Source organism: Amblyomma mixtum, chromosome 1, assembly GCF_055824585.1.
Source record: "Amblyomma mixtum isolate Tamu chromosome 1, ASM5582458v1, whole genome shotgun sequence".
Lineage (NCBI taxonomy): Eukaryota > Metazoa > Arthropoda > Arachnida > Ixodida > Ixodidae > Amblyomma > Amblyomma mixtum.
In genome coordinates, this window is record NC_143012.1 from 185976207 (window position 1) to 186047592 (window position 71386).

Sequence of the window (71386 nt, forward strand, 5' to 3'; positions counted from 1 at the left end):
TTTTTTACTTTCAGGATAACTACATCTTGCCCACTTATAAGGCCTTACTGAGAAAGGCATATTCACTGCATACTGAAAAAAAATTGGTTTTTGAGGAAAGGAAATGATGTAATGACAATCACATATCTCGGTGGATACCCGAACTGGCTGACAATGTAACATGGTCTCACCTAACAATCCTTCATCATCATCATCATCATTTATCGGCCCTTAAAGACCCCTGGAGGGGTATTACATAAGGGGGGGGGGGCGAACATCGAAACAAGTAATGACATATTAAGTCAAAAACAAAAAATATACAATAAAACAGTGAAAAAAACAGTGAAATAAAGTATACAGTGAAACAATCGTTGCTTGGGGAAGAGGAAAAAAGAAATACACGTTCATAAATCAGACAGACAGGTGCAGTAGTAAATCAAACAATCATAGCATAAAAATAAAACGCAAACGCAACAGTTACGCACATTGGGATTTCAAGTGAAATGACAGCATTCGGCGGAATTTAAGATCATCGCGTTCAGTGACAATACATTCGGGTAGTGAATTCCATTCTTCAATGGCAAGAGGCAGAAATGACTTGTTAAATGCGTTTGAGGAGCCATGGAGTCTTAGGATGCTCATGGAGTTGAAAAGACGGCGTGATGTTCAGAGGGGAGGGAGCAGAAGGGAGCCTCGAAGTGAGGGAAAACAATAGTACATTTTATGCAGTAATGATAAACGGACAATTTTAAGCCTATGCGCGAGAGGCTCGATGTCGGCAGCTAATTTTATTTTGGTAATGCTAGAGCGGGTGTCATAGTTGGAGGAAATAAAGCGGGCTGCACGGTTTTGGACGGCTTCTAGGCTGGCTATTAAGTAGGCTTGATGTGGGTTCCATATTGGGGATGCAAATTCAAGTTTGCTACAGACGAAAGTTTTGTAGGCTAGGCTGCGAATGGAAGAAGGGGAGAAACTGAGGTGACGTCTGATAAAGCCGAGTGTTTTCGATGCATCAGCAGCAATCTTCGTGATGTGCTCGGACCAAGTGAGGTTGCTCATGATATGGAATCCAAGATACCGGTATGATTCGGCTTTAGTGAGGATGGTTGAACTGAGTGAATATGTGTAGTCGATATTAGTGCGCTTGCGTGATACCTGCATGTATTTGCATTTTGTTACATTGAGCGTCATTAGCCATGTGCAACACCGGCTTTCAATCCTGTTTAGATCGCTTTGGAGCAATTCCTGATACAACTACCTTATACAACTTATACAACTACCCACAGCCCAGGATATTTACACCATAGCATGTCCTTACCCTGCTAAAAAAAAGTTCTATGATGCAATAAACTCATACAGTTTATCATACAAATATCATAGACTTATCATACAAATAATAGAAAATTATCATTCAAATTTCATACATTTCTGTAAAATCATAGTCATCATATAGATGTCATGGGATATCATACTAATTGTATTGTAGTGTAGGACGTCTACGAAGGCGCTGCGTCGCGAACGGCTAGCGGTACGTCTCGGTTCAGTTCGAAGGCAGCGATCAGTCTCAGCGGCAGCGATCAGCGCACACGCACGAGCATCGGCGCCGCTGTCTTCGTCCTCTTCGTTCTTACGCTAGCCACCCAAGGTTCGGGAGCCGAAGGCCTGTCTTACAACTTCCCCCGGGCGAAAAGGCGCCATCCTGGCGGCCTAGGGAGATGTGACGACGGCGGGGTCGTAGTATGGTTTGAGGCGGTCGGCGTGGACAATTTCACGGCCTCGGCGACGATGATCAGTAGACGGTGTAAGGGGTTCGATGAGGTAATTGACGGGGGATGTCTGTTTAAGAATGCGGTAGGGGCCCTGGTACTTGCTAAGAAGTTTGGAGGAAAGGCCGGGACTTGAGGAAGGAACCCAGAGCCAGACCAATGAGTCAGGAAGATAGGTGGGAAGTAGTGCAGAGGGATCACGGGTGTTTTTCTGCAGCTGCTGGGAGTGTGAAGTGAAAGACCGGGCAAGCTGGCGGCATTCTTCGGCATAAGTGGCGGCTTGAGAAAGAGGCTTAAATTCAGAAGCATCAGGGCGGTAAGGGAGAATGGTGTCCATTGTGCAAGAAGGCTCACGGCCGTAGAGGAGAAAGTATGGAGAGAATCCGGTGGTGGCTTGAGTAGCGGAGTTATAAGCATAGGTGACGAAAGGTAGAACGCGGTCCCAGTTGCAGTGATCGGAAGCCACATACATGGCCAGCATGTCGCCAAGAGTGCGGTTAAAGCGCTCAACCAGGCCATTTGTCTGCGGATGGTAGGCAGAGGTGGTGCGGTGAACGATGTTGCATTCCTGAAGGAGAGCTTCGACAACTTCAGACAGAAAGGCCGGACCTCTATCACTCAGCAACTCTTTGGGAGCACCATGGCGAAGAATGATGCGATGGAGGACGAAGGATGCAATGTCGTGGGCTGTACCAGATGGCAAAGGTGATGTTTCAGCGTACCGGGTAAGATGATCGATGGCGACGATGATCCAGCGGTTGCCGGCTGATGTGCTGGGAAGAGGGCCGTAGAGGTCGATGCCAACACGTTCGAAGGGCTGGGCTGGGCAAGGCAGCGGTTGCAATGGAGCGGCGGGTTGGCGAGGGGGGTCTTTTCGGCGCTGGCATGCGGGGCACGACTGAACGAACTTGCGCACATAACGGTACATCCCACGCCAGTAGTACCGATGTCGTAGGCGGGTGAAGGTCTTCAAGAAGCCGGCATGAGCACACTGGGGATCATCGTGGTAGGAAGAGCAAATGAAGGAGCGCAGATGGGTCGGAATGACAAGCAGCCACTTGCGACCATCCGGAAGGTAGTTCCGACGGTAAAGCAGCTCGTCTCTGATGGCGAAATGGTGGGACTGACGGCGCAGAGCACGGGAAGGAGGTCGAGGTGATTGGCCAGATAAGAAATCCAAGAGGCAAGCGATCCATGGGTCTTTGCGTTGCTCGGAAGCCATATCAGCGGGCTCAACCGTCAAAGAATACAGGGCGCAGATAGAAGACGCTGCCTCAGACGGCAGAGGGGAACGTGAGAGGGCATCAGCATCCGCATGTTTACGGCCGGAACGATAGACCACGTGGATGCCGTACTCTTGAAGCCGCAGAGCCCAGCGTGCCAGTCGACCAGAGGGATCTTTCAAAGACGACAACCAGCAGAGGGCGTGGTGATCGGTGACAACGTCAAAAGGGCGCCCGTACAAGTAAGGGCGGAATTTGACTATCGCCCACAGGATGGCTAAACACTCCTTCTCAGTGACAGAATAGTTCGCTTCAGCTTTTGTGAGTGTCCGGCTGGCGTAAGCGACAACATATTCGTCAAAGCCAGGCTTGCGCTGTGCGAGGACTGCACCGAGGCCGACGCCGCTGGCATCGGTGTGGAGTTCCGTCGGAGAACGAGGGTCGAAATGGCGCAGAATTGGCGGTGTGGTCAAGAGGCGACGGAGTGTCGTAAAGGCTTCATCACAGGCTGGCGACCAGGCCGAAAGGTCGTGGCCGGAAAGGAGCTTGGTCAGAGGGTCGATGATAGTGGCGAAGTTGCGGACAAAGCGGCGAAAATAGGAGCAGAGGCCTACGAAGCTGCGGAGGTCTTTTACAGAAGTCGGTTTCGGAAATTCTGCTACAGCTCGTAACTTTGCCGGGTCCGGGAGAACGCCATCCTTGGACACGACATGTCCGAGAATGGTAAGCTGCCGAGCTCCGAAGCGGCACTTTTTTAAATTGAGTTGGAGGCCAGCGTCGGCCAGGCAGCGAAGAACAGTCTCAAGGCGCTGGAGGTGAGACGAAAAATTTGGCGAAAATATCACAACGTCATCTAAGTAACAAAGGCATATGTGCCACTTAAGCCCGCGGAGTAGGTTGTCCATCATGCGCTCGAATGTGGCAGGGGCATTGCAGAGGCCGAAGGGCATGACATTAAATTCATAAAGCCCGTCGGGTGTGACGAATGCAGTTTTTGGGCGATCGGCCTCTGCCATCGGCACCTGCCAGTAACCAGAGCGCAAGTCCAATGAAGAGAAGAACTCAGCGCCCTGCAGGCAGTCGAGGGCGTCGTCGATACGAGGGAGAGGGTAAACGTCCTTGCGTGTAATCTTGTTCAGACGACGGTAATCAACGCAGAACCGGATGGAACCGTCTTTTTTCTTGACAAGGACCACCGGCGATGCCCACGGGCTTTGCGACGGCTGTATCACGTGGCGCTTGAGCATGTCGGTAACCTGTTCGTCAATGATGCGGCGCTCAGCGGCTGACACACGGTACGGACGTTGGCGCAAAGGGGCATGTGTGCCAGTGTCAATACAGTGGGTGACGGTGGTTGCGCGGCCCAATGATGTTTGCTGGTAATCAAACGAAGCTGCAAAACGGTGCAGGACGGCGGCAAGTTGGGCCCTTTGGGTATGCGTCAGGGCGGCGTCGATGGAGCGGTGAAAAACATCGAGAGGAGACGGATTGGCGATTGAAACAGGCGTAATGGCGCTGACGTGAAGGTCGGCCGAGCTGTCGACGAGGGGGTATGCTGAGGAGGGATCTAGCACGGCAACACTACCAAGCGATTGCCCACGGAGCAAAGTGGTAGGGCAGGAGAACGGGTTAGACACATAAATAGCGCTGGAGCCACGAATAATTGTCAGCACGGCATGAGGCAGCAAAACAGATTTCTGGTCAGCGCATCGTAAAGAGGGCGTATATGCGACAGTTGCGTCGGAGAGAGCAGCACAAGAAAGAGGCACGAGCACTGAAGAAAAGGGCGGAACGTCAGTGTCCTGTGAGACGATCACAGTAGCGGCAGCAGCGTCGGGCACGTCCAAGGGAGCGTCACTGAAGGGCGATAACTCAAGCTGAGCACGGGCGCAGTCAATAACAGCGTGATGAGTGGAAAGGAAGTCCCAACCAAGGATGACGTCGTGAGATGAGCGGGCGAGGACGATGAACTCTATTGTGTAGGGGACGTTCTCGATAAGCAGGCGGGCGGTGCAGGCGGCTAATGGTCGAATGTCCTGAGCGCTGGCGGTTCGGAGAGAAACGGCGGGAAGAGGCGTCGTCACTTTTTTGAGTCTGCGACAGAGTGTGTGGCTAAGAACAGAAACGGCTGCGCCCGTGTCAACAAGTGCTTCGACGGCGACTCCCTCAACGAACACGGTGATAATGTTGGCTGGCACGGATACAGGGCTTGAGCGAGTCGCTGGCGGCGCAGTTCTTGCCTCCGGAACTGCGGCCGTTAGTTTTCCGCTTGCGGAGCGGGTGGGCGGCGGAGCATCGGAGAGCGGGAACGTCGGCCAGGGGACGGCGAGCGGTGAGAGCGGAAACGGTAGCTAGACGAAGACGGATCGGGAGGCGGCTCATGTGACACAGGCGAGGAGGCGGGGGATAGATCGTAAATCGGCTCACGCCTATAAGTATACCGACGATAGTCGCGACTGCGGCACAAGCGAGCCACGTGGCCAGCGACTCCGCAGGCGTAGCAAATTGGGCGGTTGTCTTGCGTACGCCAGGGGTTGAGAGGCTGCGGCTATGGTCTTGGGCGGGCAACCGGACGATAAGCGGTTGGTGCAGGTCGCTGGGGCTCTAACAGGTGATGGGGCGGCCCGTAGGCAGGAGCAGCAGGCGAAGGCCGCGGTCGCGCCACAGCATCCGCGTACGTTAACGGAGCCGTGATCAGCGGCTGCTGAGGAGGTGGAGGAGGAGAGGGCAGTACCTCGGCGACCTGCTCCTGCATGTATGACACGCTGGATGTTGGGAGTGAGCGGCGGCGCAGGAGTAGGTGGGCTGGTCGACAAGCACAGCTGGCGGGCGACTTCCTCACGGACGAACTTCTGAATGTGCTGGAGGAGCGACTGATGGTCCAGAGCACCGTCCCGGGAAAGAGCCAAGCTGGAAATATTTGCCTCTTGAAAGCCGGCTCGGCGGGTCGAAAGGCGCTGTTTGCGCAGCTCATCGAAGCTTTGGCAGTGGCTTATCACATCGGAGACAGACTGGGGATTCTTCGCGACGAGCATCTGAAAGGCGTCATCATCAATGCCTTTCAGAATATTTCGGATCTTGTCTGCCTCGCTCATGGAAGCCTTGATGAGTTTGCAGAGATCGACTACATCTTCGATGTAGCTGGTAAAGTTTTCGCCGCTCTGTTGTGCCCGACTGCGCAAGCGTTGCTCGGCACGAAGCTTACGCACAGCGGGACGGCCGAAGACCTCCGTGAGATTGGTTTTCAGATCCGCCCAGCTGGAGATGTCCGCTTCGTGGTTGCGGAACCATAGATTGGCAACGTCGCTTAAATAAAATATAATGTTGGTAAGCTTGACGCTGTCGTCCCACTTGTTATACGCGCTTACGCGTTCATAGGTGGCCAACCAATCCTCCACGTCGGTGTCATCCGTGCCGCTGAAGATCGCGGGGTCCCGCTGACGGACGGCACCAGAACAGATGACAGCAGGGCCAGCAGGCTGGGCAGGTTGGGCCGGGGGGTCGGACACCGTGGTAGAGCCTGGAAGTCTGGGCATGGTGCCGTATCTCGATAGTGAGAGCAGACAGCACCTCCACCAAGTGTAGTGTAGGACGTCTACGAAGGCGCTGCGTCGCGAACGGCTAGCGGTACGTCTCGGTTCAGTTCGAAGGCAGCGATCAGTCTCAGCGGCAGCGATCAGAGCACACGCACGAGCATCGGCGCCGCTGTCTTCGTCCTCTTCGTTCTTACGCTAGCCACCCAAGGTTCGGGAGCCGAAGGCCTGTCTTACAGTATGATATATCATACAGATTGTATGATATTCTATGATGAATGATCTATGAGGTTATTGCGTCATAGAACTTTTTTTCAGCAGGGTAGTGTCACCGTCTTCCATGTTGCTTGCATTCAAAACTCCTGTGCGGCATCAGCAGAATATTGTTATGCAACATGGCACAAATCTAATTTTTCACAGATCCTGGGATGAATTCAGAACTGAGCTGCTTGTTTTATTCTCTCAGACTATTGTAGAAGCTCCAGCGTCACAGCACTAAAGATGAATCTTCTAATTTCTTCGTCTCATGTAGAAACTGCAGGTTTTTTTTTGCTCTTTACTGTCACATAACCAAGTAATCTTTTCCTGCTCATGGTTCCTTCTGCACTAGCTGCACAAGCACTGTCCCTCCCTTAGCTTATGCCATTGCATTTCAAGATTCAATTTTGTTTTTGCCACGAAAGGCTAGAATGGTCTTCCATCTCGCAAGGCTATGCTTACTAACCTCTTGTCCTTCGAACTGGTCACTGTAGAAATCCATGCAGTTAATGACAATTTAAGTCCAATTTTTTTTAGGAATCCCCTAGTGTGGAGAACGTCTGTAATAAGGGAGTAATTATTCATTATCACCCACCCAAGCGTAAGAAAGCTACTCAGGTTCTACAGAAACTTTGTAGTTAGAGGAAAAGTTACCCTAGTCTGGGGTTCGAACCCAGGACTACTGCCTCACCGGGGCAGTTGCCCTACAAAGGTGCGCGAACCGGGATGGCTAGCATATGATGGAGCGAGCTCGAAATGGGAGCGGTGTTGGTCCAATATTTTAGCCGAATCCCTCAAGGTTGAAATGATTTCTAATAAGGCAGTCATTACTCATTGGCATCCACCCAAGCACGGCCATACGGCTACAAAAAGAGCCACAAAGCTTTTCTTTGCAGCTGTATGGCTGCGCTTGGATGCTAATGAGTAATTATTCCCTTCTTAGTACATTGCGAACTCATCAATCTCCTACTTGCCTCACCATGTCAAAGTTCACCGCTCAGGTATTGCCACTTAGGATCGTTGAGGTATAATAAATATTAAAATAAATTGATCTAATAAAGTGCCTACTGACTCGTTCACTCGGGCAAACCAATAAAATGCTCTATTATGCATAATGTGGTCATCGAGAACATTCCTCTATTTCAAGTAATATCATGGCATATAACTATGTCCTTTGCACAGCCGCTTTTAGAAATGTTATCCTTTACTATGATACATGTAATGCCCCTCTGCTAAAGTTTTAACCAGAGGCTGGCAGTGTTCCAAATAAATAAATATATGCGCACAGTAGTTGCATTCAGGCTAACTTGCACACTGCACACGAATCCTCTGTTGGGTCGAACACACTGAGTGGAACAAGCCAGGCTGCAGTACAAGCTGCTAACAGCCGTCATAATTACAAAATCACATTTTTCAAATAGCTAAGGTTATATATTTTAAATTATTAGTGAGTTATTCAAAATAGCACACAGCAGTGGTTTTACATTTGTGATAGAAAAAAAATATATCGGCCAAGGGAAGGCGCACAAAAGGACTGTTACGAGAGAAGAGGCAGGATGGGACGAGAGTTTCCCTACCAGTGCACAGTAGTTGTCACTGTAATATGTAAACAGGCTTCCTCCCTGCTGACAGTTATTGCAAAAGAGATATGCGTTGTTAAGAGTGGACAACGAGGCCTGGCGCCGGCGGCAGAAGCATAGACGACGACGGAAGGGGGTTGTTGCTCTCCAAATCACCGAACCTCCGAACCGATCGAAGGACGCTGTCTCCCACGGGCCTGGGAGAAATTACTGTCAAACGAGTGTCGTCGTTAGGCAAAGATGCGGCGAGAACTTGGGACAGCAGCAGCAACGCTGGAAGCAGAGATGCACATGAAGCACGGCGGAAGCAGCGGCCTTCGGGTCACCGGCCTTCGTGTCACCGAACGGGATGATGCTACGCAAGGTCACGCTTAGCGAGGCTGCTAATTGAAAGACGCTGTGTCGAAGGGGTCTCGTGCTTCGGCCATCCGGCGGGGGAGTTCGAGAAGGTTCAACCACCTGCGAGGAGACTGCGGGATTCTGCTTTCCCACGGAGGCAACGCACAGAACACTTGCGGCAGTGGTCAAGGTGACGCATCTGTGTTTGATGACTGTCTTCCCCTTCTCATCCCCCGAGCTGTGAGAGAGCGAGAGAGCTTCAGCACCGCCCCGTGCCGTGGGTGGTACCGCCAGCGTCATCAATGGCCCATCCGATTGGACAACGTTATTCGAACTAAGTTCCCCAGTCAGGGATCTGGGGAACGCGAACCGTATTTAACGGGATGTTGTTGTGTGATCGGAGGATGGCATTCGCATTGCATTCGCTTTCGATTCGATTCTCATCTGTAAATATGTAGAATAAACCCTTCTGTACAGTTTCCTCGATAACGCAGTCCGACATCGTCATTCGGAGCCGGTACCTGCGAGGCTAAACGAGTTAGTCATCTCCAGGACCCCTCCGTCTTCAACTCTGGTTCCAGCGGTGGGATAGAAGCCCCATCTTTAACACTGGTTCCAGCGGTGGGCTTGTGGCCCGTTCCCAACACTGGTGGCAGCGGTGGGGTAGAAGCCCCATCTTTAACACTGGTTCCAGCGGTGGGCGTGTGGCCCCGTTCCTAACACTGGTTGGCAGCAGCTGGGATGGACCGTGCGACATCGTACTTTCTTCACGGGTGAGCGTTTTGGCTTTTGCTATGGGATTCGCCAGGCTTTAAGATTCAGAGAATAATCTTGACTGGGAATCAGGGCTTTGTCGTTTGAGAGGGGTTATTCTCAAGGCATTGCTGTGTTAGCAGAGCCAAAGCGGAGAAAGCGTTGTCATGGACCTAATGAGGTTGTACAAGTCGGACTTGCTGTTGATATGCGAGGAACTGTCGGTTGAAGTGCCTAGCAAATTAACCAAAATTGAACTGGGCGAAATCATTCTTAAACACGTCAAGGATAACGATCACCTAGAAGTTACGTGGAATTTGGTACAGGGGGAAAAAGCCCGCAAAGAAAAACACGACCAAGAGGCTAAAGAGAAAGCCGAACAGGAGGAAAAAGCGCGCACAGAGGAAAAAGCGCGTAAAGAGGAAGCTGATCGGGAGTGGGAAAAAGAGAAAGAAAAAAATGGGAAGCTGAAAACGCTGAAAGGGATCTAAAGCGTATACAGCTTGAAAACGAAAAACAAAAAGAGGGCGTTGGTGCGAGAGCCGGAACTCCTGAAAGAGCAAGCGATGCAGAATCGTATCGAATGAACAGGTACATGCTTTCGTATGAAATTGGTCGGGACATAGGACTGTACCTGGGCAATTTTGAGAGAACTTGTGAAAGAGAGAACTTTGCTCGCAGTACATGGCCACAACGGCTTCTGACCCTCTTGCCATGTGAAGTAGCTGAAGTCATAGCGAGACTTAGCACGAAAGACGCAGCAGATTATGACAAGGTAAAAGCCAGCCTGCTGAAAAGATACCGGCTTTCAGCCGAAGCTTTCCGACAGCGCTTCAGGAGCACAATCAAAAACGATAGCGAGGGCTATCCGGATTTCGCGTATGGCCTTAAGACTAACCTGCTAGAATGGCTAAAAGGAGCTGAGGTTTACGAAAGCCGAGACAAAATCATCGAGTGTTTTTGCCTTGAGCAATTTTACCGAAGCATTCCACAAGCAGTGAAACTGTGGGTTCAAGACAGGGAAAAGGTCGACACAGTTGAAAGAGCCTTGAGCTGGCAGAGGAGTACGTTTCGCGCAGAAGGTTGAGCACTGAAGGGGGTTTTTGTTTTTAACCTTGGTCCAAGCAGTCCGTCTTTGGCGATTTCAATCGGGATATTTTGCGCTTTCTCGGCACCAAAATTACGCCAAAATCCAATCATGTTTTAGTAAACATTTGTTGTCATTGTGGGAAGCCTGGTGGGTCTTTGGCAAATTCCGAGCGCTTGCTTGTGGGTCAGTGCGCTGTCTCGTGGAACAGTCCACTGATGCCATTCTTTGTTGAATGTTCGAGCTTGGATGCCATTTCTGGAAACCAGCCCTTCCACCCGACTCCGGCCTCATCTCTTCCTGCCCAGCGGTCATGAACGCTGGCCATTCGAGATTTTTCGGGCCGCGGACGAGCTGTTAAGAGTGGACAACGAGGCCTGGCGCCGGCGGCAGAAGCATAGACGACGACGGACGGGGGTTGTTGCTCTCCAAATCACCGAACCTCCGAACCGATCGAAGGACGCTGTCTCCCACGGGCCTGGGAGAAATTACTGTCAAACGAGTGTCGTCGTTAGGCAAAGATGCGGCGAGAACTTGGGAGAGCAGCAGCAACGCTGGAAGCAGAGATGCACATGAAGCACGGCGGAAGCAGCGGCCTTCGGGTCACCGGCCTTCGTGTCACCGAACGGGATGATTCTACGCAAGGTCACGCTGAGCGAGGCTGCTAATTGAAAGACGCTGTGTCGAAGGGGTCTCGTGCTTCGGCCATCCGGCGGGGGAGTTCGAGAAGGTTCAACCACCTGCGAGGAGACTGCGGGATTCTGCTTTCCCACGGAGGCAACGCACAGAACACTTATTTTTATTTTATTTTATTTTATTTTATTCAATACTGCCAGCCTCCATTTGGTGGCCAAGGCAGGAGTGGTACAAGGGTACATCGTACATCGCGACAAAACAAAGCAAGTAAAAATGCGAATAAAGAAGCAAAAGCTAACACACAGGGTTTTATAGAAAGACAAAGAGCAAGGTTAAATGAACTCGGTTACCCAAACATACAAAAGAAAGCAAACAAAACAGCATGAATGAATACACTGCGCTTAAAATGACGATATGACAGCAGATAAAAAAGACTTCTGATCTGTCAAACGGACCACGTCACACGGAAGCCCGTTCCATTCCAATATCGTTCTTGGAAAAAAAGAAAACTGATACGCTTTCGTTCGGCACCGTGGCACCATGATTGTCAAATTGTGTTTATTGCGCGTTGGTCGTGAAGTGTTGTATGCCATGTAGGTCTCAAAATGAAGGTTTGTTAAGTTATTAACAATCCCATGCAACATTTTTAGACGGTGCAACTTGCGACGAGATTGAAGTGTCTGCAGTTCAGATTGCCTCAATAGATTAGTAACCGAAACGTGCCTTCCATATGCGTTGTAGACAAATCTAAGCGCCTTCCTTTGAACGCCTTCAATGCGCTGTACTTCTACTTGGGTGTGCGGATCCCAAACCACATCTGCGTATTCCAGTAATGGCCGTACGAGTGCAGTGTAAGCTGCTAATTTAGTTTTAGATGTGCAGTGCCTTAGACGGTTTCTTAACAGCCAAAGCCTGTTGGACGCCTTTGAGACTATATGCCCGATGTGCGAACTCCAAGTCAAGTTACTATTGAATACAACCCCCAAGTATTTGTATTCGTTTACGGGGGAGACAGCTGCACCGTTAATTGTGTATGTGTAATTAAGAGCGCACTTTTTACGCGTAAATGTCATTTTTGAGCACTTAGACGTGTTTAGTGACATTTGCCAGACTAGGCACCACCTTGAGACCTCTGAAAGGTAGTCATTCAGCACGTGGTGATCCTCCGCATTTTGAATAGGCAGATATACAACGCAGTCGTCAGCGAAAAAACGGCACCGTACAGGGGAGTCGAAGTTTAAGTCGTTTAAGTAAATAAGGAACAATAGTGGACCGAGAACGGAGCCCTGGGGTACTCCTGAGAGAACTGGAGCTGGCATAGAATTGGAACCTGAGATCTGGACGTACTGGTGCCGTTCAGAGAGGTAGGAATCGAGCCATTGAACAAGACGCTGATTTTGTAATAGATGTCTGAGTTTTATTATTAGATTCCGGTGCGAAACGCGATCAAAGGCCTTCGCAAAGTCGAGAAATATTGCATCTACTTGCCCACCCTGATCAATGCATGCCAAAAGTTCATTGGTTGTGTGAATTAGTTGTGTTACGGTGGACAGGCCACGCCGAAACCCATGCTGGTTACTAGAAAAGAAGTTACTGTTTTCTAGAAAAGAAATCAAGTGCTTGAAAATGAAATGCTCCATAACCTTACCCGAGGTACACAGGAGTGAAACTGGCCTGTAGTTGTTTACACAAAGTTTGTCACCCGATTTGTGGATAGGGATGACCTTTGCAGTCTTCCAGTCAGCCGGAACTTCTGAATTTAAAAGACTTTCATTGTAAATGATGACAAGATATTTCGCGCACCATTCTGCGTAGCGGGAGAGAAACGCATTTGGGATGCCATCGGGCCCAGGAGACTTCTTTTTGTCTAAATTGAGTAGAGCTGCAAAAACTCCTTCGACAGATATTTGTAGGTCTGGTAAGATAAGGCACGTGGATCGAAATTCAGGCTCCTGCCTACTGTCAGTAGAAAACACTGAAGAAAAGTAATTATTGAAAGCTGATGCAATGTCGTAAGGATCCTTACTTTCTCTGTTATTCAAACGAATTTTACTAACTGTATCCTTCTTCTTTGTTAAGTGTATCCAAAATTTGTGTGGGTCTGCGGTGAGAAAGTTATGCATTTTAACGTTAAAAAAAGTGTACTTAGACTGTTTAATTTTCATGCGCAACTCTGTGCGAAGTGACCGCAGGGAAACGTGCCCTGTTTTAAAGCGCTTGGATCCTAGACGCTTGATACGACGCTTGAGCTGGAGCAGTTCGCGAGCAATCCAGGGACTACTGCGATTCATTTTTCTAAGTTTAGTCGGCACGTATCTTGTGATACATTTGTGTACAATAGACTTGAAGTGCACCCATAGGTCATTAACTTTCATGAGACCAGCCGCGTGTTTCTCAACGAATTCATCGTAGTCTTGTTCCAATAAATCTAAGATACTTTCGTCTAGGGCATTGTTGAAGTCAAGAAATGGTTTTCTTAACTCACGGACAGGCGGTCGCATCATGTTACTTTTGAAGAGTACAGCTTTGTGATCAGAAATGCCTGGTATGATTTCAACGGAGAAGCCAAGTTTTTCAATAGTATCGGTAACAAACACAACGTCTAGAAGGGAGCTTGAACCTGATGCAGTACGTGTCGGCCCCTGCACGACCTGCTTTAAATTAAATGCAAAGGCGATATCAAGCAAAAGATCAGAATTTTGACATGAAGCTACAGTACGCAGAAGTTCCCAGTTGATTTTTGGTAAATTAAAGTCACCACACATCATTACATAAGCATATTTTTTTATCATGTTCTAACAAAAATTCGTGCAGTCGTTCTAGAACCGAGACGTCTGCATCCGGGTGTCACGTTGTAGTGACAGCAGTCCAGCGGTCAGGAAGACACCAGAAAGACTTGCAAACGAAGCTCTTTATTTGGGCTGACTTGCGCCCGCAAAAGAACTAAATCACTCGGCAGTGGCGTAAGCAACACACGTGCTCGTCGGTCGTCGAACTACGAATGCCCGCTGCTCGCGGCATCGCTCAATTTAAAGCCGGCAAGGAAACTTCCAGATAGCAGGACAAGATCATCTACAGTAATCTGGAAAAACCTAGATGCAGCCTTTCATGGTTGCGATCAATCGAGATTAGACTGGTCGCTTCTCGCGTCACGAACAAAAGTGATAACAACCCTTTCCTGCAGCCTTGACAGTGAACGAACAAACACTACAATGATACGTGGCATTACCCCCCTTCCAAAGAAGCGTCGCCTCGACGCTTAAAAAATGAAAAATAAATACGGGCAATGTAAACATCGAATCCATTAGCGTTCATAGTAAGGTTTAAGGCGTACGACATGTACGACTTCCGGGCGTGTGCGTCGTCGTTGAGATGCTGTAGTGCCGTCGGGGATGACTTCATAGTCGAGGTCACCGATGCGACGGAGAACCCTGTACGGGCCAAAGTAGCGTCGAAGCAACTTTTCACTCAATCCACGGCGGCGAATTGGCGTCCATATCCAAACACGATCACCTGGCTTGTAATTCGTGTCTCGTCGGCGCAGATTGTAGCGTCAGGCGTCCGCGTGCTGCTGGTCTTTAATGCGAAGCCGCGCAAGTCTTCGGGCTTCCTCGGCGCGATCAAGGTAGGCGGCGACGTCGTGGTTGTCTTCGTCTGAAACGTGCGGGAGCATTGCGTCGAGTGTTGTCGTGGACTTCCTGCCGTAGACAAGCTGGAATGGGGTAAACCTGGTAGTCTCCTGGACGGCAGTGTTATAAGCAAAGATCACGTACGGCAGAATGGTGTCCCATGTCTTGTGTTCGGCGTCGATGTACATAGAGAGCATGTCTGCGATAGTCTTGTTGAGACGCTCTGTGAGTCCGTTGGTTTGCGGATGATAGGCAGTGGTCCTCCGATGGCTTGTCTGGCTGTAGTTTAAAATGGCTTGCGTGAGCTCCGCTGTAAACGCCGTTCCTCTGTCTGTGATGAGCACTTCCGGGGCGCCGTGTCGCAGGAGAATTTGTTCGACAAAAAATTTTGCGACTTCTGTTGCAGTACCACTAGGCAACGCTTTTGCTTCGGCGTAGCGGGTCATGTAGTCGGTGGCCACGATGATCCACTTGTTTCCTGATGAAGAGGTCGGAAAGGGGCCGAGGAGGTCCATCCCTATTTGCTGAAAGGGCTTAGTTGGCGGTGGTATGGGGTTCAGGAGTCCGGCTGGTCTAGTCGGAGGCGTTTTGCGTCGCTGACACTCACGGCACGTTTTCACGTAATGGGAAACGTCGGTAGCTAGCCGTGGCCAATAGTACTTCTCCTGGATGCGGTGCAACGTGCGAGCCATCCCGAGATGTCCTGCAGTCGGCTCATCATGACATGCCTGCATAATTTCTTGCCTCAGATTTTTGGGCACGACAAGAAGATGCACTGTCCTGTTCGGTGCGAAGTTCTTCTTCAGGAGGACATTATTGTGAAGGACGAAGGACGACAGTTGCCGCTTGAACCCTCGGGGAGGCGATGCGGTCTTACCTTTCAGATAATCAACTAGGCTTTGCAAGTCAGGATCCGAGTGCTGCTGCTGCGCGAAACTGCTGGCGCTTACCGGTCCTAAGAAAGCGTCGTCGTCTTCCTCTTCGGGTGCTGCGTCGACAGGAGCTCGTGACAAGCAGTCTGCATCGGAATGCTTGCGGCCAGATTTGTAGACTACAGTTATGTTGAATTCTTGAAGACGCAGGCTCCAACGAGCAAGGCGGCCGGAGGGATCTTTCAAATTGGCCAGCCAGCACAGAGCATGGTGATCACTCACAACCTTGAATGGTCGTCCGTATAGGTAGGGGCGAAATTTGGACGTGGCCCAAATAATGGCGAGACATTCTTTCTCTGTCGTCGAATAGTTGGCTTCGGCTCTCGACAGTGAACGGCTAGCGTACGCGATAACTTTCTCCTGTCTGCCATTTTTCTGAACGAGGACCGCTCCTAAGCCCACGCTGCTTGCATCGGTATGAACTTCGGTTTCGGCGTTTTCATCAAAGTGCCCGAGCACAGGAGGGGACTGTAAGCGGCGCTTCAGCTCGTTGAAAGCTTCCTCTTGCGGCCTTTCCCATTTAAAAGGCACGTCAGCCTTGGTAAGTTGGGTCAAAGGTTCAGCGATGCGCGAAAAGTTCTTGACGAATCGCCGGTAATAAGCGCACAATCCAAGGAATCTGCGTATAGCTTTCTTGTCATTAGGCTGTGGAAACTCTGCGATCGCAGCCGTCTTCTGAGGGTCTGGGCGAACTCCATCTTTGCTTACGACGTGACCAAGGAACAGCAGCTCCTCGTAGGCGAAGTGGCACTTCTCTGGTTTCAGTGTTAGTCCTGAAGTCTTGATTGTTTCCAGCACTATTCGAAGCCTTCTGAGATGGTCTTCAAAGCTTGAGGAGAAGACAACGACGTCATCTAAGTAGACTAGACAAATTTGCCACTTCAAACCTGCGAGCACCGTATCCATTACTCGCTGGAACGTCGCTGGGGCAGAGCAGAGGCCGAATGGCATCACCTTGAACTCGAAGAGTCCGTCTGGTGTGATGAACGCAGTCTTCTCGCGATCTCTTTCGTCGACTTCAATTTGCCAGTAGCCGCTCTTCAGGTCCATCGATGAGAAGTACTTTGCGTTGCACAGCCGATCCAATGTATCGTCGATGCGGGGGAGGGGGTAGACATCCTTCTTCGTAATGCTGTTCAGGCGGCGGTAATCGACGCAAAAGCGAAGGGTGCCGTCTTTCTTTTTCACTAGGACGACTGGTGCTGCCCAGGGGCTCCTCGATGGTTGGATGACGTCGTCACGAAGCATTTCATCAACTTGCTTGCGGATAGCTTGGCGTTCTAGCGGCGATACGCGGTAGGGGCTCTGCCGCAGTGGTCGGGCGTGTTCGTCTGTGACAATGCGGTGCTTGGCAAGGCTGGTTCGTCGCACATTCGATGCTGATGAGAAGCAGTCGCTGTACTTTTGAAGAAGGTGCGTATTTGGTCTTGTCTGCTCCGGGTTAATGCTGGGTTGATATCAAACGTTGGTTGATGGCCTTGGTCAGATGGTTCTACGGGTTGGTCGGGTAGGGCAAATATGTCTCTGATGTCTGCCAGCTCGTCGAGGAAAGCGATCGTCGTACCTTTGTTTAGATGTCGGTATTCTTCGGTGAAGTTGGTTACCAACACCTGGGCTTGGCCATGTCGGATTTCGGCGACTCCCCTTGCGACGCCCAATCCTCGATCCAGGAGTAACTGGGTGTTCCCCTCGATGACGCCTTCGGCATTTTCGATGTCTCCAGTACCTATGCAGGCGAGGACACTTGATCGGGGCGGCACGCTCAATGCTTCGTCGAGGACGTTTAAGGCAACGTGATGAGTCGCGCTCGTCGCAACAGGTATGGCTTTTTCCGTGGAAAGTTTGATCGACTTAGATCGAAGGTCGATGATCGCTCAATGTTCATTCAGGAAGTCCATTCCCAAAATCACGTCTCGCGAGCACTGCTGTAGGATCAGAAAGGTTGTCGCATAGGTTCTCCCGTTTACAGTAACTCTCGCGGTGCAGCGTCCTGACGGCGTAATCAGGTTGCCACCTGCGGTGCGGATCAGCGGGCCATCCCAAGTTGTTGTTACCTTCCTGAGTCGGACAGCGAGTGGCCCACTCATGACGGAGTAGTCAGCTCCGGTGTCCACCAAGGCAGTAACCGCGTGATCGTCGATCATAACTTCAAGGTCACTTGTCCGCGTTTTCGCATTGCACGTTGTCTTCGGTGTACGATCTCGGCTTCGTCGAGTAGTGAGGCTGTGGTCGGCGTACTCCGACGTTACTTCACTGGGCAGCGGTAAAAGCTTCAGGTCTGGCCGCGTCGTCGTCGTTGTCGTCGTCGGTGTCGTCGGTGTTGTCGTCGTCGGTGTTGTCGTCGTCGATGTTGTCGTCGTCGATGTCGTCGTCGTAATTGAGGCATGGTCTTGAGTACTCGTCGATGGAGGATCTTTATCATTGCGCTTAGAAGCAACCTCACCTCCAGAGGCTGCTTTATTTAGTTTAACCTTCGGGGGCTGGGGGAGCGTCCACGCACGGCGTAACCTCGGCTAGGAGATACAAAGCGCTGGGACGATGGCGACGGGGAACGTGATAGGCGGCTCGGCGATGAGTATTCTTCCCGACGTAAAAACTCCTCGATTTCGGCTGGTCGCTGGCCGGGTCGGGGTCGTGGAGCGTCGTAAGAGAACCCTCGGATGCCCAGTCTTCTGTATGGGCAGTGCCGGAGGACGTGACCGGCTTCTCCACAGTGGAAGCATAGTGGGCGGCGCTGGTCGGGAGTTCTCCACTCGTCGCATTTCCTCGGCTGCGCGCGTCGCTCGTAGGACGGGCGGGTTGGGGCGAGTGGGCGGCGGTCCAACGCAGCTGGCTGAGGGCGATAGGGGCTTGGGTCCCGTCGTCGAGGTGGAGGACGGCGCACAGCTGCGGCGTAAGTCATGGCTGGGGGCTGCAGAGGCTGCGTGGGTGTCGGCGTCACACCCAAGGCCTGTTGAACTTCGTCCCGGATTACTTCAGTAAGTGGTGAAACCTGCGGCTGCGTTCCATTTGGCAGCAATCGTCGGAGCTCTTCTCGTACTACTTGGCGTATAACCTCCCGCAGGTCATTGCTGTTAGCGGTGTCCAGGCAGTTTGCTGAAAAAACGCGCTGCTGGCGCTCATATTGGCGGGCTCGGGCGTCAAGTGTTTTTTCCATCGTGGAGGCCTCTTCTATGAATTCCGCTACGGTTTTCGGTGGGTTCCGTACGAGGCCGGCAAAGAGTTGTTCTTTAACTCCTCGCATAAGCAGCTTGACCTTTTCTTCTTCCTTCATGTTCGAGTCGGCACGCCGGAAGAGACGCTTCATCTCCTCAGTGTACACTGCAACGGTCTCGTTTGGGTGTTGTATGCGAGACTGTAGCAGCTGCTGGGCTCTCTCCTTTCTCACGACGTTTGTGAAAGTCTTGAGAAGCTGCTCTTTGAAGGTTGCCCAATTCGCGAGGCTGGCTTCCTCATTCTCAAACCAGACTCTTGCTGGTCCCTCCAGGGCAAAGAAGACGTACCTAAATTTCATGGCATCGTCCCAGTTGTTAAAGACAGCCACTCGGTCGAACTGCTCCAGCCATTCTTCGGGGTCGGCGCCAGGCGAAGCGTCGAAGGTTGGTGGCACCCGGGGCTGCTGCAGAATGATTGGAGTCGTCGTCTGGGGCAAGCTCATGGTGGACGTTGCTGCTGGCTTTCGCTTCCGGGTAGGGTCCGGCAGATTCCCGAACTCTGGTGCGTCCCCTTGCAGGCGTCGGCTAGCGCGGTGGACTGGACTCAGGTCCTGCGGTTGATGACTCAGAGGGCTGGCGTCACGGCTTGTAGGGGGTGTCCGGAACATGAAAGGCTACCCCGCACCTCCACCAGATGTCACGTTGTAGTGACAGCAGTCCAGCGGTCAGGAAGACACCAGAAAGACTTGCAAACGAAGCTCTTTATTTGGGCTGACTTGCGCCCGCAAAAGAACTAAATCACTCGGCAGCGGCGTAAGCAACACACGTGCTCGTCGGTCGTCGAACTACGAATGCCCGCTGCTCGCGGCATCGCTCAATTTAAAGCCGGCAAGGAAACTTCCAGATAGCAGGACAAGATCATCTACAGTAATCTGGAAAAACCTAGATGCAGCCTTTCATGGTTGCGATCAATCGAGATTAGACTGGTCGCTTCTCGCGTCACGAACAAAAGTGATAACAACCCTTTCCTGCAGCCTTGACAGTGAACGAACAAACACTACAATGATACGTGGCACGGGGGTCTATACACAGAACCAATAAAAATGTTCAAATTGGTTTAACAATTTGAACATTTTCCTTGCCGTGCATTCCTTGCCGTGCACGAGTTGCCATCCCTTACGTGCCAGACGTGAATGAGTCATTGGCTCGCACTTTTCGCACATATGATGTGCATATAGCCCACGTTCCTGCGTGCAAGCTTCGTCATGAGGTGGTGGCCGTAAAAGACAAAATGAAGAACGAAAGATTTCCCGGCGTAATTTATAAAATCCCCTGCTCAGACTGCGATTATTCCTACATAGGGGAAAGCGGAAACTTCGAGAGACGGCTGAAAGATCGCAAGAATGATGTCAGAAACAAGAAGGTGGCTTCCAACCCACTTACTGACCATGCCGTAAGCGGGAAGCACAGTATCGATTGGGAAGAGGCCACAGTTATCGGCCGTAAGAAAAACTTGACGTCACGCCAATATCTGGAGTCCTTGTTTATACAGACAACAGATCACACGCTGAATCGTAACATCGGTAATCTGCCGCCCGCGTACGCTAGATGCCTGCGGCGATTAGTGCAGCGTACTTAAGCTCTATGTTGGAATTTTTTCCTTCAGTGAACAAGGCTTCCGTGCGGAAGCCGATACGTCTGTCATATTGACTACACCTTTTTGGTCGGTGCCTCTTTATTTTTAACATGTACGCACCCGACCAGACGAGATTTCGTCAAACCTTGGATTTCATCGTTATAATGCAACAAAACAACACCGATAATCGCCGATAAAAATCCTGAACTCATAAAGGCATGTAAGGACCTGAAACGAAACAACCCTCCCAACATCATAAATAAAGCCCAAACGAAAGGAGGCATGATCTAAGAGGAAAATATGGACACCTTGACTACATAAGTTGCTATTACCTGCATGCAAATTTGTAATGACCAACCTTAAAACAGGTATCAACATCCGTGATAAACGTGCTTTCTTGCAAATGAGAGAATGGCAAGAATGGAGGATGGATCACGCATCCCAGCTGTAGAATTTAGAATTGTGTGGAATTTTTTGTGACACCGGTCATGGGAATAGTTGCCTGCGTGAAATTAACGTTGGAGAGAGAGAGAGCTGACTGTGACACCCTATACGCTCATAGCGAATGCAGCTGGTAAGCCGAGGACGAAAGGAAGAAGCGGGACACGACACGATCGCGATTTCGCAACTAAATCTTCATTAGTAAGAACGCGGAATATGAGCCCACCTCGTAAAAAATTTATAAAAAGAAACGAATAAAGAGCGGAAAGGTGGGAGCCAAAAAAACAACATGAATGTAGCTGAATAAGATTCTTAAGATAATAAGATAAGTTAAGATCGCTGGATAACTCAGAAGAAAAGCTGATTAAAAAGACACATGACGTACTATCTGGAAAACAACGCTGTTCCGATCAAGTAACACCAGTAGTAATCCAGTTCCATGTGTGTTCTAGATATTTTAGTCCTTTCGCAGTCAGAACAACGACAATGTTGTAGTAAAATGCTCGCAATGGCTTTTCTTCTCTTTGTGAGAGCCACGACATGAAACGGCTGAGGCACCCGTCTTGACAGCTGGAGTGCGCGGAGACTCGTTCCTGGTGCGGGGGCCGCTCGGGACCGATGCGAGCAGATGGATTCTGCTTGAAGGCTGATTAATTTACAAACGTTTGAAGAGGAGGAAATTAAAATACATATAAGGCAGGGATGAAAAAGAGGAGAACCAGGGGGAAGTCCGTTTCGTGCCCTTCGCCCGTCTTTCCTTTGCCTGCGCTCAGGCAGGGTGTCGAACCGGAATTTTTTCGGGTTCGGTTCAGGTTCGGGTTCACAACTTTCGGTTTCAGTTCCGGGTTCGGCTCCAGAGCGACATTTCGTTCCGGTTCGAACCGGTTCGGACCATACTGAACCGGTTCGAACGGGTTCAGGACAAAAAAAATTTGGAGCGTAGATGGGTTTTAATCATCCTTTTTATGCTGTTTATTTTCTTTGCGCATCGATATATAAAAAAAAGGCAAAAATTTGTGTAAAGCCATATGTTCTCATTTTAGCCACTTTGTTTATTGACCGTGGCAAAAGACGTATTTATGGCAAGAGCCGCAAAATGCAATGAAATCGAAATTAATGTATATCGGCTGTGTACGCTATAATCCGTCTGATTAGGTGTAAGGCGAAAAGCCGGTGGATTTTGCAAGTACAAAACCCGCCAGATTGAGCAGTTTCGGAGACCCCGTCGTGCCAGTAATTGGTCATTCTGAAGCTGAAGTCAGTCAGGATTTTCTCGTGCGCAGTGCACTTACGCTGGCGCAGACATGACCTCCTGCACGCGGCCTCTACGTTCCCGCGCACTATTGAGAAACGGAGCTGTCATGTATCGGCACCTGTATACAGATAGACGCCTTTCCGTCACCCCGAAACCGACTTGCCAGTCACCCCCCCCCCCCCCTTTCCTACATGTTACGGGAATATGCGAGAACCCTTCAACCACTCATCCCCCAACCAACGAGAGCCTTTTGGGAGCACTGGCTCTCCCTATCCAGAGCTTACCAAACATATTTTATTTAAATCATCTGTTCGATATCGCCTTTGTGACGCGTGTTATATATCTCGAGCCCCTACAGCTCAGTACCTTCAAAAACACAGGTAACCGTGGCTTCTCACTAGCACAGGGACAATTTACAACTTTAGCTTATTATGATGACGTCGACGTCTTTTGTTCTGATAAAAAGTGTGTGATAAAAAAATACACTCTTGGATGGGGAGAACGCTTCTTTTTTGCACAGATGCAAATTGGTAACAATTCGTTGGGATGTTGCATTGCATCATTCTTGTAAATACAGCATTCTGCTTGGAAAAAGGTACGCTTGCACTACATAGAATTTTTGTAACTTTTTTTGGGCGCTATCAAAGAGAGCCTGTGAGTCTACAGATTTTGTGGGTCCTTGATAAAGTCTGGTGAATCAGCCGGGCACCATATTTTCTACGAACTTGTTCAGGGGATTTATTTTCAAAACTACAAAACAACCCCTTCGACATGGTCGTGAGAGAACATTTATGCTAATAGATTCAGATTTCTCACTATTCACTTTTCCTTCGGATACCTGTACGACCTCTCCACAAGGCAAATCACTAAGGTTGTGATCGGTCATTGCTTCCTCTACCCATATATCTGTAGGTTGCGTGCGTGCAGCCTCCACCCTTGATGCACACCACACCCCGGTGGGCGCACATCCGGGTACTGACTGGTAAAAATGCACTTTCAACAACCTTCACCGTTCCCCCACACCCCATCGCCCCCCACCTGTGAGGTGGATTGTTGGGACTAACTTTCTGCCGCCCTAGTCTCAGTGTCGTCAGCTGTCGGGGACAACGAGCGCTTAAAAAGTAAATGTTGCACTACTTACTGCGGTGGCTCAGACTTTAGGGCACTCGGCTACTTATTCGATGTATCCGGGTTCGACCCCGGCGGCGTTTCGAAGGAGGCGAAACGCAAAAGGCGCCCGTGTGCTGTGGGGTGTCAGTGCACGTTAAAGGTCTCTAGTTGGTCCAAATTATTCCGCTCTAAACAGCGGCACCCTATTCACTCTTTCTTCTTTGACTCCCACCTTCCTCCCTTCCCTTACGGCGCGGTTGAGGTGTTCATCGAGAAGTAAGACTATTACTGCGCCATTTCCTTTCCTCAAAATCCGTCTCCACAACGTTATTGGGTCGTTGCCCTAATGTTTCATAAATTTGTGGTAAATGACGCAACGAATGGGAACGTATTCTCAATAGGTGTTTAAAGTATTATGCACAACTAATTTTACTGCGTGTTTTATTCTTTCAAATGATGCACTAGATAATAGAATACATGTATCACCCTGTGGTATTCGCCTACGGCCGCTGAATAATTCAGAAAAGAATTCATCTTCCTGTGCTGTTTCGATCTCTGTTTCATCAACCGAACGATGTTATAACGTGTAGTTGAACTTTAGGTCACGTGAGGCGCGGAAAAACTGTGATATAAACGCTGATACGTTGTTTTGAGTCACTACTGCACTTATACCAGCGTGCTTCATAGGTTAGTATTACAAGAAACTACATATTAGCAGTTATATTGCCGTGTTTTTCGTGCCTAATGTTACCTGAATTCAACTACACGTCAGAGCAATCGTTCTGCTGATAAAACCAGAACAGCGTCAAGAAGAAACTCAAATATAATTTATTTGTTGGTCGTAGGCGAATACCACGGGGTGCTCGAGCACCAATGTCGAAAGCATTGTTTGAAAGAAGGAAGCATGCAAGCAAAAAATTGGTGTCTATAGAACTTTATTGAGTTAGATCAGTGCTAACAATTTGATTACAACCATACACAAACATGTAAAGAGGGAGAAGTAATAACTCAAGATTTCATATAAACCTGACGTACAATGTCTGTTTACGTCTGCATCTATTTATGTTTATGCTTACGTCTGTTTCACAAAATCTACTTTTATAAACCTCATCTCGGACACTCGCTACTTCGGTCGCCTTCATATATTTCTTCCCTCAGCAACCATCAGTCCAAGGTTGAAGTGCCAAGCAGTCGCACCAACTTTCATTCTTCCTCATTCATCCCCAAGATAGCTAAGGAATGTAACCATCCGTTTCCATCACATGCGTTACAAACTCCCGAGTTACTTAAGAATGTTCGCGATGATATAATCTAATTCTGCCGTACCAATATTGTTCTTGTATATTTCTTATTACTACCCACTCCTCTCTGTAATGCTTCGGCCCTGCGAATAAACAAATAAATAAATAAATACATTAGAATCGGTGCCAGTACATTACAGAAGCGTCAATTAGGTATTTTCCAGACACCACACTTCATTCAATTCTGCTGTCACATATACTGGGTGTCATTTTCGCACTTCCTTGCGCAGACAGCTCCGGATGGGTAAACATACGCGCTAGACTATCTCTTTTTGTCTGCAAAAAAAAGTGTGCTGGGCTGAAAAAAAGTGGGGCTTAACCGATCCCCGAACCGGTTCGGAGCGGTTCCTTTGAATCGTTCCGGTTCCGGTTCAGCTCCGAGATGGCGAAAAAAATATGGGTTCGGTTCGGCTCCGGTTCCGGGGGAAAATTCGGGTTCGGTTCCGGTTTCGGGTTCAGTTTCGGTTCCGGTTCGACACCCTGCGCTCAGGGCTGTGACCTGTTCTCTACAGGCGTGCGTATAGAAGATTCTACTCGCATAGATGAGTAAAAAGCACGCGCGTTATTGCCCTATACATCCATTATGGGAGTGAGCAGGCTCTTTTGGTTTCTGCCTATACACGGGTTCATCAAAGTGGGAAAATTCGTAAGAAGGCGTTAACACGAAAGGGGAGAGCTGCAAAGAAACCTCGCCCTCTTTCCGTGGCCATCTGTGTATAGAGTGAAGGACTGCAAGAGCCAGATCTCGGACTAAGGGCTGCTATCATGGGTCCCGCAATACTTCCTGGGAGCTGAAATAAAACAAAGCAGTATGCAACACGAGCTGTTTTCAGTGTGTCGGGTGCTACTCAGGAAAACAATTAGTGATTATTCAGCTTGGAGTAGCAGGTCGAAGCAGCGAGTTCTGTATTTCATGAAGAATTTCGGTCGCTTAATGCGCCCCCGTCTGAACTTCCGCATCAACTTAGGTAGATGTTTGAGGTCTGTAATTAAAGGCAGACAGGCTTCATGACTGTTGCCTTCTGAATTTATTTTCCGGGCAGAAACAAGTAATAAAAGAAATTATGGGCGATGGGACCAATATTGTTGATATGCCGAGGCAGCTTGGGGAGATTCGGGGTGGTATCAGAGGTTGCTAATGCTCTCGCGTACAAAGAGAACCGTCTAACGCCTTAACTTGTATACAATACACGTCCTATTATAACCTATTTATTGACAAAAGTAAACTTGCGGCTTGCTGGAGACCTTTCTTTGCCTTCTTAATGTACAAACTTTCAGCCTTTACGCAAGCGGTTGATGTTCTGTTCGCTTGTCAATGTTGGTTTTCACCTGTGGTTTAGTGTCTGGTCAATTTCTGAAGATCCGAATAATTACAACCCTCTATTTCCCCATTTTTTCTTTCTAGGAACTACCTGCTCGCTCTTCACTTCCAAACTGAGCCCACTCTTAAAGACGGGTATCAAGTGGATGGCCGCAATTATAACACTGACAGCTATTTGCACATGTTTTTACGACGTAATGCTCTACAGACAGCTACCCTCCAAAAATTTTGATCTCCGGGCAACCAGTCACTCGTTCACACATCCTGGGTTGGCGGGAAACATCAGTACAGCAAGGCGCCTGCCTAGAATCATGATGTGGACAAAATACTTTGGTTCTTGGGATGGAAACCTTAACGACTCAAGAAATGGCGAAGAGGTGATTCAAGGCTGCAGCGCAAAATGCCTCATCACCAACGACCGCCGTCTACTGTCCTCAAGCGAAGTCGTCGTGTTTCATGTGGGCGACATTCAGAATGTGCCACGTTTTCGTTCCCGCTCGCAAAAGTGGGTCTTCTTTACTAGAGAATCCCCACCGAATACGTGGGCTTCTAATCTCAGGTATAGGAAGATCATATTCAATTGGACAATGACATACAGGTCAGATTCGGACGTGCCAGTCCCTTATGGCAAGATCGTTCCTCGAAGTTCCAGCATGGCCTCCAGCAAGGACCTGAGAGCCTTGTGGAAATCTAAGCGAAAAACTGCTGTTTGGGCGGTTAGCAACTGTGGGACTAATGGTAGGCGAGAGGCGTTTGTCGAAGAACTAAGGCGGCACCTACAAGTCGATGTGTACGGCAGTTGTGGTCCCTTCAAGTGCCCAAAATCGCGAGAGGATAGCTGCTACCGGTATTTTGAGCGTAATTATTTTTTTATCCTGGCTTTCGAAAACTCTATATGCGTTGATTACATTACAGAAAAACTTTTCATAGCATTAAAGTATAGCATTGTACCGGTCGTGTTTGGTGGTGCAAATTACAGTGCGATCGCACCATCCACCTCATACATCGACGCGCTCGCCTTCCCATCTCCAAAACATCTCGCTGAGCACCTGGTTGCTATATCGAAAAACTATTCAGCGTATGCGTCCTATTTCAAATGGAAGGACAGTCAAGAGGTGGTGCGGATGTACGACTGCGTTTGCGAGCTTTGTAAAAAGGTGCACACTACCGGAGAAATGCGGCGTATTTCGTCTTATAATGACATGCAGGCTTGGTGGCATGAAGGTAGCCATTGCCGAAGGTGGGGCGTGCAAGGTATGGTTCATCGAGTGCAGGGACGCCTAAATGCTCAGAGTTTACAGTGACGTGGCTTTAAACTGACGCTGCCGATATTAGGATTTTCATGTTGAGTAACCACCCCTCGTTTTTCTATAGGGCGGATGAGACAGAATACGCTTCACCCGAGATGGCGCTGATTAGTCCGTAAGCCCACTGAATCTAGTGGGAGCACGTTAGGAGTCTTTAGGGTGCCACATGTCTCAAGTGCTGCTTTCTAGCAACAAAGCTCAGTTGATAAGGTATGCGCGTTATGATAGATTAGAAGGAATTGAGGCTGGCATGGGTGATACACTCTAATATCCCCGGGAACGGTTGACTGCTTCTCTTCGAAATTAACAGTTTTTATGACGCTTAAGTCCGCTAGCACTATGGCCCCAGCTTCTGCATTTCACTTTTGTCTGTCCGAAGACTGTGCCTGCGGGCGGGTTACCATGGAAACTCTGCCCTTTACTAGAGAAACTAACGTGGAGGAACGCGGGAACGGAAGGGGAGAGGGAAAGCGGCGGCTCTCACTTTTGGCCCAAACTGTCAGGCGGGTCTCCGAAACGGAAGAGGAGAAAGGGGACGCATCCGGAATCAACAGGAAAATGGCACAAAAGACGTGGACAAAAGAGACAAACACGACAGGACCAGCGCTCCGGAAGGCTCGCCGTGTGACTGCATTCAGCGAAAGCTACGCGTGCGGATGCCGGAGAAGAGGACGTTGGACTCGAGAGAGGGCGACGGCTGGTCTTCTCGAGGTTTCAGTCTAACACCTTTGGACGAGCCAAAACTTCCTGGTCTGACGGCAGTGGAGAGAGGAACGTGAAGTTTTCCCCACCTCATCATTATGCTTCTCTGCAGCTAACTTCACGCTTACTTACCGACCCCCTACAATAGCATATAGTTCAGTGCGCCAGCTCTAGAAGAACACTTCAGCCCACGCAGCAACGGTGCGCCTGTTGCTGCGTGGGCGCGAGCGAGGCCGGTGCAGGGCCAGAGGCTGGCGGCGGCGAAAACGGGTCCGCTGCGTCGTAGAGCGGCGGCGGAACGTAGTAGGCGCCGTAGTCCGCTAAGTCGGCCGCACGCAGCTCATCGTATGGCCGGCAGCCGAAGGCAGAGTAGGTGAGCCGACGCAGGAGGTCGAGTGGGAGGATGTCGCAAAGGACTGCGTGTTTAAACGGCTGGATGGTGATGCCGTTCAGGTGCATCGCAGCCTCCAGTTGGGCGAACCACCCGCCGACGCCTGCAGAAGGGTACTCCCAATCAGACAATCTGGCCCTTACATTCAAACAAATCACCGATTACTACAAGGAGGAGCACCGGCGCTACCCGGCCCCTTGTAAGGGTCTGGATCGCGCTGACGAGCGCCTCCTCATCAAAATTCTTACCAACACTGTACTGTGCCCGGCGGTGCTTAAACATTTCAATACATCCTTTGATGACGCGTGCCAGTTCTGTGGGGAGGTGGCTGACACCTTCCACATGGTTTGGGAGTGTCAGTCAAACCCATCTATCCCCCCCAACCCCAACCCCACCAGAGAGGACTGGGAGGCGGCCCTGCTCGGCTGTCAAGACCTAAAAAAGCCAACAGGCCTTGGTTCAACGGACGCGGGCGGCGTTGCTTGCCAATGGGGCACCGGAATAGGGGCTCCACCCAGTATTGTAAGGGGAAAGGGACAATAGGGTCCTACGCCAATCACCTTTCTGTAAAAAACTTAATTTTCCATAAATGTTTTTCACCACCACCACCCACGCAGCCTTCATCAGAACCCGGCCCGCCTCAGCAGCCCCTCGCCGCATCGCCGCCACTCCCGTCCAGCGTCTCCAGCCCGGCTGTCTCTCTCGACGCCCCACCAGGTGGGATCCGCACGAGCTCCGCCTCGCGTCCTGCTCCCACTACTATCCTACCCGCGTCTCTGGCTCTGCCTCCTTGCGCTTCAGTGGCGTTGTCGCCAGAGCCTCCTGCAGCCAACGACGACTCTGCGGCAGCAGCCGTGCCGAGGCTTCCGGCATCTCCATCTACCTCGTCACTACCGCCAACAGCTCTGCAGGCCTCTGCTGTGAGGTTGAAGCCGCCACCGCAGCGTATGCCACATACCAGCCCCACTACCCTGGCGACACCACCGCCTGCCCAAGAGGCCCCACCCCAAGCCCTCAGTACGGTCAACCGCTTCTCGGATTCTGACCCTGGCAGCTCAACACCGCCGCAGCAACCGTCTGCTTTGGTGCCTGACTTGAGCCACCTTCGGCACCGAATGCTCGAGCTACCCACACCGAGTAGTGCGGCAGTTGTCCATCCAAAAGCTGTCTTTTGCTGCCAGCCAGCCATCTGATGTAGAAGTCTCAGCTCCACGGCCTGTCACTGCAACAACCTTTTTGCAGCCACCTACAGCCGACCATGCTCACACGCGCCTCATCCCTGGCCAACCGCTCCGGAATGTCGATCCTCCTTCACCCAAGCGCCTGACATTGAGCCCTGCAACTTCCTCCGCCATCGTCACGGCTCTCACCGTTGTGTTGACGGTCACACCTGTGCCCAATACTGTTACAGCTGCTGCTGTCGCAGCACAGCTGCTGTCAGTCCACGGAGCCGTTTCGCCCATTCCAGCGCTTGTGACGACGTACTCGGCGCGCCACATTCCCACCGACTCCAGCTCCAACGTCCCAACACCGACGACACTTGTGTCCGCGGGCAGCACCAGAGTCGCTGACAGCCCGACCTTGGCCTTCCCTGCCCAGATGTCTTTTGTCAACTCGGCACCCAGCACCATTCGCCCGTTGCGAAGCAGCCAGGCTCGTCCACCTGAGACGGCGCACTCCACCCGACGGCTCTTCCCGGCCCCTGACATGAACTTACCGGACCTTGTAGCGACCCCGTGGGGACACTGTTCCTCTAGCTGCCTGCTTGCCTGCCGTGTCTACCCCTTCTCTGCCCCGTCGGCGCGTACATTTCGACGTTCCGTCTAGGCGGGGGGCCCTATAGCGCCCGGCGACGCTATAAAGCGCAGGCGCTGAGATCGGCGTTCCCGCGATAGAAGAAAATAAAGATGGGCAGCGCGTGCTCGGAGCGCACGCCCGGCACGGCCAGTTCGGAACTAGAAGCCTGCAACGCTGGTCGTTTCTCTCTGGTGCTCCGCTGCGACCCCGTAAATCTTCAACAACGGCATTCGTCGGCATGCGCAGTGGCTTAAGAGACGGCAGTAAATTCGGACGATTCGCGGCAGTAAGAGGGTATGGTGTCCATGATGGAGGAAGGCTAGCGGCAGTAAAGAAGAAAATACGTGGAAAAACCAGCTGTGACTTTCGTTTCAGAATTCTAAGCGTAGGTAACGGAATGTCAAACGCGGTCCCAGTCGGTGTGATACGCAGAAATGTATACTTGGCCATTAAGTCGCCAAGGGTGCGGTTAAAGCGCTCGGTCATGCCGTTCGTCTGCGGATGGTACGAAGACATTGTGCGGTTAACGATATGACGCTCCCGAAGAAGAGCTCCCACGACGCAGGACAAGAAGACGCGACCTCGATGGCTGAGCAATTCCTGAGGCGCACCGTGACGAAGAATGATGTTCTTAAGAATGAAACCGGCTACGTCAGAGGGCATCGCAGCTGATAAAGAGGAATTTTCCGCATAATGCGTGAGATGATCAATGGAAACGAACATCCAGCGGTGCCCTACAGAAGTGTTGGGAAGTGGGTCATAAAGGTCAATTCCAGCAGGGTCGAATGGCCGGGCTGGACACGGTAATTGCTGATTAGCAGGTGAGTGCAGTGGTGGGCTCTTGCGACGCTCACATTCAAGGGAAGAGGGTACATATTGGGAGACAAAACGGTACATGTCGCTCTAATAATACCTAAAATGCAGGCAGATATTTATGTTTTTTAATCGGAGTTATTATTTTCTGAGCGCTTGAAAATAATTGGTGAGGCTGTAATCTAATCATTCCAGGCTACAGCAAGAACACCATCTGCTCTATTCGCAGTCATTGTTTAGTAAGATGTTGAAGCCTTATCAGGGGCTTGTTTTGAGCAGCTTTTGAATGGATGCCGTTAGCTGTTTTTCAGGCCCGAATAATTGAAGCTACGTATTCAAAAACAAGCAAGTTCGCGGGCAAATGTCACCAACTCAAATGTTCTCCGTAGAAAGGGCGTCTCTCTACGGCGTCTTTCTTCTGACGCACACAGAGCAGCGATGAGCGAAAGACGCACGGGATGCGTATTGTTCAAATGGCACAGCTGAAAGAAACAAACAATGAAGTTTTTAGTAGGCATGCTGGTTATTTGTAAGTGAAGCAAATGAAATGTCATCCCGCCGCCGGCTTCGCAAAGAAGCACGGATGCCGGCTATAATAAATGCGGTTGTGCGAAGAAATGCTGTGAAAAGAAAGAAAACATGCTGAAAAATACACCCCGCTGACCGAACTCCCACAGCCGTAATCGTAGTTTACGACTTGGAATAAAATATCACCGACGCAAAAACTCCTGCAGTACGAAATTGATGGCACGCTCATGATGTGAATATTGTAAGAGAGACCATCTGTCACTGTTTGCTTTCCAGCTGGCTTTCATTCCCACAGCTGCACTACTTGCTTATCGCTTTCGGGACGTGCTACGCTTCAGCTTCAGCTGTTTGCCGGCACCGGTCATGAAAAACTGCTGTGTCGCCAACGGGCCAGCGTTAACTCTAGGCCACGTGCAGCTGCCTCATCAATGTAAAGCGGCGTCCTCCGAATGAAATGAGCGGCGTCGCACCAATTTTACTCAGAGGTATCATTGATTAACCACGCTTACCGTTACTAGTGAACAATACACTTAATGTGCAGTTCCGGTAAGTGGTCTGTTGAAAAATGGTTCACAGCCTTATAAAGTAATCCCACTGAGAATTGCATAAAGGAGAGTTTACTCCTGCTACGCTGAGAATCAGCGTTTGAGCGTTCTGTGCATGGTCAGCTCAGTGGCTCTTTCAGAAGAGGGACCACCCCCACCATGCATTGTAAAGGGTTTTTGTTTGGACGCTCAGCATTGCGCTCACTGAATAGGTGAGGCTGCTTCATTACAAACAGATTTTCTGCCCCGATGATGTTAACAGCCAGAAAACAGCTTATATACCGGGCATAAACGATAAACAAAGCGAGCTTTTAAAAAGAACGGAGATTCGTAGACGACTGAAACACACTTAGTGGTGTTAGTCTGCAGTATTTCTTCAATCCTTGAAGGAATTGTTCACTAAAGACTTGCTCGGTGCAGAAATACTGGTTTAAAATATTGGTTTAAAAAAAATCTGGAAGTTACAAAAGCTGCCACATAGCAGTACAGTTGGTTGGACGAGTTGGTGACGATTTCTAATGGCAAACAGCGCAGAGAATGAAGGAGCAGGAAAATCAGTTCACAGGACGGGCACTGATTGTTAATTAATACCTTGTTTTTAAAACCTTGCGTTTAAGTTGGAAAGGCAGAGAAAACACAAGCCATGATAATTCATCATACAGAACAACAACAAGAAAGAGATAAATATTCACGAGGATGAAAAAGCGCAGAGAAAACAGAGTTCGTTAGCTGGAAGGCATATAGAGGTTTTATTAATGCAGTTACGATGCCCCTTCGCTATATGCAATACTGCAATCATTTCTTGAGGGGTCTCATCTTAGAGGACGGGTATACAGCACCTGTGCGCGATGAACCGATGCACAGCACTTTTCCTTGGATCCATGACGGTTCTCTGCGCTGTTTGTGACTTCGAAAATCTATCACTTCACAGCTGCTGGTGCATGTCTTTCGCGTAGTGCGCAAGCAAAGCACCGTCGGTAGCAGCGCTCTGAAAAAAAAAAAGGATTTTGCTCGGTGCTATGCGTCGTGGGACGCAGAAGTAGGACCGCTGTCACATGGTAGCGTTTGTATTTTGCAGGCTTTCTTTAAGTTTGGTAAGAAAGGCACATAATTGGTAACGTCGGGAGTAAAAAAATATTACCACTAGACTGGATTACATTAGACTAGATATCAGCGTTCGGCGCTGCGGTTATGAACATGCCGATAACAAAATTGCCACATGTATTCGCAAAGCATGGCGCCGCGCGAGCGGCTTGATGTGATTTTTGCCATTCTGACACCATTGCTTCCCAATAAAACAAAAATGCCTCAATGCGTGCAAGACAACTGAAAATACATGAAGTCAAAAACCAACCCTGGAGTCAACATTAAAGCAAGGTTTCGTACATGGAGAACACGAGCTCTTTGGCTGGCAAGATTTGTGTAAGCAAAATATAACTTGAAGAAGAGTGGCTTGTAGGGCCACTTGGTGCATGTTCAAAATATTACTCTGTCGCGCTTTCTAGTTAGAGACAAAACGGAAGTTTTTTTTAATATTCAGTTCAGGTGATTCATCCAGCGCCATTTCTCATATGTTGTCAATGTGAGCTTGCAAGTGGCGGCTGTCTTCTAAGTTCTCAATTGTGCAGAATAATTTCAGTTATCTGCAAAGAGAAAAACCCTGGAGTTCATGACGTATAACAGAAAATAATTAATAAACATTAAAACAACAGCGGGCTTATGTTGGAGCCTTAAGGCACTAGCGATGGTAATACAAAACCCGCCGGACACACACCCGAAAAATCGGGCCACATTACGGCGGCTGCCAAGGTAGCTTTTTGGCCATTTGCATTAGACGAGGCAAAGTTCGTGTTTGTTCATCTTCATCAGAATTATCTCATGGGACGCCCTGTCGAAAGCTTTAGTCGTGTCAAAGTAGATTGTGTTTACCTGAACACGATTAAACACGTGAGACCTACTCTATGCGCAAAAGTTGCATCAATTAGTTTCCACGAATCGGCCTTTCACAAAACCGTGTTACAGAGTTGAGATCTTTTCTTGGAAAAACGAGCTTATGCGTTTGTACATTACAATTTTAAAAAAGTTTGGTAAAAGAAGATATGAGTGACACAGGTCGAAACCTACTCACATCACAAGCACACAAGAAATACGCAAAAACAGGACCAAAAATGCCGCCGATTTCTTTGATTATGAAGCTGGGAATTTCATCGGCTCCTGTCGAACCCTTAGGCTTAAGCTTCGGTATTGCCGACAGAACTTCATGCTCAGCGACGCTTTCATACCCCAAGGAGTTAGCGCTGTTTTCAAAAATGATAACAGTAGTTATGCTATCAGGGCGCACAAAGCAAGAGCTGCAGTGATAACCGAAAGCGGGGCATGCATCTTGTGGTTGAAATTGATACCGTCAGGCAACTTTAGCTGGACATCATTTTCAGCAGCATCACTTTATCATCTTTTTCTTCCGCACAAAAACCCCAAACTAGTTCGGTTCTTTCTTAATGTTCTTTTTGGGAAGTTTGAGCTTCAGATTCATCGCGTCAGATTTTTCACAATTTGTTTACATAATGGATATCTGTGGTAACAATACTTACCTTCTGATTTTAGGTACAGTTTGCGATACCGCTGTTTTTTCTTCAAGCATTTTCTGAAATCTTAAGAAAACCAGCAAGGAAATGTTGTCGTTTTCGGTTGGCAACGTGGTATTTACTTTTCATTATTTTCTTCGCAACTAGTGCCAGCTGCTCAACGCCTGAGTCAACTTTCTCGATCTCAAAAAAAACAAGACCAGTCGTAGTCCAGAAGCTCTTTGTACAGCCAAAGGTAATCACCGTCAGTGTAGCTAAATTTTTTCAGGCGTCATTGCAGCCACTGGACAAAAAACAAACAAACAAAATAGCCGCAGAAAAGGGGGAATAATAACTGTCTACAAGAAAAGCCAGATTCCGCACCGCTTTCACATCAAAAGGAGGCACATTAGATATATTAGATTTTACTGTTACTGGCGCAGTTTTTTTTGATAATGTATTTATTACCTCAGGGCATAAAGGGAGTTGGGAAGCGCAGTTTTTCTATTATACTGACGTAACATTTCTAAAATTCATATAATCAATAAAACACTCCTCTTTTTCTCGAACGGCTCTGCGCTGGTGCCCATTCGATTTTAGGAAGATTGAAGTGCCCGTAAATCTGAACGTTTGAAAAATCATTTTTTCTCCTAGTATGTAAAAAGTAATTAGTGAAAACGTTAGGATCCCAATTTGACGGAAAGCAATAACATCTGACTAGTTAGCGCGATTTGTCACGTGTTGGAATTTCCAACCGCACGCATTCTTCGTGCGTCTCCAGGTCTGGTCTTTTAAATTCACTTAACACAGAACGGCAAGCCATCAGCCTCTCACCGCAGCATTTAACCTGGTCTGAATACATTCTGTCGGCTCTGAAAACAGCATACTCATCTGAGAAATAAGAGGCACTTGCACGCGATAAGATTAGCCACGTTTCCGTCAGGCATAGAGTGTCCTACTCGCAATGGTATGCATTCGCGAAGAGCACTTTGCTTTTAGTTCGGAGCCCTCTCGTATTTTCATAATACTGCTTAGCTTCCTGTGCCATTTAAGAGCATGGTTAGAGCCCCATTAGTACCATCAAAGAGCCGTGAGGACCATGGGTTTGCATAGAAATGGCGAAATAAGCAACCATCAGGCCGTACTTCAGATTTGCTCACAACTTCTAACAAATGCGAATTTGAAGAAATATGGAAGGAGTAACATGGATTGCATCCCGTTTTCAGTTTTGTACACCTAATAACCTTGTCACCTACTACTTCCGCCAAAAGTTCCTCTATGTCTGAGGCTCTTGCAGTCGGGTCCAGGGGAAAAATAAATATGTTTTCATTCGCAGGAAATTTGGGCGCTACTTTAGGCATAGACTGGCTGGCTGTGGCAAACGTCGCTTGAGACCGCCATGGTCGGCTGACCGCTTTTGACGGGCGTGGTAGAAGGTTACGTTGGTACTGAGCAGGAGGCTTCAGTGAGGTGGCAGAATTTGTGGAAGTAAGGTTTATCGCCACTACAGACGCGTTGCTGCGAGATTCCGAACATTCGGAGAGCGTGCACTAACTCTGGTTGCCGCTACGGACCGGAACAGATGCACTCAGGGGACTCACAGCCTCACGGAGGAGAAGATTCACGGCGCGAAACTTTCATGCCTCATCGTCCAAAGCATCCATTCGACTAGATATTTTTTGCATCACCCGAACAGCACTCGACGAAGCGCTGATGGAAGCTGTATCCTGAAGCTCGAAGGAAGAGTAAAGTACCTCGAGGGACGTTTCCGAGTCGCCGAATGCGCAGGTGAGCACTGTTTCCGAAGGATCGCTCCGCTTCACGCAGTGAACGCATTTGTAGTTTCTGCTCTCAGATGCTATGACGATATTGTGTTCTTCGGCCTGTATGTTGATACATTTTCAATTGAAACGCTATCTGCAAGCCATGTACGGAAAAAATTGCTGCCTACCGCGAATGGGATCGAGCAGCACGCACATGCGCCTACCTCGGGGGCCATCTTCAGGTTTTGAGGGTCATAAATGACAATGTTAAAGATAAAAGCCTTTAGGTTGAAAGCCTTCAGGGCCTCTACGTCAAAGGGCTTTATGACAAAGGTCTTTACGTCAAAGATCTTTATGTTAAAGCCCTCTAGTTCAAAAGGCAATTTCGCATTAACAAGTCATAAAGACCTTAAGTGCCTACCGTAACTTCTTATTTATACTTTACCATGGGTGCGCTAAAATGCATTTGTATTCGATTGAATACGTTCATTTTAATTGCATATTGGTTTAAGCATGTTGTGCTTTTAGGGCTGAAGGCTTATTATTCTTCAAAAATCTAGGGCAGGCTGAACGTACCAATTCTCTACTATATGCACTGGCTGCACTTATACGCTCGTATGGCTGAACACTACACCCTTCAGCGCCAGCTCTTTGCCGAACTGCGAGGGTGTGGAATGCTTACAGCTTCTTCTAGCCTGCCGGTGGTATTTGCAGGCCCCGGCACATTGCTGCGGTATTTAAGTCGGTGGAATATGGCAACGGACAGCACCGATGACATCGTTTTCACTAGGGGCGTCAACAACTGAGGAGCACGCGATAGCAGAGCTACTCTTAACACGGTTAGAGAGCTCTTACAGTCTGCTACAGAGGCGGATGCACTTTAATGCTTTTTTATAAAAGACAGAAACATCAATCGCGGCTATAAATGAATTTATGGCTGACTGATTGCGTCTGCGCATGAGCAGCAAAATTACCACGGATTGAACAAATAAAAATTGGGAGAGGCTCAGCTTGGTTAAGCCCGCAAATTGCGAAAGCAACTTCATCCGTTTCTTCAGCCCGTATCCGCCGTGTCTACCGCCGCTCTGCGCCGACGGCTGTTGTTGTTGCGACTGAGAGAAGAACGAAAAGCAAAGTGCATGGGTTTGCCAACTGGCTCCAGCCGAGCCACAACCGCTGCCACGTGCAGATAGAGGAAAGTTAAAAGATCAGAGGAAAGAGAAAAAGGAAAGAAAAGACGCGCGTCGCAGCAACAACCGCGTCCGCCGAAGAGGACGCTGGCTGAAAAAACAGATAGCAAATAGCTGCGCCGATGACGCGAGCTGGAGCTCTGTTCATACAACTGGTATGAAGTCACTCCTACCGCAGCGCCTCTAGTGGGAGAAGCGAGAGGCTCACCGCCTGCCGTGTCTACCGCCGCTCCACACTGACGAGTCGAGCTGGGGCCCTGGTTTTTCGCAGCTAGTATGACGTCACGTCTAAGGTCACGCTAAAGGGCAAACGTGTCCACCGCCGCGCTACGCTTAAGGGCTCAAACTGTGAGCAGTATTGCTTTCGCAATAAAAACATGCTTAGACTTTTTCTTCAGCTTTGGGTCTACCACTAAAAGGTCTAAGTTATCGTCTTCGAAAAAAATGTGCTGCTTATGGTTGGTGCAACCTGGCTATGAATCGAACGGACTCTGAGTGTTTGAAGATTTCCTCGGCAGCAAAGTCAAGGAATGAACGCGTCAAGTAACTTTTGAATTGTCACAATACTGAGGAAACATTCTGTTTGGAGGCCATCAAGAACCGTCCAGCGGACCGAACTGCGCGTTGGGGAAGAATTTTGTAGTTTACCTGGCTGAGCTGGCTGAGCAGCTCATATGGGTCAAAGTATCGGCAGAGAAACTTTGCAGAGCGTCCTCGCAAGCGGATTGAGCTCCACAGCCAGACTTGTTGGGCGGACTGGTAACACCGCATCACTCTGGCTGAGGTTATACCAGCGTCGGTTCCTTGCTGGTGTCGAATTCGCTGTAGAGTGAGTGTGCGGACTGCCTAGGCGTGGCTAATGAATTGGTCAGAGCCCGAAACAGGAGATTTACCACGATCTTGAAGGAGCATTGCGTCCAGCATGGTTGTGTCTTCGCGACCATGCAACAGATTCAATCGTTAACAAACTCTACAAGAATGCACAACGTATTCACTCGTGGAAAAGCGTTACCACGCACTCGCTAATGATGTGGCGGTCTTCACTGTAGACTTGTCTGAGTATTGCGCCTGATGCGTTTGCAGATACACACTTACACTAATACAATAACTAAAAAGTAACCGTTTAGTCCACGTCGAAATATGCAAACAAGTATTTGCTGCTTAATTTTTGTTGCGAAAGCAACAGTACGCGAGTCGCCAAGCCATTTTGCGGAGCTGACGAAAGGCCATACTGCGCATGCGGGAAGAGCAGGACGTCATACGGCGCACAGCTGGCGCGCCGCCGCCGTCGCTGCGCGGCTGACTCAGAGCTTCCGCCGCCGCGCTCGCCATTCGCGCATGCGCAGTAGTGGCGCATGGCTAGCGTGCCGGAACCGCCGCCTCTGCCGCGCGCTCTCCATCGCCTTTCTCTCTCTCACCTCGTTGCTTTCGCAATCCTCCAGGTTTAACCAGATGTAAACCACTGCCAATTTTTCCTTTGTGAGTTTCTGGTTTCATCACTTATAAACGCAGCTGTATACAGATATAGCCTTGCTCGTTTGTGTGACGCATTGGGGAAATCATGAGCGCAGGTACATGCGCTTTCCTTTAAGCATTGTAATGTTTCTCGTTGCAGCGGGAGATCGCGGTTTCTTCAACGTGATCTTTTTTTTTTCGACATTCATTGTGAGTGCAAAAAATAAAAGAATGGAAACAGAGTCTGCCTAAAAGACAGCTGCGAGCATCTCACCATGTCGTCACAGGCAGTGTCGTCAGTGCTCGCAAAGATCCCAAGATATGAACACAGCAGTGATCGGTCTTCTCGACATTCGCAAAAAGAGCTAGCCTGCTGCACGAACCATTACTCTCGCAATTTGCATTGACCCAACCGTCACTTGCTCAAGGAAATTCATGTGAGTACTTTCTGAACTAAGCGGCTCATTGACTGACAGTTATCTGGGGCGGCATCTGGTTTCTCGGAAAAGAAAAAAAACTGTTTACGTTTCTGAGTGAATACCACTGTATACTTTATATCATACATGATTTACGAATACTACAATAGGTTGTGTAGCTTGATCTCTTTGGCCCCAGCACATTAAGACATTTTATGCAGTACTGAGGCGAGCTGTCGCATTCTATGAAAATTTGAGCTTTATCTCGCAGTAATCCTTGTTTTTCGTCGCAGAAATTCTTAGGCGAGGACAAAGTACTGGTATGATGAAAACCAGGGTTTGACGGAAACCCCTGGTCGGGTATGTTCATGGCGGGAATTCTTCAAGCGCTTGCCATTCGTTATAAAAAAATGACGTTTTTTATTCGTCATTTTTATAGCGTTATTTGGTAATGAATGATGGTGCTCGAAGAATGTCTGCCATGAACATAACCGACCAGACGGGTTTCCCTCAAACCCTGGGTTTCGTGGCATTTCGTGAGGCGTATGGCCAACGTGTTATCACCGAGATTCGCCGCTTCATTTCACTAAGAACCAGTGGGTTATCTTCAGCCCAACCTTCAAGGCACGGGATGTGATTCCTCGTTCCTTACGCCTGAACAGGCCCGTAGCATACCGGCTTGGATTTCACGTAGTTTCGAAAGCCGAACACCTTCTTCTACAAGCCAGGATCATGAACAGCAGAGAAAAGATGCGCTCACTTTAAAACGAAGCCTTCTTCGCACGCCGCCGGCTTGAGTACAAGTGCCCCGACGATATCACTAACATCCTGCTGCGCGCCAATTTCCACTCTGGTCTACGCTCACGTCGAGACGTCGAGACGCTAACTTCATGAACCTCGCTAGAATCACGTGGATTTCATAGAAAGCCCTGCTATGGTGGCTCAGTGGTTAAGGAGCTCGGCTGCTTACCGAAAAGATGCGGGTTCGATGCCGGCCGGGGCGGTCAAATATCGGTGGAGGTTAAATTCTACAGGGCCGCGTACAGTGCGATGTCAGTGCACGTTTAAGATCCCCAGGTGGACGAAATATCCGGGGCCCTTTACTACGGCGTCCCCATAGTCTGAGTCGCGTTGGGACGTTAAACCCCCATAAACCATACAAAATCCTGCGAAAACCTACAAGGCAAAACCTGCACACTGCAAGGTAGTGTGTGTGTGCCTTCATCTTGCCCTGCGTTTTTGTTTTCACTGGCTTTTGATAGACGTAGTTAAAGAGGGATCAATGGAAGAGTCGTTTCTCGTACTTGTAACCATAAACTCACTGGCGAAGATAATGACGCTGAGTCTACGAATGAACGCCTGCTTTATACCTTCACTCTGCCATCGCTATTTCTACCCGCGTGTTTGCTCTTATACGACTATAATTTTAATAAAGCGCTGTGCCTTACCTTGGTGTTGAGACATGCTAAGCGAAGAATGGAGCGGCTATTGTACTCAAAGACAGCCACCAAGCGCATCAAAGCTTCGCAGCACGAACTCTTCGTGTTTGTATAGAAGTGTATGACCTGTTCGCAACAAAAACTTCAACTTCAAAGAATGCTTGAAGCACAAGCACCACGTGTTCACGTTATCTCAGGACTCCCAAAGGAAGCGTTCGTCCGGCTCAACGGACTCTTCTGACTCCCGGAGGGCAGAATGTCATCGCGTCTGAAAGCCACCGTGCAAACCCGAAGAGGTCTTCAGATTGCGGTGAGCTTAATATTTCGCCCTTAACTAAACAGCCAGATGATATCGCTAACTGCCATGGGCGAAGTAGTTTCCGATGGCCATGGAGCGCACGCTGCATGAGTTATACTTCAGTGTGTATTCGATCATGTGTTTGGGAAAGAATTTTTGTTGCATTATAGAAGCCTGGAGAGAAGTTGAACTAAGGTTGCAATTCTGAAGATTAAAATGCGCGGTGTCACGAAGCGTCATTAGGAGCCGAAGTACAGTCTTTCAAGTAACGGGGCCCGAAGTGTTATAATGGGGTGAATTCCGCATAAGCGGTTTATTAAAGGCTTAGCTCTCCGTACAAAGTGCCCCGAAGGCTCCGTTCTTGTCCAAGTACGCACACATCCTGTGCGCAGGAAGGACTCTCGGCACAGTGGACGAGGGGGGAGGGGGGGGGGGCGAGTAGAAGCAATGCGAGGGTTAGCGGGGGAGGGGAAGCGTCAAGGGGCAGGGGAGGGGACAGGGAATGAGAAGAAGCAGAACAGCGTCTAGTGGGAAGACCATGTGGCGCACTTCGCGATGTTCCAAGTGCACGCGGCCCATACCCACTGGACATGAAGGCCTGTGTATAACTGCGGAATGTCAGCCTAGTGATACTGACTTGAAAGTCGGTTTCGCCGCTCCCGAACAATTGCTTAGAGCTACAAATGAACAAAAACGACAATGTGCTGCATTTTGTTTGTTACTATTTATTCGTAAAGGGGCTTTTTCGGCATTTCTTTGATAGGATATTTTAGAAGAGGTACGCGAATAAACATGCCTGCCAAGAGGTAGGACGCCGACGTGCACGGCACAGCTCTTTTTTATGCGTTTTCGCTTTTTAAACAAAATATACTATTCACTTAGCGTTCACTTATTATTCACTCAGCATTCACTATACTATTTACTTACCATTCAAGTTAGCACAGTAAAAACAATCTCCGCTCTTGGTTACATTCAGTAACCAGGACTCCGTTTCGGTTCGGGTTATTGGGGTTGAACGCCCCAAAGCAACTGAGGCTATGAGAGACGCCGTAGTGAAGGGCTCCGGAAATTTCGACCACCTGGGGTTCTTTAACGTGCACTGACATCGCACAGTACGCGGGCCTAAATAATTCCGCCTCCATCGAAATTCAGCCGCCGCGGCCGGGATCGAACCCGCGTCTTTCGGGCCAGCAGCCGAGCGCCGTAACCACTGAGCCACCGCGGCGGGGCAGAAACCAGGACTCGTGCACGCAAAACCAGTTTTGCAGTCTTTGACGAGGAAATAGGGCTAAAGGCAATTCGATTCGGTCACTTACTCTGAGGTATCTTTAGCCCAAAAAGAAACTTGATAATAGCCAAAGATTCATGGCAAACTCATTCGTCGATCGCGGCAATGACACTGTCGGCGGCGGAAGTTTGACGGCAAAGAAACCTAGAAGTAGAGAGCGTACGTCGAGCACTGAACATAACCTGCCATGGCGTTCCTTGGGTTTCGATTGCACCACGGCGTGTGGCTCGATCTCTCGTTAATCTCGCAGCAATGACGTCACACCGATGAAAGCGAGGTCTAGCCGAGGTCTTTCTTATGGTGCATTCCGATCGGCGCCGCGGAAAAAGTAGTCTTGCTTAGTGAGATATTGTGCATGCAATTGAACGGTATAGAGCAGCTAATCTTTCCGGGCTCAAAGTTTTTTTGAGGAGCTATCGCACTCGTGAGAGTGATATTTGTTGTTAATTGCGTTAACTGCGGAATTAAAGCGTTCTTCCAATCAAAGACCCCAACATTCCGTAACAAATTTGTTTCTCTTGCTTCTCGTTGCAGCATCCACCTGCTCTTTTGCCACTACCATATTCAACTCACCCATCAGATTACCACTCAAGTGGACGCTCCTAGTGATGGCAATGACAGCAATTTATATATGCTTCTACACTCTAACGCCACACATACGGCCGCCAAGCGAAAAGCTTCAGGACATTCAGGTTTCCGCTTATGGCTTCACGAATGACAGTTTACTGACAAACATCACTGCTACGCACGGTCTGCCGCGAATAATGGTGTGGACAAAGTTCTTTGGCTCTTGGTATGGAAGGCTAAATAATTCAAGAGTTGGTGAAGAGAAGATGGAAACCTGCACCGCTGCGTGCGTCGTCACCAACGACCTGAGTCTGCTGGCCTCTAGCGACGCCGTCGTATTCCATTTACGGGACATGGACATTAGGAATTTGCCTATGACGCGTTTTAACTCCCAAAAGTGGGTCTTCTACATGATGGAGTCCCCACCACACACCTGGTTTCACTACTTCAGTGCCACGAAGAACCTATTCAACTGGACCATGACCTACAGGTCAGACTCCGATGTGTACAACCCCTATGGGAGGGTGATTACACGGAGTTCCCCTGTAACCTCGAAGAAAAACGTGAGCACCATCTGGAAATCGAAACAAAAAATCGCTGTTTGGATGGTAAGTAACTGCTGGACTGATGGCAGACGGGAAGCATTCGTCAGGGAATTGAGCCGCCACATACAGGTTGATGTGTACGGCCGCTGCGGCCGTTACGACTGCTCCAGATCGCGTGGTCGTGAATGCTACGAGGAATTCGAGCGTGCTTACTTTTACATGCTTTCCTTTGAAAATTCTATTTGCGCTGAATACGTGACAGAAAAATTTTTTACTGTACTAAAATATTACATTGTACCGGTTATGTTTGGTGGTGCAAATTACACTGCAATCGCGCCCCCCAACTCATACATCGATGCGCTCGCATTCCAGTCACCTAAGGCGCTTGCCGACTACCTGATAGCTTTGTCAAAGGACTATACTCGTTACAGTTCCTATTTCAAATGGAAAGATGTTAAGGATGTGGAATTGTGGGACGGTGGCATGTGTGAGCTTTGTAAAAAGTTGCACAATGCCACCTTAATGGAGCGTAGTTCGTCATACGGCGACATAGGAGCTTGGTGGCTAAACGGAGGCCGTTGCCGAAAGTGGGGTCTCTAAGAACCGTTCTCGAAGGGCAAGAGTGCCGATGTGAATTAAATTGGTGGCACTGATCCTAGGCGCTTCAGATTACGCAAACAACATCAATTTTGCTACGATACAGGAATCCGTGTTTCACATGATACGAAACGAGTATGCCCGGTAACCAGAGGAAACATTTATTGCTACTCTTTAGATGACGCTGGGCCCGATATGTTCCGAATGAAATTTCTACGGAGGGGCAGGTCACGTATATAAATGCTTAGGGTTTGCAGTAAATTATTTTCGTCAACTTGAGAGTGGCATTGTTTATTTCAGAGAGCGCTTTGTTTAAAGCAGCAAAGAAGAACTTACAAATTTTCTTCAGGAACAACGGAGCCAGAATCAAAAGAAACGTTTGCGTAATGAATCTTTCAAGATATTATTTTTGTAACCTGGTGTGAACAGTGAATAAACATGTGCACACATAGTGTTGTACGGATATGACTACATTTTCAGGGTGTGTGGTTCCAAACGGAATAAGGTGCAGCTCAGTTTAAGATATCGGTGGCAATGTTTCCGGATTTTTACTCCGTCGGATAAATTTTACTCTGCCTCTTTATATAGCTGAACTTTTCATTGTTGTCACTATGTATACCGTAAAGCCTGTCATTTGTACATATATTTTCCGCAAAAACACCAGTATAGGCGCTGAACTCTTGCCTCCTATTTGGTTACCACTTATTCAAAGCAGAGAGAACTTTAGCTCTCTTCCTTGCTGTCCCTGTGTGATAGTTGTGGATAATGTGAATGTTTATGCAAATTAGTGATACAGGTTTGCTTGGGAATGCAGCGAAACACTCCTACGGAAACATGCTGAGGAGTGCAAGACTTATTTCTCTTGATGCGGTATTTCAGAACACAAATAGTATAATACGCTACAACCGATTTACCTAGCAGTGTTGTTGTTTTGCCCGATTTTTCGCCTGATGAGCAGTGTTCACTTCCGGGACGAGTCAGGATATTTTAAAAGTTTCTTACTCGAGGCCGACTGTTTTCGCGTTTTCAATATTCTCTCATCAACGCGCGCTAATTTGGGAGTGCCGTTTTCTTCAAGAGGAAATGCGGTTACTTACAGCTTTATCATTCGATCGCTGATTGCAGGCGCAAGAAGGCATTAACATCGCGTATCTGCCTGTGTTAGGCCCTTATGGGCAGCGTATGACTTTATTTATTGACAAGATATATGAAATAGAACATATTACATGTGCTTACATTTGCTTCTTGTTATGTACAAATTTCGCGACTAAATATTTATCAGGCAGCAAACATTCGGGAGGAGTTCTCAATCGGTGGTTACAGCTCAGAGCAAGAAGAAGTGGGAGAAGGAAGATAATTAGATAAAAAACGACTCCAACTAGATATATTGGACGGCGGAGAGGAAAATCGCACGAAGCACTCAAGCCATGCGGTCGCTCACTTGTGGAGAAAATCTTTGTTCCTTGAGGCCATGTGCGTCTTCACTCACTCCTCTGAGGGGAGAGAAGAATTTCTTACAACTTGTAGCCACAAACATGACTTTTACCACTGCGTGTTTGTGTCATTGAGGTTTCACTGCTCCTCGTGCATGCGCAGTACGGCCTTTCGTCAGCTCCACGAAATGGCTCGGCGACTCGCATAGTGTTGCTTCCGCAATGAAAAGTTAAGCAGCAAAGACTTGTTTGCATATTTCGACTTGGACTAAACAGCTACTTTTAGTTATTGTTTTAGTGTAGGTGTGTGTCTGCAAACGCATCAGGAGCAACACTCAGACAAGTCTACAGTGAACACCGCCACATCATTAGCGATTGCGTGCTAGTGCTTTTCGACGAGTGAAGAAGTTGTGCATTCTTGTAGAGTTTATTAACCATACAATCTGTTGCATGGTCGCGACGACGCATCCACGCTGGACACAATGCTCCTTCCAAATGGTGGTAATTCTTTTGTTGCGGGTTCTGACCAATTCATTAGCCACGCTGAGGCCTTCCGCACACTCACTCCGTAGTGAATTCGGCACCAGCAAGGAACCGACGCTGGTATAACCTCAGCCAGAGGGATGCGGTGTTATCAGCCCGCCCAACAAGTCTGGTAGGGGAGCCCAGTCCGCATGCCAGGACGCTCTGAAAAGTTTCTTCGCCGATACTTTGACCCATACGAGCTGCTCCGCCAGCTCAGCCAGGTAAACTACAAAATTCTTCCCCAACGCGCAGTTCGCTCCACTGGACGGTTTATGATGGCCTCCAAGCGGAATGTGTCCTCAGTATTGTGACAATTCAAAAGTTATTTGACGGTTTCTTTCCTTGACTTTGCTGCCGAGGAACTTCAAACACTCAGAGTCCGTTCGATTCTTAGCCATGCTGCACCAACCATAAGCAGTATATTTTTTTTTCCAAGACCATAACTTAGTCCTTTTAGTGGTAGACGAAAAGCTGAAGAAAAAGTCTAAACATGTTTTTATTAGTTCAATTCGTGCTAATTTTGCTGCTCATGTGCAGGCGCAATCAGCCATAAATTCCTTTATTACCGTGATTGATGTCTATGTCATTTATAATAAAAAATTAAATCGTATACGCAACTGAGCAGACTGTTAGGGCTCTCTAAGAGTGTTAAGAGAAGCTCTGCTACCGCGCGCTCCTCAGTTCTTCACGCCCCAGGGAAAACGACGTCATCGACGCTGTCCGCTGCCATATTCCACCGACTCAAGTAACGCAGCAGTGTGTCGGGGCCATCGAATACCACCGGCAGGCTAGAAGAAGGTGTAAGCCTTCCGCAACCTCGCAGTTCGGCAAAGAAGTGGCGCTGAATGGTGCAGTGTTCAGCCATACAAGGGTATACGCGCAGCCAGTGCATATGCTAGACATTCGATATTCAGGCTGCCCTAGATGTTTGAAGAATAATAAGCCTCGCCTGCACACCTAAAAGCACAACATGCTTGAACCAATATGCAGTCAAAATGAACCTAGGCAGTCAACAAATGCATCTTCGCGCACACGCATGTGAAAATATAAATTAAGGAGTTACGATGGGCCTTTAATGTCTTTATGTCCTGTTAGTGAGAAAGCACCCTTTTAACTAAAGGCCTTTAACATAAAGGTATTCAATTAAAAGCCTTTACCTTAAAGGCCTTCGACGTAAAGGCCCTGAAGGTTTTAAACCTAAAAGCCTTTATCACTAACATTGTCATTTATGAACCTCAACATCTCAAGATGGCCCACGAGGTAGACGCATGTACGTGCTGCTCCCAGCCCATTCGTGGTAGGCAGCAATTTTTGCCATGCATGTCTTGCAAATAGCATTTTCATTGTAAATCCATCGACACACAGGCCGAAGAATACAATATTATCATAGAATCTGAGAGCAAGAAGTAAAAATTGGCGGGGGCTTAGCATTGGTTAAGCCTGGTAGGTTGCGAAAGCAAAAGCGCAGCGCCTCCAACCGAAGGAACGCAGTGCGCTGCGTCTACAGGTCAGGCGTGGCTACCGGCCGCCGCTGCGCGACGACTCAAAGCGTCTTCGGTAATTTTTTTTATATTTTGTTTTTGATGTTGTTGCGACTGAGAGAACGAAAAAATAATCTACAGCTGGTATGACGTCACAGCGGCAGTACCGACAAAGGTGCGCGGCGCGCCGTAACTTCAGCCGGGATATCTGAAGGAGCGAGTTGGTCACCCATTTTCACTACGCTAAAGGTCAAACGTAACTGCGGCCGAGACACGAGAAGGCTTGAAAGTGCGAGTAGTATTGCTTTCACAATAAAAATGCGTTCACTGCGAGAAGCGGTGCGATGCTTCGGCAACACGGCTTACCTGCACATTCGGCGACTCGGAAACGTCCTGCGAGGCGCTTCGCTCTTCCCTGGATCTTCAGGACACAGCTTCCGTCAGTGTTTTTGTGGCGATGCAAAAAATATTTACTTGAATGGATGCTTTGGCCAATCAGGTATTAGAGCTTCGCGCCGAGAATGTGCTTCTGCGTGAGGCATTGAGTGGCCTGAATTCCCCTGTCCTGGTTCGTACCACAACCAGAGTGAGCGCTCGCTCTCCGAATGTTCGGAATCTCGCAACAACGCGTCTCTAGTGGCGGCAAACCTCGCTTCCACAAATTCTGCAACCCAACTGAAGCCTCCTGCTCAGTGCAAGCATAATCTTCTCCCACGCCCGCCAAAAGCGGTCAGCCAGTCATGTCGGTCTCAAGCGACGTTTGGCGCAGCTAACCAGTCCATGCCTAATGTAGAGCCCAGATTACCTGCGCAAGAAAACATATTTCTTTCGCGCCTGGACCCGACTGCAAGAGCGTCAGACATGGAGGAACTTTTGGCGGATACAGTAGAGGTTATTACGTGTACGAGTCTGAAAACGGGGTGCAATACGTATTGCTCCTTCTATATTTCTCTGAATTCACATTTGTTAGAAGTTGTGAGCAAAACTGAAGTTTGGGTTGATGGTTGCGTATTTCTCTCCTTCTATGGAAACCTGTAGTCCTCACGGCAGTTTGATGATACTAATGGTGCTCTAACCATGTTCTTAAATGACACGTTTGGTTAAGTTGTATTATCAAAATACGAGAGGGCTCCGAACTAAAAGGCAAGCGCTCTTCGCGAATGCATACCAATGTGAGTACGCCATTATATGCCTGACGGAAACGTGGCTAAACTCGTCGCGTGCAAGTGCCTCTTACTTCTCAGATGAGTATGCTGTTTTCAGAGCAGACAGAATGTATCCAGACCAGTTTAAAGGCTACAGTGGAGGGCAGATGGCCTGCAGTTCTGTGTTAAGTTAATTTAGAAGACCAAACCTGGTGACGCACGAAGAATGTGTGGTTGTAAATTCTAACACGCGACAAATCCCACTAACTAGTCGGCCGTTATTACGTTCCGTTAAATTCGGATCCCTACGTGTTCACTAATCATTTTTTGGATATTAGGAGAAAAACTGATTTTTCAAACGTTCAAATTTACGGGGACCTCAATCTTCCTAAAATGTAATGGGCACCGGTTTGGTCACTAGTGACCGCAGAGCCGTACGAGAAAAAGAGGTGTGTGTTACTGATTTTATTAATTTTACAACTATTACGTCACTATAATTGAAAAACTTCGCTTCCCAACTCCCTGTATGCTTTGAAGTAAAAAATACATTATTAAAAAGGAACTGCGCCGCTAACAGTTAAATCTAATACATCCAATGTGCCTGCTTTTGATGTGAAAGCGGTGCGGAATCCTGCTGTTCTTGTAGACAATTATCATTCCCCGTTTTCTGCGTAATTTTTTACCCTTTTTGTCCAGTGGCTGCGATGATACCTGAAAAATTTAGGTACACTAAGGGCGATAACGTTGGACTGTACAATGAGCTTCAGGACTACGACTGGTCTCGATTTTTAGGATCGAGAATGTTAACTCAGCCGTTGAGCTGCTGACACCAGTTGTACGGTAAATAATGAAAAGTACATACCACGCTGTCAACGGAAAAGTCTACATTCCCTCGCTTGTTTTCTTGCGATTTGAGACAACGCTCATAGAAAAACTGCGGTATCACAAACTTTACCTAAAGTCACAAGTTTAATATTGGTACCAAAGTTACTCATTATGTAGACAAGTTGTAAAAAAGCTGACGCGATGAAGCTTAACCACAAGCTTCTCAAACAGAACATTAAGAAAGAACCAAACTGTTTTGAAGTTTTTGTGCAGAAGCAAAAAGATGATAAGGTGCTTAAGTTACGTGATGGTCTCTGTTTCAACCACAAGATGCATTCCACGCTTTTCGTTATCAGTGCAGCTCTTGCTTTGTGCGCCCTGATGCATAACTACTGTTATCATTTTTGAAAACAGCGCTAACTGCTTAGGGTATGTAGAGTCGCTGAGCATGAAGTTCTATCGGCAATTCTCAATTCTCTTATGTTTCAGCTGGAGTCGATGAAATTTCCAGCTTCATATTCAAAGGAATCGGTGGCATTTTTAGTCCTGTTTTTGTGTATTTCTTCAACTTATCCTTCCGCAAAGGTGTTTTTCCTTGTAGTTGGAAGCTGCCAGCAGTTGTTGCTGAACTCAAGTGCGCCGATGCTTGTGATGTGAATAAGTTTCAGCCCATGTCACTCATTTGTTCTTCTGCAATTTTTTTTTAAATTGTTATGTACGAACGCATAAGCTCGTTTTTCAAACAAAAGATCTGAACATTGCAGCACAGTTTCATAAAAGGATGATCTGTGGAAACAAATTTATGCAACTTTTTCGTATGCAGTAGGTATCGCGTGTTTAATCGTGTTCAGGTAAACACAATCTACTTTTACATGACTTAATCTTTCGACAGCGCTTCCCATGAGGTACTTCTGATGAAGATGGAAAAATACGGACTTCGCCTCATCTAATGCAAATGGCTCAAAAGCTACCTTGGAAGCCGCCGTAATGCGGTCCGATTTTTACACTGCGTGTCCGACGCGTTTGTGCCATCAACGCGAGCGCTTCAAGGCTCCAATTTAGGACTGCTGTTCTTTGAATGCTTATTAATTATTTGCCGTTATACGTCACGAGCTATAGGGTCTTGCTCTTAGCAGATGTCTTAAATTATTCCGCAAGATTGAGAACTTAGAAGACTGCTGCCGCTTGCAAGCTGACATTGATAACATCAAGAAATGGTGCTGGATTACTCATATTAAGAAAACTTCCACTTTGTTTCTAACTAGAAAACGCCACAAAGTTATATTTTACTTACATACCTCTTGCCAGCCTGAGAGCTCGTGTTGTCCATGTACAAGATCTTGCTTTATGTTGACTCAAGGCTTGATTTTTGACTGCACGTACCTTCAGTTGTCTTGCGCGCTTTGAGGCATTTTGCCTTATTTGAGAGCAATGATGTCAGAGTGGCGAAATTGCATCCAGCGGCTGGTACGACGCCATGCTTTGCGAACACAGCTGGCACTTTTGTTATCGGCATGTTCCTAACCGCAGCGCTAGCGCTGATAGCTAGTCAAATCCAATCTAGTGCTAATCTCTTTTACTCGCGACAGTACCATTTACATGCCTTTGTTACCAAACTTAAAGAAAGCCCGGAAAATACAAAAGCTACCATGTGACAGCAGTGCTACTTTGGCGTCCCACGACGCATCTCACAAAGCAAAATCCTTTTTTTTTTGTTTTCAGAGCGCTTTTGCCAACGGTGCTTTGCGTGTGCACTGAGCGAAAGATATGCGCCAGCAGCTGTCACGTGGCACATTTTCGTAGTCGAAAACAGCGCAGAGGATCGTCATAGATCCAAAAAAATGGGCTGCGCATCGGTTCTTCACGCACAGGTGCTTTATACCCACCCACTATGATGAGACCCCTCAACAAGTGATTGCACCGTTCCATATCGCGAATGAACGTCTAAATAGCACTTGTGAAGCCCCTATAGGCTTCTCAGCTAAAGAACTCGGTTTCCTCGCCGCTTTTGCATCGTCGTACGCATTTTTATCTCTTTTTGTTGTTGTTCTGTATGGTAACTTACCATGGCTTGTGTCTTCTCTGCTTTTCCAATTTAAACAGAAGGTTTTGAAAACAAAGTGCTTATTGGCAGTCGGCGCCCGTCCTGTGAAAAGATTTTCCTGCTCCTTCAATCTCTGCGCTGTTTGCCATTAGAAATCGTCGCCAACTCGTCCAACTAAGTGTATTGCTATGTGCCAGCTTTTGTGACCCGCGGATTTTCTTTTAAACCTGTGAAAAAGGTGTCTAAATGATACCATGAGCACGTATTTAAGACTACGGTTTGTCAAAACGATCTGCTACCTGTGGTTGACGCTTTCTTTCTGCACTCAGTATTTCGCACCGAGCAAGTCTTTAGTGAATAATTCCTTCAGACTAAAACCACTAAGTATGTTTCAGTCGTCTACGAATATCCGTCGTTTTAAAAGCTCGGTTTGTTCATCTGGGATGCCCGGTGTATTAGCTGTTTTTCGTCTCATAACTTCATCGCGGCAGAAAATCTGTTTCTAATGAAGCAGCCTCATCTATTCAGTGAGCGCATTGCTGGACGTCCAAACAAAACCCTTTTACAATGCGTGGTCGTGGTGTTCACTGTCCTTACTGCGCCGCTGAGCTCACCACGCATAGAACGATCAAACGCTGATTCTCAGGGTAGCAGGATTGAACTCTCCTTTGTGCTCTTCTCAGTGGTATTACTCTATAAGGCTGTCAACCGTTTTTCAACATACCACTTAACGGAACTGCACGTTACGTGCATTGTTCATTAATAGTGGTGGGCGTGGTTAAGCAATAATACGTGTGAGTAAAATTGGTGCGAGCCGTTCTTTCATTCCGAGGGCGCTGCTTTACATTGACGAGGCAGCTTCATGTGGCATGGAGTTCACGCTGGCCCAATGGCGACACGGCAGTTTTTCATGGCTAGTGCTGTTAGACAGCTGAAGCTGAAGCGTAGCAGGTCCTGAAAGCGATAAGCAAGTAGTGCAGCTGTGGAAATGAAAGCCAGCTAGAAAGCAAACAGTGACAGATGGTCTCCCTTACAAGATTCAAATCATGAGCGTGCCATAAATTTTGTACTGCAGGAGTTTTTGCTTCGGTGATATTTTATTTCAAGTCGTAAGCTACGATTACGACTGTGGGAGTTCGCTCATCGGGGTGTATTTTTCGCACAACTGCAGTCATTATAGTCGGCATCCGTGCTTCGTGCGAAGCCGGCGGCGGGATGACATTTCATTTGCTTCACTTGCAAAGGGCATAACCAGTGTTCCTACTAAAAATATCGTCGTTTATCTCTTTCAGTTGTGCCATTTGAACAATAGACACCCCGTGCGTCTTTCGCTTATTGCTGCTCTGTGTGCGTGGAATTCTGCTTGTCAGTGGCATGCATAAATCCGAATTATATGTCCGCGCAAATGATATTGTGATTTATTATTTTGCAATTCAAACTTTCCTCACTCTGCGGCATTGTATTTGCAATAAAAGGCGCCCTTTCTACGGATAACTTTTCAGTTGGTGACGTTTGCCCGAACTCTTGATTGTTTTTTTAATACGTAGCTCCCCTTTCCTGAATTCTTCGGCCGTAAAAGAAGCTAACGGCATCCATTCAAAAGCTGTTCAAAAGAGGCCCCTGATCCGGCCTTCGACATCTTACTAAACAATGACAGCGAATAGAGCGCACTGTGATCTTGCTGTGATCTTGCCGACTGTGATATACTACCACAGTCGGCGCAACTCTCCATCTATGCGGACCACATCTGTATCCGGGCAGCCGGAGTTACACGCCCACAAGTTCGAGCGAGACTTCAAAACTCGTCACGTATTCTTGCGGCCTACCTTCACCTACAAGGATTACAGATTTCAGCCGAAAAGTGCTGGCTTGTTGCCTTTACATTACACGGTATGCAAAATCGGCACAGCAATACCCTACGTAAAGAGCCATCGGTTTCTGGGAGTAATCATCGACCGAAATCTATCAGGGGGCCCCCCATATTTTATGCATGAAAAAGAGACTTACAGCGATTTCTCACGCCCTTGCATTTCTTGGCGGAAAGTCGTGGGGAGTGTCAGTGCAGTCGATGTTGCAGCTCTACAACGCCTTGTTCATGGGATTTCTTCGCTACAGCCTCCCTGCACTCGGAAACATTCGAAAAACAAACATACGAAGCCTCCAAGCTCAAGCTCTCCGGACTTGCCTAGAATTGCCGAAATGAGCCTCTACCGCCGCATCTGTACTCATCGCCCAGGGGCATCTAATCCCTGCCTACCTAACAGTTGACGCATTGACGGCACATATCCGACACATATCCCGGGTTCCCTTCCATCAGCTTGCCAGTCTTAATATTAGCAGGCCGCGCACATCGTTTACAGACACCGTTGGTGCACATCGCGCCATTCTGCCATCCCAGTTTACACCCTCCTCTGGACCGCCCTCGCCACTTTAGAGCCTGCACAATTCCTGTGGACTTGTTTCAACGCCTGAAATCAGGAATAAGACTGATTTATCGCCGATAGAACTAAAACATGTCACTCTTGAATATTTCCATGACCACCATGCAAACCAGGTGCACGTCTACACCGACAGCTCAATGAACCATAACAGTTCTTAGAACTCCGTGCTCATCCCTGCAAGGAGCACCGAAATTGGATAAGATAGCTCACCAGACATCTTCGACGAGTGCAGAACACACCGCTCTTCTTGTGGCCGTTGAACACATCAGTGAGCAGTGCCCTCAGCAGTGGTCTATTTTCACCGATTCCAAAGCTGCCCTCCAAGGCTTACAAGCTGCTCTTCAACGTGGAACCAATGAACAACTGGTCGCGTAAATTCGACAACTACATCACTCTGCCATCAATGCAGGTTATAACATTATCTACTAGTTGCTACCGGGGCACAGTGGCATAGCAAGCAATCACCTCACAGATAAGATCGCGCAAATTGCTCACCAGGATGCCGATATTGTGTCGATCCCCACTTTGACATCAGACGCAGCGGGCAGGCTTCGCGCACTTGCGCGGGACATCACGATTGCCGCGTAGAATTCGAGCCAATTTTCTAATTAACTGTTAAAATTCTTGAACCGATATCTGAAGCTTCGGCTTCCATCCGGCCTACCACGACATGAAGAAACTTTACTGTGTCGCCTGTGGATTGGTGTAGCCTTCACCATCCATTACTCTTTCTTAATCGGAATGGCTGATAGCCCTGCATGTGCCATCTGCCGGTATGACGAGACTACATCTCACATTCTTTGTGAATGCAATGCCTACAGCACCGAAAGACAGTCTCTCAGCCGTGCGCTGGAGCGTCTGGATCCACCCCCACTGACGGAAATGAAGATTCTCGCCCACTGGCCGCGGCGAGCGGTGAAGGCTTCCAAGGCACGGCTCTGCTTCTTGCGAACTTCTCGCCTGCATGACAGGCTGTCACTTAATGAACGCTGACTTTCCATGTGACTTCAATTTTCTGTTACTCTCCTTTCTCTTTCTATTTTTTATCCCCTCACCCCCCTCCCCCCGTGTAGGGTAGCAAACAGATTGTTCTTCCGGTTAACCTCCCTGCCTTTCCTCTTCTACCTCCTCGTCCTCCTTGCTGTGGTCTGGAATGATTAAAACCTCGCCAATTGTTTTCAAGCACTCAAAAATAATAACTTCGATTCCAGAACATAAATATCTGCCAGCGTTTTGGTATTAATAGCCGGGCATGTACCGCTTTGTCCCCCAGTATGCACGCTCTTCCCTCAAATGTGAGCGTCGCAAGAACCCACCACCGCACTCACCTGCTAATCAGCATTTACCGTGTCCAGCTCGGCCATTCGACCGTGCTGGGATCGACCTTTATGGCCCTCCTCCCTGCACTACAACAGGGCACCGCTGGATCATCGTCGCCATTTATCATCTCACGCGCTATGCGAAGACAGCCTCGTTACCAGCTGCGACAGCCTATGACGTAGCCGGTTTCTTACTTCAGAACATCATTCTTCGTCACGGTGCGCCTCAGGACTTGCTCAGCGATCGGTGCGGCGTCTTCTTGCGTGCGTCGTGGAAGCCCTTCTTCGGTAGTGTCACATCGTTCACCGCACAACGTTTTCGTACCATCCGCAGACGAACGGCATGACCGAGCGCTTTAACCGGACCCTCGGCGACCAGATGGCCAAGTACATTTCTCCCTGTCACTCCGACTGGGACCGCGTTCGACCTTTCGTTACCTACGCTTACAATTCTGCAACGCAAGCCACTACTGGTTTTTCTCCATATTTTCTTCTCTACGGCCAGGAGCCTTTGCTTCCTTGTAGACACCATGCTTCCTCGCCGTCCAGATTTTTCCGAATTTACAACCGTCTCTCAAGCCGCTGCGCACTCCGAGAAATGTCATCAACTGGCCCGTTCTTGTACTTCTCAAGACCAGCAACACCAGAAAAGCGCCCGCACCGCTTCGACCGGTCTTCCGCCGTCATATCTGTCTTCCCAGATCTTTGGTTTAGCTTTGGGTGCCCTCCTCCAGCTAAGGGCAGTTCACACAACTGCTAAGCAAATACCAGGGCCCCTATCACGTTGTACAGCAGACATCCCCAGTTAATTATCTCATCGAAGCCCTCTCGCCTACGCCTTATTATAGTCACCGCGGCCGTCAAATTATCCGCTTAGACCGCCTGAAGCCCTTTTACGATCTATCGTCTCGTGCCCTTAGGCCGCCAGGATGACGTCTTTTCACCCGGGGGGTATTGTAAGAAAGAGAGTTGGGGTGGGATGCACCAGCGGCCAACACTGACGAAGGAAAGAGGAAGAAAGACGAAGCTGACGAAGCTTAGTTTTGCGCTCATGAACGCTGGACTACTGAGCTCCACTGTGCTAACGAAGATTGTCGCCGTCCACATTTCTTGCTTGATTCGCCTCTTTACACATGCAATAATCCTATCTTGGTGTAATATACGTGCTCATTTTATAATACTAGGAATGACAACACGACGTATAGGAGAACAGGAAATTCAAGAAATCAACATACACCGCAAAAAGTATGGTTCCGGAAAGCTGCCACACGTTGTTACATGGGAGAGGACGGACTGAAAGCGAGTTACAGCAGATAACCTCGACGCATAGCACTTACCGTCCAGGATACCTCTTCGCACACAGCACGCGCCCAATAAAAGTGCTCAACGCCATTCATATTAGCCCTTGACCAGCGTAATGCATTAAATCATATCATTGGCCTCCGTCATCACGTCTCTTTGTTCAACATGCCACCACGTACCAACACCATGCAGCAGGCAGAAAGGTGCAAATGAAAGTGGTCAGAACGTGTGTTATGAAAAACGGATATTTTGTTTATCTCGGAATTATATTTCGCACGGCGTTCCACATGGCAGTTACAAGTGGGAAAAAATAAATCCCTTTGTATCTGACGTGCTGGCTGTTGATCCGTTCTGAATGCTGGGATCAAGCTGAGTTGGGATACGTATAACATCCGGACAATGTCTTGTGTTGGGATTTAGCTTCCATGTTCTGTTTATCGACGAATTTTGTTTTTAATCGTCACTTGACCACGAAAAGAAACTATCAGCTTGTGTGAGAGGCTCAGACTGTACAAAATGGTACTCGAGGATTCGACTTCGTGCGGTGCTGGTACCTTACAGTGGACTAACCTGTCGGTTAGTCCACAGTAAGGTACACATAGTGTGAACTTAATACACTCGGTCAGTGTGAACATGACAGCCGTGTGCATTTGTCTCTATTGCTGCTGCCGAGTTGCTTTAATTTAGGACCACAATTTCGCACATAAAAGAGTTTGTTCTGAGTTGCAGACCAGCCAAACCGGTCTGTTGTGCGCCTGGGTCGCTGCTTGCAGGCACTGCCTCGATGCAATACTCGTATGAAAAATGGACCTACTTTGTGTTTCTTGTTTTTTTTTATTTTCATCTGGAATTTTAGTTACTACGCGTTCTTGAAATGTCGGCGGCACTTTGATGAGTATCAGGGCCAATGGCAAATGCACCTTGAAAACTTTTATTACGAGCAAAAAGACAACGGAAAGCTCAGAGAGATCACCGGCAAGTTAGGTTAGTTCTCCAAAATTCGATTCAGGATTGCTAATAATTCTTGTCGCTTGCCATCACCAATGCTCGGCTGAAGTGTTCTTCTAGTGCTGGCGCACTTAACTAAACGCTATTGAAGGGGATCGGTAAGTAAGCGTGAAGTAAGCCGCAGAGAAGCATAGTGATGAGGTGGGGACAACATCACGTTCCCCTCTCCAGTGCCGTCAGATCAGAAAGTTTTGGCTGGTCAAAAGGTGTTAGACTGATACCTCGAGAATACCAGTCGTCGCCCTCTCTCGAGTCCAACGTCCTCTTCTTCGGCATCCGCACGCGTGGCTTTCGTTGTATGCACTCACACGGCGAGCTTTCCGGATGTTCCCCCTTTCTCCTCTTCCGTTTCGTAGACCCGCCTGACAGTTTGGGCCAAAAGTGAGAGCCGCCGCTTTCCCTTCCGTTCTCGCGTTCCTCCAGATTAGTTTCTCTGGTAAAGGGCAGAGTTTCCATGGTAACCCGCCCGCAGGCTTAGGCTTCGGACAGACAAAAGTGGAATGCAGAAGCTGGGGCCGTAGTGCTAACGGACTTAAGCGTCATCAAAACTGTTAATTTCGAAGAGAAGCAGTCAACCGTTCCCGGGGATATTAGAGTGTATCACCCATGCCAGCCTCAATTCTTTCTAATCTATTATAACGAGCATACCTAAGCTTTGCTGCTAGAAAGCAGGACTTGAGACATGTGGCACCCTAAAGACTCCTAACGTGCTCCCACTAGACTCAGTGGGCCTACGGAAAAATCAGCGCCATCTCGGGTGAAGCGTAGTCTGTCTCATCCGCCCTGTAGTAAAACGAGGGTTGGTTATACTCAACATGCACATCCTTATATCGGCAGCGTCAACTTAAACATCACGGTAAACTCTGAGCATTTAGGCGTCCCTGCACTCGATGAGACATACCTTGCACGCCCCACTTTCGGCAATGGCTACCTTCATGCCACCAAGCCTGCATGTCATTATAAGACGAAATACGCCGCATTTCTCCGGCAGTGTGCATCTTTCTACAAAGCTCGCAAACGCAGTCGTACATCCGCACCACCTCTTGACGGTCCTTCCATTTGAAATAGGACGCATACGCTGAATAGTTTTTAGATATAGCCACCAGGTGCTCAGCGAGATGTTTTGGAGATGGGAAGGCGAGCGCGTCGATGTATGAGGTGGATGGCGCGATGGCACTGTAATTTGCACCACCAAACACGACCGGTACAATGCTATACTTTAATGCTATGAAAAGTTTTTCTGTTGCGTAATCAGCGCATATAGAGTTTTCGAAAGCCAGGATAAAAAAATAATTACGCGCAAAATTCCGGTAGCAGCTATCCTCTCGCGATTTTGGGCACTTGAAGGTACCACAACCGCCGTACACATCGACTTGTAGGTGCCGCCTTAGTTCTTCGACAAACGCCTCTCGCCTACCATTAGTCCAACAGTTGCTTACCGCCCAAACAGCAGTTTTTCGCTTAGATTTCCACAAGGCCCTCAGCTCTTTGCTGGAGGCCATGCTGGAATTTCGAGGAACGATCTTGCCGTAAGGAACAGGCACGTCTGAATCTGACCTGTATGTCATTGTCCAATTGAATATGATCTTCCTATACCTGAGATTAGAAGCCCACGTATTCGGTGGGGATTCTCTAGTAAAGAAGACCCACTTTTGCGACCGAGAACGAAAACGTGGCACATTGTGAATGTCGCCTACATGAAACACGACGACTTCGCTTGAGGCCAGTAGACGGCGGTCGTTGGTGATGAGGCACTTTGCGCTGCAGCCTTGAATCACCTCTTCGCCCCTTCTTGAGTCGTTAAGGTTTCCATGCCAAGAACCAAATGATTTTGTCCACATCATGATTCGAGGCAGACGCCTTGCTGTACTGATGTTTCCCGCCAAACCAGGATGTATGAAGGAGTGACTGGTGGCCCGGAGGACAAAATTTTTGGAGGGTAGCTGTCTGTACAGCATTACGTTGTAAAAACATACGTAAATAGCTGTCAGTGTTATGATTACGGCCATCCACTTGATAGCCGTCTTCATGGGTGCGGTCAGTTTGGAAGTGAAGATCAAGAAGGTAGTTCCTAGAGAGAAAAGAGGGAGAAATGGAGGGTTGTAATTAATCACATTTTGAGAAATTGACCAAACACTGAGCTACAAGTGAAAACCAACATTGATAATCGAGCGCTCCTTCCACTGCTTGCGTAAAGGCTGATTTTGTACATTAAGGAGGCGCGGAAAGGTCTCCAGCAAGCCCCAAGTTTACTTTTCCCAATAGTTAGGTTTTAATAACCCGTGTATTGTGTACAAGTAAAAGCGTTATGCACTTCACTTAGCTTGCGAGAGCATTAGCAGCCTGTTTGATACCACCCCTAATCTTCCCAGGCTGCCTCCGGATATCAACAATATTGGTCCCATCGCCTGTCTCCAATTTATTTTATTAATTGGCCCTCCCCGGAAACTAAATTCAGAAGACAACAGTCATGAAGCCTGTCTACTTTCAATTTCAGACCTCAAACCCGTACCTAAGTAGACGCGGAAGTTAGACGTGGGCGCACTAAGCGACCGAAACTCCATGTAATCCAAATATCGCTGCTTCGACCTTACTCCAAGCTGAATAAGCACTAATTGCTTTCCTGAGCAGAACCCGACACACCTTAAACAGTTCACGTTGCATATTGCTTTGTTTCATTTCACCCTCCAGGCATGACTGCGGGCCCCATGATAGCTGCCCTTAGTTCGAGGTCTGTGTCTTGCAGTTCTTTACTCTAGACAGAGATTGCCATGGAAAGAGGGCGAACTCTCTTTGTAGCTCTCTCTTTCCACGTTAATCCCTTCTTACGAATTTTCCCACTTTTATCTCTTCTTCACCCTTGTTTAGGCAGAAACCAAAACAGCCTGCTCACTCCCATCATGGACGTACAGGGCAATAACGCGTACGCTTTTTACTCATATATGCTGGGAGGATCTCGTATAAGCACACCTGTAGGGAGCAGGACACGGCCCAGAGAGGAGATACAGGAAGGCGGGCGAAGGGGACGAAACGGACTTCTCACGCCGTAGAGCCGGATGCGACAACAGGACGCCCGGCCGGACCCCGATCAAGGGTGGTGCTCTTTGCTGGGTGGTGCTCTAGGGTTGTTTTGTTTCAGGTCCTTGCATGCCTTTATGAGTTGAGAATTTTTATCCGCGCTTATTGGTATTGTTTTGTTGCGTTATAACCATTGGTCTTGTCCTTTCTTAACAGGCCTAGCAGACCTAGGTGATTAACGCCTTTTTCATTCGACGCTTCCCAGGCACAGCCTTTTCGAGCCGTTACGCGTGTTGCTGTATTTAGTCTTGCTCATTTTCACGAATGGCTTACGGGTGTTTTATATTGGGGAGTTCTTTCTTTTTATTTAATTTGATTCGTGCAGAGGCAACTTTCAATTTGCATTTTTTTTTCGTTCATGGTGCCACTTGGGACTAATAGGGTTAACATTCCCCGTCAAGTGCACAGACTCCCGGGCGGCCTGCACCAACCTTCCAATCTCGTCTAGCAAGCTTCTGCTTTCAGCGAGCGCTTTGGGTCTATTGAAAGCGACATTATTTTCACAGCTTTCGCCGAAGTGGATAATTGAGTAAAACTTGGATGGGACACTCAAGCTCTGCCTTGAGGGCATGACGCGACAGCGTTCGTCGGCACATCGTTCTCGACAAACCCGATGCCACGAAATCCAGCATAGCTTCTGCGCCGAACGAACGGGCTGCAAGCCGCAAGCTTCATGGTGAATGCGCTTTGGATGTGCGCTGCGTTTATCGCCACTCACCGCGTGATTCCTGCGTACCCGCACTGTCCCACTGAGCCCGAACGAGACGAACGGGGGGGCGCTGCCGTCGCGCGCTATCTGTAGGGGCAGTGGCGTACATTGCGAGGAAGAGGAGGGACTGGTTTCGTGGGCGCCGCCTTATGGCGCTACGTGCGCGCCAAGCGAAGAGGAAAAGTAGCGGAAACGTGCTTTGCTACTCGCTTAACTGCGAATTCTGTAATTTCTCGTCTCATAATTACTAATATACACCCCAGTACATGTCTTTACAGCAACCTTCTGAGACAGCACAGTATTCACTAGACGCGCCTTCGTACATTCCAAAACATCGGGCTGGCGGGGCGGAGTGGTTTGCGAGCTCGTTTCGCACTCCAGAGGCCCTGGTTCGATCCCCCACTCGACCAATTTTCTACTCGTTTTTATTTGTTAGTGCTTCTGGGATATTTCGGTCACGGCCAACGCCGCCGAGGGCGAAGACGACACCTGCTTTCCGCGACATGGGGCCCTTAACGCCTTTGCGTTAAAATCCTTGCTGGAAATAATAATTGATGTACCCGGCGATAATGAGCAGTAAGAGGCATCTGCGGCATGCATTCTACAAACTGCTTCTGTTACGGCAAGACCAGAAAAATTGTAGAATTTAGCTTCGATGAGAAATATTTGCAAGAAAATCCAGCTCACCATATTCAAAATGCCTCCCGTGCTTTTCTTGAAGGCCATTTGGCGGCAGGAATCCTGCTTTTGGTTGCAACAGACAGACTCGTCCACCTTGGCTCCTGCAGATGAGCAGAACATCGACAAGACGGCAAGTTTGCACTGCGGTGGGAGCTTTTATTGACTTGTACCACGGGTTCCATAGGATGCGGTAAACGTGAAAAACTACGCCGCATAGTCTCAGGTTCTCTTCGTACTTAAGCTGGAATGTGTAGGACAGGGCTGGCATCTTATCCCCTGTGCCCCTAGTGTGGTGTTTGAGGTGATTTATACGCTATTATCTTCTGCGTTTCCTAGATACCGACGTGGAGAAGGCGGGTCATGCTACCTTCTGTGGAGAGGACAGGGTTGCCACACGTTCTCTGGAATGCACTATTTACACAATTGGGACCCTGATAATTGCGAGGCAGGTTGTTATTTACGGCATTGCTATGGCAGAGCAATTCCTGACAGAATTTACGCAATGCTGAGCCCGCTTATAGCCGACAACATCAGCTTCAATAGAGCTATCTAAAATGAAGTGTGGTACTGGCGGCTAAGTGCTGCGCGGCAGGTTGTTAAATACAATAAGGGCAATGGTCTGAGAACAGGGTCAGCGGAGGACTGTGTACTCAGGGCCTTAACATCTCGGGAAGACTGGGGACGCACCTTGAGATGATGATAGGCAATTGTACGGAGGCGTGGTGCAAATGAAAAATGAAGCACAGCAAGAGGAGACTTTCCTAATTCACCTCCATCTATGGGGCGCAACAAGAAGCCTTACCGCCATTAGCTTGGCGAGAAACACCGGGAGCGCCCTTACGCGCGTGCAGCCGTAACGCGGGATGTGCGGAATCGCGCCTTTTTCCCGCATTTTCCAACCGCTGTGTTGATATGCCAGCATCATGTCCGTTCACTGCTGTGTGTCATAGTGCAAGATGAGAAGACTTCTCGAAGAAAAGGGCTCAAGGGCAAGTAGGCCTATTATCAGCCTTTTCTCATTCATGCATTTAGTTCGTGCGTGACCTCTGTGGGGACGCGCTTACTCGTCCCCTGTAGTTCGCTTCCCCGCATTGCACCTTCTACTCATCTCCGGTGGTTCGCTTCCCAGCAATGCACCGTCCTTATTTGTGTTACTTTAACTAGCAGGGGAAGGCGCTGGCGTCGCAGAACCACGAGCGCCACGGATGGCGTGTTTGCTGCGCGCGCGCGATGGGATAGACGGTTCTCTTCTGCTTGGGGCCGGGGAAACGCGTTGACGTTCGGCGCGAGGCTCCGCTCTTCGCCGGCTGGCGCGAACCCTCGTGAAGAGGAACGTTCCCCCGCATCTCGTCCTGTCCGGCCTCGGAGTTTTTCTCTGCCCTACCGTGGGCGAACATTCGCTCGTAACCGTGCTGTTGAGTCGGATGTCCTCGATTCCTCGGCGTATTTTGTTGCCACCTGGCGTTATTGTTGTTGTAACAATAAATGCCTGTTTGTGTCAGCCTGTGTGTCGTTCCTTTATTCCCGCAGAGCATGGCCCGCCGTGGTCGGCGTGCGCTCGGTAGCGTACGAGAGCAAGGGGTGGGGTCCGCGCGGTTTTGAACTGTGTCAACCGCGGTGAAGCGGGCAGGACGTATTTATGTATTTCCAATTATTAAAACCCCACACCTTGTGTCTACTTTTTATTCAGTGATATTTCTTGCCTGAGGATATAAAAGGGCATGTAATGATGGATGACGAGGATGCTTAAATAAATAAAAAAAGGTTCACTGATCTAATGAAGTCGAGGAGTGAACGGTGATGCGATTTCTGTGGCCAACCGGTATATGAAGCAGGATTGTTCGGTGAGAGACCCACTGCCGTCAGGTCCCGAATTCTTTCCGGCTTCAACGCCGGGCAAACCCACAGCAAGTGGTGAATATCGGCCTGAATATTTCTGTTCTTGCAGACTGGACACCCTGGGCGAGTATATAAACCTTCGAATTGCGGCCACTTTCGTGTCACGGCTGGATTTAGGGCAACCCGGACCCGGATCCTCCAAAGCACAACCACCTCTGCACGGGTAAGACCACAGTGGAGGGTTACCGCACACGGAGGGATTAGAGCGCATGTGCAGCGCCGGAGATGTACTTTTCTTCTTAAAAGGAGGATTGTGTCATGCAGAGCGAGGACTCGAGGCAAAGATGGGGTTGGGGTTTACTTCTTTTGTTGTAGGTGTCCTTCTACTGCTTCCCAAGAGACGCTTATTCGAAGAAACGGTGGTCATTGCAATTAAATGTGACGAGGGGAAGTTTTTCAATGTCACAAAATTCGACAAAGCGTGCTCGAGGCATTTTGCGGAAGACTGCTGTCTTGGGAATGTTGCGGGGAATCGGCGTTGCCTCAGAGAAGATGCTGTGCCGACTGTGTTCGTCTTTATGCGCTGAAACCTCCACCGAGAAGAAAACGTCGAAACAAGCAATCATGGAGCGTAAGCTTGGACGCCACCGGTGCTTGTGCCACTACATCCGACCTTGTGCCGCCCACCGATGTTGTCACCGTGCCATCGGAGGCGGCAGAAATCAGCGAAGGGAGCATTCCTGCCGAGTCCGGCGCATCGAACAGCTTCGGTTACGACGCTGCGTATCGTGTGTCCTCGCGCGAAGGGGTAGAGCGCAAGCAAAAAGTTCAAGCTTTGATTGCACATACTGAAACCCTTGAGGCAATGCTTCAGGGCCAAGCAGAGGAAATCAGCTTAATAAAAGCCTCTTTGAACAGTGTCCATCGTGAAGGTAGAAGCTAAATAGGTGCGTGTAGAGCTTGTAGAAAAGAGCCTGTAGAAGCTAAAATTGTGCAGCTTGAAAAACGACTGAGTCGAAAATTTCCTGCCACGGGCAAACTGTACATGCAGCAAATTCAGAGTGTAAAGTCTGCACATCGTCCTGCAGTGCCTGCATTGCCGTCCCATATCGGGGTATGGCTTGGTGCTCATTTCAAATGCCGTACCTGAAGTAAAGATATAAAAATAGTCATCCGCACTGCACTGAAAAGCAACACCTCCAGTTCATACAGATAGGCTGCGCTAGCGTGTATAGCTGCGGAGGTGTTCTGCTACCGACCACGAGAGCTCGAGACCGATTCACAGCTTACGAGGCAGTATCTGTGACAATGGCGAAATACGGAAACGCCCTTGAAATTTCTGCGCACATCAAAAAACCCACATCGCCGAAATTAACCATGTTCTCGACACGTCAGGGCTCATACCGGCAGAGCTTCGGCTGATTACATCGCTCAAGCAATATTTTAATGCACGCGTGGCCACTTTGGCGAAATGTGGGAGCATGTGTGTTGAGGACGGCCGTTTATCTTTAAGAGGCAGAATAGTTAAGCACCCTCTCGACAGTACTGTGGAGGAATGGAAACAATGGTAGGCGGTTTAGCACTGTTAATGATTGAACATTATTCGAAAGCATGGTTTTTTGCAGGTGCACACCGCCCTATGTACCTCAAAGCGCGAATGAAGTGTCCATTGACCCAGGAAGCCAGTTATGCGCCTTTCGTTTCATCAAAATCAACGGAGTCTACAATGTTGTCAACGCCAATGAACCCAATGAACGCTTGCGTCCTCCAGTGCTGCGTTTCTGCCACAGCGTGATCAGCGCCAACGCATACGGCGCACATCTATCACTACCGCCGTGTAGCTCAAAGCGCTATTGAGGTGTCCACTGAGCCAGACAGCTAGTTATGCGCCTTTCCTTTCGTAACTATTTCAGAGGTTTCAAGTCCACCTGAGGATTTTGCGGGGCAGGAGGCTAATAATGCTTTCGCCCTAAAAAGCCTTGCAACGAATGCATTTTTGATAACGAGCTCGAAAGGACCACAGGAGCGCCTCATTGATGCTGTTCCACCCATTAATTCAGTTCCAGCAAGTAGAACACAAGGTTACATAAAATGGCTTGGTCTCAACATTAGTTTCCACACTGCTGAGCATTGCTGCACTTAAACAAGCACGTATGTATGCCGCCGCAGTGAACGACCAGCAGCATCTACAGTAGCCACCGTAGATCGGCGACTCAGCCAGCCTACATCGCGTGGCGCCATCTGTCTACATTCCAAGGAAGCACGCGGTGCTGTGATCGCAATCTGGTCACTCGGTCGGGCGGTGTCAACGCCTAAATATACCGCGTGTTTCATCTACGTCTTTACACAGTTTTAAAATATAGGCTTTTTGATTTAGAAGATAGCTTTTTTCGACACAGCATTGTCTGCGGTGTTGTACATCAGCATGCAGCTAAGACGCACTAACCAGCAGGCTGGTTAACTAATATTTCATGGTTAACTTTTTTACAATTACGTTCAGTCTCGTTAATTACTAATAGGCGTGTAGCCCATCCTAAGTAATATTTGTATCAGTTTTTAAAATTTCGAAAACGCGTTTACCCTCGCCGCTACAGCCCAACAAATTTTGGCTGTATCGGGCCAAAATGCATGCGCTTTCTAGAACCTTGCAAGCAAAGCAGCCTGCCCAGTGCACGCAACTCGTCGATAGCCAAAATGTATTCTGCCACAGCGCCGACAGTAACCGCGCTTTCGTAACTCTGAAACTGATATGGATATTCATTACAGTGGGCTTCACGTCCCTGAGTAGTCAGTGACCCTAATGGTAATAGTTAAAAAATTAACTGTTCCAATTTAGTTAACCACCCTACTAGATAGCACATCTTAGTTGTATTCTTGTGCACTACACCACTTTCAATGCAATGCGTAAAGAGCCCTCTTCTAACCCAAAAACCCTACTTTTAAAAATTGTGTAGTCTTAGGTGAAATACCCTATATTATTGCACAGTGATCGCTTGTTGCTTTGGCGTACGGAACAATTGTTCCTTCGTGTGATCGCGATGTCGGCGGGGTGACATTTACGGAGGCGTTTATGTTTGTGGCTCGTGTCCTTTGAAAATACTGACAGTGCTAAGAGAGCTTCATGACAAGGTAAAAATCGCTGGCCGTGGCCGTTTTCTCTGGCGGCGTGGACTGTGAACGAACTATGATTTGGTAACTGGTCCTGATGAAGCTGTTATCTTGTTTTGATTCGCGTAATAGTCGGGGCATACGCACCGGCCTACGTCACGGATGTCATTTCGAATGAGAGATGAAGGATGTGGCTTGGAGTGGTTTGAAAAAAATTCGCTGGTGGTGGCGTGTTGCATTAGATTTGGCCTCGTGTAGTGACTATTTGCTGTGTTTTTCGCAATGCCATCGAATGCTTGCGCAGTAACAGCAATTTACAAGGGCAAACTCGTCCCCTTTCAATTGGTAAAATTATTCCGAAATGTCAAAAATATATTTCGACCAGCAACTACAAAAAATCATCCTCCTAAGTAAGGAAATTTCTATGCCACTTTGTTAAGTTTGAAGGGAAGATATCTGATGAAGACTTTCCCTTTTTAATGGGCTAGTATTAATCGCCTCGATGAGCGAAATGAGCGATCTCTGTGTGTTTGCTCCTTCTCCACAGCACCAGCAGAAAAAATACCAGACAAAAACTTCCATGAGTGAGGTTGTAACCAAGGAATTCCTCGTGGGAAACGAGTATGCAACCTCACAGCCACAAGAGGTGCCGTCTTAATGGACGGATAAAGGTGAACACAATGGGCATGAACATAGTGAGCATCATCCTAGTGGGCGTGAGCGAAAAGAAAATGGATGACGTATACAAACTCTGCTTCTGTTGACGTGATGAAAAGCTACCGCGGAGTCGCCTGTAAAACCTCCACGCGCCGCCCAGTCGCATCGGCCTCGAGCCAAACATGGACCAGGCAAAATGAGAAATGTCTTGGCACGACTTAAACAGTGCCTTGAACACGCCACTGTTGTGAAAAAGAGCAACAGGGAAATGATGCGCTGTGAACAAGATGGTGGTGACAGTGGTGCCAAAGGTTCAGCAGATGTAAAAGAAGGTGATTTAAAAGGGCAAAAAAAAAGGTTTTTGCAGTGGTTGGTGTAGTCAACTGCTCACTAGCGCATTAAAACCTTACTCTTGTAGAACTTGGCCAGTTATTTTTTTTTTGTTGTGGTGTCTTTTTTTGAAGTTTTTTGACAATTGCGCAACATCTGCGTGTCACTCAAGCATGCTGTGAACCTATGCATCACAATTATTTCAAAAACTGAGGGCTCTGGAGTCTAAACTGAAAACTGACTGCGCAAATAAACAACCGTCTTGATCAATGGGCGAAGTATTTTCGCCGCAATCGAAAGTTTGCTGAGGGTGCCAGGAGGGTTTAGTATCAGACTGCACTAAATCCAGTCCATGTATCAGTATTGGGCTAAGAGAATGCGTGTCGGCAGGCTTTCATAGACACAGCACACATTTCGTTCACTGTAATTCTGAAGTGTGCAAACAATGATTACACAGCACGCAAGTGCTCTTCCTTGTTACTACGAAAGCACTGTTCCGATGAGTAAACCCCAAGCAAGACCTTTGGATGTCTGTGGGTTTGTGCCAAGTGAAAGAAACAAGTAAAAATAAATTTTACAAAAATATCCGCGACTGTGATTTGAAACACCGAAGACGCGAACAGATCAGCTTCGCTGGGCACTGCCCGAGAGCCCTAGGCTGTTGTCACCGATCACGTCTCGTGATCGGCTGAGGCGATCAAATAACCAAGCGCTGTGCATTGTACACTGTCTTCTTCATTTAGTAATACTACTATCAAACCAATATTCGCGCTTTGAGCTTTGTGAAGGTACTGACAGATAGAAGTGCGCTGCATGCGTTGGCGTGGTTAGCATCGTAACAGAAGCAAGGCACTAGAACAATGCGCGTTGGCGTTGACAACATTGACGCAGAAACGCAGCACTGGAGCATAGACCGCAGACGTTACATTGGGTAAATTCGCAGTGGTGACGAAAGAGTTGAAAACGCACATAACTGGTTCCCTGGGTCAGTGGACACCTCAATCCCGCTTTCACGTACGTGGCAATTGCTTCCGTCTGCAAAAGGCTATGCTTGGCCACAATACTTCATTATTGGCAATATCAAAGAGCAAGCCATTTTTTTGTGATTTTACTGCCTTCAATAAAGCGGCAAGTGATGTAGCAGATGCTTGCAATACTCAGGGAAGGAGCGAGGGTTGCGTAAGCCATACATATTTCTTCCAAACACAAAGTAAGCTTGCTTGACACGAGGGCGTAGTTTTAATTGTTATTGGTTAGGTAAAGTTTCGCTTCCCAAATAAATCTTTCAGTTTATAACGCTTGTGCTGCATCGCTCCTCGTACTTGATATCTGACATTTTTTAGTGCAAGTTTCTTTGCCATAATCTACTCCACGAAGGAAGTCGCTCGTATATGAAGCATATATAAGCGGCTATGCATGGCTTAGGACCAAGCTGAAAAATAACGAATGAAGACAACCCGTCAGAAATGAAAAGCCTTCAGCGAGAATAGTGATAGTTCGCGAGAACTTTCCACCGGCAGTGGTTCAAAAAATTCAAGTTCCAGAAGTTCTCAAAAAACCTTACATTAAAAATTACAAACGCACTGTTAAGAGGCTGAACATGTCCTGAGTGGCTACTAGAATAGAAGGCGTCCTAAGAAAGTAAAGCATTGTAAAACGGCATAGCTTAAAAATTACTAAAACTAACTTGAGTTTTACGGGATAGGTTAAGAGAACAATGGGCGGTAAACAATCGCAGAAAAGGCAATATAACCGCTTGGGGCAGCATAGGAACCGCCTGGGAGAAATTAGTACCAAATCATGCGAAAAATGCATGAAAAATAAGAAAAAAAAAAGCGCGTATGAAGGTGCCCCGCTTTGTCGCATTGACGTACGTGTCTTGCGGTGCGAGAGCCAGTTGTGGTCGATCACCCGCACAATCTCTTAAACGTACTTGAAAAGCGTCCATACTACCCAGGCTCTTGAAATATGAAAGCCGCCTACTCGTCCAAAGACTGCGAAAAATCACCTGGATTAAACCTGCCTGTTTGACTACTTCTTTAACACTCTGCGTTCCTGGTCGGCGTAGTGCATTAAATAAAAACATCAGCGTAGTGGCCGCCACAGAAGAGAGGAGCACTTCTGGTTATACTTTTTGTGCACCTATATTGCCATAAGATAATAAAGCTCTACAAAGAGCTTTCTATTCCCCATGGTTAGTGGACTTGTGGCATTGCGACAAATCTGCTGAGTGGTTTAGGAGAGAGACTCACATGACTGCCTTCATCCAGCGCCGACGGAGTCACTGCGAACGACGAGAGAAATGCGTAGCTCAGATGCGTGAGGCCGCAAAGGTTAACGATGTAGGCTGCAGATTGTTTTTTTACCTCAAAACGTGTGAGTATGTCGGCGGAGCTGCGCCAGACGATTCGATGAGTCCTTAGCAGCTGTCGCACATGGAATGCTTTTTTTTTTTGTACCGCATTGTATCTCGAGTCAAACCGAAAGAGACAAACGACTGGAACCAGGTGCCGACGCGGCGTTGAGACAAAAAGGCTGTGGCCACGTATCAGAAAACACGTCCCTGTAATGAATGAGGCCATATTTGCTACCCACTCCGCTTAGCTGGTAGCCATGGTAGCAATGACGGCAGTTGAGGTTCCCACTTAGAGCACGGAAATCTCTGCACGATCCTTGTTAATGTGAACGGTCGATGGCACAGAAGGCAGTAAGATAATATCGTTATGAAAAAGCAGCAGCGATGTGATGCAGCAACAGTTCTGATTGGCCATCGACATTTGTTTTACTGCGGTCAAAAACCGAAGCATACTACTGTTTTACAAGAATTGTAGAAAGAAGCAGACTACGGTGGACACACTAAACAGGCCACCCAAAAGCCACTCATCACAGTTTCCGGCTTATGGAGTGTGATATACATTATACGGTGAGCAGGAAGCATCTCATCACCGCTGCGCACAGTTGAAACGATCCCACGCGTTTGAAAGTGATCCGAATGCAGCTGAACTTTTTAAGCTTCTCAATGCACATCTTTTCAAGTGGCGTAAAAGGGAACCAGCAGTCGTGGTGATTGCCTTTCTTAGTCAACTCATTACTGCACTGTTAGACGGATGTCACATCGTTCCGGTTTCTGCCTATGCTTGTGATGAACCCTGCCTTCCGTCCTTCACTCTCACATTGCCATGAAAAAGGACTGCCTGTATGGCATATATGGAAAGCCACTGACTCTTCTTCCTTGCCAACCTAACACTTGGGACAGAGCTTTAAACGTGCTGCAAAATGCGTTATTTGTAAGAACTTCGTCCGTCCAACTTTTAAGGATGGA

The 71386-nt window shown here is 48.3% G+C and overlaps 3 protein-coding genes across 3 annotated transcripts; 2 read left to right on the forward strand and 1 right to left on the reverse strand.

The window, feature by feature from the left end:
* The first annotated feature begins 26131 nt into the window (after nucleotides 1-26131).
* On the forward strand, nucleotides 26132-27244 carry LOC149370209 (lewis-type alpha-(1,3)-fucosyltransferase-like). Its single transcript, XM_089577264.1, has one exon. It carries the CDS (start codon nucleotides 26132-26134, stop codon nucleotides 27236-27238), a length of 1107 nt encoding a protein of 368 aa, XP_089433390.1. The 3' UTR covers nucleotides 27239-27244.
* A 12633-nt stretch (nucleotides 27245-39877) lies between these two features.
* On the forward strand, nucleotides 39878-44424 carry LOC149370210 (lewis-type alpha-(1,3)-fucosyltransferase-like). Its single transcript, XM_089577275.1, has 2 exons — nucleotides 39878-39941; nucleotides 42965-44424. Exons 1-2 carry the CDS (start codon nucleotides 39878-39880, stop codon nucleotides 44140-44142), a joined length of 1242 nt encoding a protein of 413 aa, XP_089433401.1. The 3' UTR covers nucleotides 44143-44424.
* Nucleotides 44425-57564: 13140 nt separating this feature from the next.
* Nucleotides 57565-70355, reverse strand: LOC149370211 (lewis-type alpha-(1,3)-fucosyltransferase-like). The gene is made up of 3 exons (XM_089560559.1): nucleotides 70317-70355; nucleotides 62137-62231; nucleotides 57565-59733 (listed from the first exon to the last, which is right to left on the reverse strand). The coding sequence occupies exons 1-3, from the start codon at nucleotides 70328-70330 to the stop codon at nucleotides 58514-58516; spliced, it is 1329 nt and encodes a 442-aa protein (XP_089416685.1). The 5' UTR covers nucleotides 70331-70355; the 3' UTR covers nucleotides 57565-58513.
* Between the last annotated feature and the right edge of the window lie 1031 nt (nucleotides 70356-71386).

What these genes read in the sequence shown, in the direction of transcription:
- LOC149370209 (XM_089577264.1), top strand. Translation starts at nt 26,132, where the DNA reads ATGCTCTACAGACAGCTACCCTCCAAAAATTTTGATCTCCGGGCAACC.
- LOC149370210 (XM_089577275.1), top strand. Translation starts at nt 39,878, where the DNA reads ATGTCTGCCATGAACATAACCGACCAGACGGGTTTCCCTCAAACCCTG. An exon ending in CCTGGGTTTCGTGGCATTTC is followed by an intron (nt 39,942 to 42,964) that starts GTGAGGCGTATG and finishes TTCTCGTTGCAG; the next exon opens with CATCCACCTGCTCTTTTGCC.
- LOC149370211 (XM_089560559.1), bottom strand. An exon ending in CGGGAGGCATTTTGAATATG is followed by an intron (nt 59,734 to 62,136) that starts GTGAGCTGGATT and finishes TTTTCTCTCTAG; the next exon opens with GAACTACCTTCTTGATCTTC.